Source organism: Natrix helvetica (genome assembly GCF_964273705.1).
Source record: "Natrix helvetica genome assembly, chromosome: 1".
Classification (NCBI taxonomy): domain Eukaryota; kingdom Metazoa; phylum Chordata; class Lepidosauria; order Squamata; family Natricidae; genus Natrix; species Natrix helvetica.
This window is the reverse complement of record NC_138548.1, coordinates 243,069,640-243,141,728: the sequence shown is the minus strand read 5'-3', so window position 1 is coordinate 243,141,728 and position 72,089 is coordinate 243,069,640. Positions and strand designations below refer to the sequence as shown.

The 72,089-nt window shown below is 42.3% G+C and overlaps 1 protein-coding gene across 4 annotated transcripts; it reads right to left on the bottom strand.

Moving 5' to 3' along the window:
* Positions 1-26,572: 26,572 nt before the first annotated feature.
* GCGR (glucagon receptor) lies at positions 26,573-70,894 on the bottom strand. 4 transcript variants are annotated; one of them, XM_081969518.1, is made up of 14 exons: positions 70,511-70,894; positions 43,316-43,457; positions 43,112-43,220; positions 41,733-41,840; positions 40,492-40,607; positions 40,261-40,367; positions 38,493-38,646; positions 35,551-35,710; positions 34,116-34,176; positions 33,798-33,867; positions 30,340-30,428; positions 29,229-29,367; positions 29,078-29,119; positions 26,573-28,234 (listed from the first exon to the last, which is right to left on the bottom strand). In XM_081969518.1, exons 2-14 carry the CDS (start codon positions 43,367-43,369, stop codon positions 27,935-27,937), a joined length of 1,509 nt encoding a protein of 502 aa, XP_081825644.1. In that variant the 5' UTR covers positions 43,370-43,457; positions 70,511-70,894; the 3' UTR covers positions 26,573-27,934. The 4 variants fall into 4 exon arrangements, with proteins under 4 accessions (XP_081825644.1, XP_081825643.1, XP_081825642.1 ...); XM_081969517.1 differs by lacking the exon at positions 70,511-70,894 and adding an exon at positions 70,392-70,506; XM_081969516.1 differs by lacking the exon at positions 70,511-70,894 and adding an exon at positions 70,023-70,385.
* Positions 70,895-72,089: the final 1,195 nt, after the last annotated feature.

The window sequence follows — 72,089 nt, the reverse complement described above, 5'->3', positions numbered from 1 at the left end:
GCTTTGGGGTTGCGGTGAAAAAGTTAAAAACGGAAATAAATAAATACATAAAAGTAAATAAAATAGCACCATTTTTGGCCACACAGAATGAAGGCATGAAACTGTAGGTTAGGCTTTTCTCTCCTCTCCCTCTTGAGCAATGGTTCACAACAGAGCATTTTTTTAAAAAAAAGTAATAAATATAATCACCATTTACCATTTATTTATTATTTATTTATTTATTAATTTGACTTCTTAGTCGCCCCCTCTCCCCCAAGGGACTCGGGGCGACGTACACCAGCAGCGGTCACAACGATACAATATGGAGGAGGTGGAACAATAAATAAATAAATTACAATAATTTAAAACAATTAAAAACCCCAATGATAGTTAAAGTTTAAAAATTAAAATTAACAATTAAAAATTAAAAATGCCCAAGAGGTGGAGAAGCGCTAAATTAAGCCAGGCCGGCTAGTCGGAACAGGTGGGTCTTAAGTTTCGTGCGGAAGGAGCGGAGGTCAGTTGTTGTCCTAATGTCTGGGGGGAGGTCATTCCAAAGGGTAGGGCCCATCACAGAGAAGGCCCTACTCCTGGGCGCCGCCCTCTGACACTCTCTGGAGGACGGCACCCGGAGAAGTCCCTCTCTGTGCGAGCGAATAGGTCACAGGGATGTGTGGGGCAGAACGCGATCCCGCAGGTAACTAGGCCCTGTGCCATGGAGCGCTTTAAAGATGGAATAGGAAATAGGAACTGTCAATGTTGGCAAATATAAATTACATATCTGTTCAGCAACTTATAAGAAAACTAGAGAAGCAAAAATGGCACCAGCATATGACAAGTTGGAGCTGGTTTGCTTCAAAAGGATCCATTCCGAGCCAAGGTGGCAGTAGTTAAGAGTGCAGTATTGCAGGCTACTTCAGCTGACTGCTAGCTGCAGTTTGGCAGTTCAAATCTCACCGGCCCAAGGTTGACTCAGCCTTCCATCCTTCCGAGGTGGGTAAAATGAGGACCCAGATTGTTGGGGGCAAATGGCTGACTCTAAACTGCTTAGAGAGGGCTGTAAAAGCACTGTGAAGCGGTATATAAGTCTAAGTACTATTGCTAAGTGCTCTTGCTATTTCCACCAGAACTTCAGAAGAGATGGACAGAAATGCAGTAACTTCACGCACACAGCCTGAAAGGATGGATGCAAACTGAGGTTTAAACACACCCATTTCTATAATTTTTACAGAGAAATAAAAACAAGTAGCACCCCACGGAAAAGAATTTATTGCAAAATTCTAGCTAAACTTTTTTACTGCTTGCTGCAGAAATAAAGAACTTCTAAAATAGGCTTTCCCTCTGCTATAATACATCTGCACTTCTCAGTTTCCTGGCAATTCTAGCAGTTTATCAGCGATTGAGGAGATGGTCTCCCTCACTGGTTCTCCAGTCTTTGCACAGCATTGCCTGCTTCTTTTCCAATTTCCCCTTTGTTTTAAAAGCCTCCATGGTTTTGACATCAATTATTAAATTGTGTGTGTGTGTGTGTTATGTATGCCATCATGACAGTGAGTATCTCTCCCTGATTATCCAAAAGATGTGGATTTGGTGTGCATTGAGGTATTGGGCCTGTCTATTGGCAAGAAGGGTAAGCTCACAACAGCCATTAAGCAGCAATCGTACTTGGGAGAAGTCTTAGTTTTCTCAACAGAAACATTTTGTGGCCCAAATAATATTAAAACACAGTGTGCTTGCAAGGCTTGGGAACAGAGGTACAATCAGATCTTTGAGAACAATGGAGTCATTTGTGTCCTCAAAACAGTACAAAGTTGTCCAGTATTTGAAATGATTTAAGTACTGTGAAGAAACCCATAATAAAAAAAATAAAACAAGTGGATTGTAGTTTCTACTTAATTATGTGGAAAATGTACAGAGAAGCAAATATATGCTTGGTGGTTAGTGGAATACTTAGTTGTAATGAATTGTCAGAAAAATCATGTTCCTTTAATTAGGAAGAGTTAAGTGTAGTATCCCACACCTATTTTAGAATACATAGTGGGAAAAATTCTCCATGCTAGCTACCTTTTATCTATCCCTTGTCTCTCTTAAATGCTGATCTCTAAAATATATTCAATCTGTGATAAACACCCTATTCAATCCTCTCATGCTTTTCACTTAATTCCTGTAGAAAGTTAACTTTGAAAGAATATATTTTGTGTATCCAGAATTAAACAGGGGGAATTATACTACCCTTCCCTAACTTCCTGATGTTTATACTACAGTCCCCAGTCAGTATGGCTATTGACATACATTTTTGGAGGATAGCTGTTTTAACAGTCTGGCTGTAAGCTTGATAGGACTCTCAATTAAAATGTCCTCTGAAAGTATTTTCTGGTAGCATTTTAAGTGGAAGGTTGCTTGATGTATCAAATAGATCCAGAAAGAGTTGTTTATTATATTGAGAGATGTAAATAAAGCAAAGTTGAAAAACTGGAAAAGGAAGAATGCAATGAAGAATGTTTTTCTATCTATGGATCAACAGTCAAGGTCATGCCGCAGCAGGATGCATTAATGATAGCTAGGAGGAGACAAAGGCCAAAATGTATATTCCACTTTAAGGTCTTTTTAAAAAGTACCAACCAATGTGCTGTGATGCAACTTAAAACCATGGATTTGGGAGGCCCTTCCAAAAGATTGCATTGTAGGGCATGCAAAACCTTGGCTAGACCAATTCTCGAATACAGCTCATCTGCCTGGAATCCGCATTGAATATTGGATATTAATACAATTGAGAGAGTCCAGAGGCATTTCACGAGAAGAGTACTCCACTCCTCTACTCACCACAGAATACCCTTTGCCACCAGGCTTGAAATTTTGGGCTTGGAAAATGTAGAACTATGCCGCCTATGGTCTGACCTAAGCGCAGTACACAAAATTATCTGCTACAATGTCCTACCTGTCAATGACTGCTTCAGCTTCAACCACAATAATACATGAGCAAACAATAGATACAAACTCAAGGTAAACCACTCCAAACTCGATTGCAGAAAATACGACTTCAGCAACAGAGTGGTCAACATCTGGAATGCATTACCTGACTCTATTGTTACATTCCCCAAACCTCATAATTTTAATCTAAGACTGTCTACTGTTGACCTCACCTCATTCCTAAGAGGTCTGTAAGGGACCTGCATAAGCGCACCAGCGTGCCTACCGGCCCTGTCCTACTGTCCCCATTTATTCGTACCCATTTACTGTGTTCATATTTATGTTTATACTTATACCTGTTATCTTTTACATGTTTGACAAACTAAAATAAATGAAATAAATAAAAATGTTCTCCTTTCAAAAATGTAAAGCTATCCCCCTCTTCCTTTTTCATCTTTGGTAGAGTTCAGTTTGCTGAAATTAAAATACAGTAAAGTTGGTTCCCATCACTTGACAAGGATGAAAGAAGAGTTAGTTTTGGATTAAAAATGGGATGCAGTGGAGTTTTTCCCCCCGTCCCATGTTCTATGCTTCAGTTGTAAAATATTTTGGATGTTAGTGATATATTCGCCTTTCAGCCAGAAGATGGTGATGTTGATACAAACTAAATAATAATAGTCCACTAAGGTTAATTTTTATTTGGAAATAACTGAATAACTAAATAAGAAGCATTCAAATGAACACAAATTATGCCAGACCGTGTCAAGCTGTTGTCTGTCAGCTCCGTATTCTGTCCCAGACACTCCCATGTGTATAAATGAAATAGGCAGGTGAGAGTCCAGGGAATTACTTCCAACTCTTACAAAAGTTAGGGGTTATTTGAAAACAAAGGTACTTAAAAAAAAAAAACTAAAGTGGATAGCTTGTGGCAAGGAAACACATAGCCTAATATCTCAGGTGCACAGTTTACTATCGTTAAATTGTGGATAATGCACTGGCTTAGCATTCAAAACTAAATACCGGTAGGCCAAATCTCTCTGGATCTGGGGTAGGTGGGTGTTGATCAGTGACGTGCGGTGAGGTTTATGGCTGGTGAGGCTGGTGACGTCATCAGGAAGGCGGGGAATGGGACCACGTGTGCTGGAGGCTCAGGCTGCCTCAGCCTCCAGCACACGTGATCCCATTCCCCACCTTCCTGAGCGTGCTCCGCCGGCTCGCGCTCTGCAGTCCTCGAAAGCGACTGGGGAACGACGAGAACCTTCCTGCCTCTGCTGGACTTTGCGTGGTTCTCGTCGTTCCCCAGTCGCTTTCGTGCCTTCGTCATCCGGCAGCGCCGACAACATTTCTGCCTCCGCAGCTCCCGGGCGCAGCCAGACGGATGTATATAATATTATAATATTATATATATATATCTATAGTATATAATATTATATACTATTATTTAATGAAGAGAGGTGAGGCTCTGCCTCCCCTGCCTCCCCTGACCGCACGTCCCTGGTGTTGATGACTTCTGAATTTGACCCTCCACTTCAGTAATTTTGTGGATTGGTTTCTCCAACACTGAGCATTCCTGATCATGGTTTATTAACATGGGAAGAGAACATTGATCCGGGACTGCCTCAATTCTTCCTCCATAACTACTATAACGATGCACAGCAGTCCTGGTCACATTCTCCACCGATGGAGAACTCTACTGATAGAGCTATTTACAAGTCAAGAAAATGCACACCATTTCATCAGTATTGAATCTGGGATATGTTGGCTTTTGATGTCACCTTCCTTTACCAATTATAGGGAATTTTTGTTCATTGTCCCATTATTCCCTCCAATATCTGGTATTGTTCCCAATATTTATTCTATTGTACTCACACGAGTCTTCCAGTAGTCAGGGATTATCTTCAGTGTTGGTGATTACTTCTCTGTGGAAACCATCCGTCTCAAAACTGAGGACAAATGCTTCACCCCAAGTAATCCAGTTTCTGGATAATTACTCTCTTTTTGGTGCAATTATTAGAAGCTTCCTGAAGTCTTCAACTTTTATTCCTACAAGACCAAATCTTTCTGTCACTTGGCTACGGATCTTTTCTCTTGTTCTATGAATCAGGTTCCATCATTTCTTCTATATCAGATGAATAAGTACTTGTGCCCCAAAGGTTTTCTGGCTGCTATGTCTATCATTCTTAATCCTATTGTTGGACCTTCAGTTTTGTTGCATACAGTAATTTGAAAGTTTGTATTGTTGTTGCACATGCTGCATGGCAGTTTAACGGACTGTCTCAGTAGTATTGCCTCAGGCTTTGACTGAAACCTGTGAACTGATGACTTCCTGCATCTTTTTGCCATGAAGACAGCAATGGTGATGGCAGGCATATCAAGACATCAAACTGCCCTTTGCACGTTGACACTTTTTTCCTGGGAGTCTACAATGCTTGAAAATTACGGCAGCATGATACTTTCAAAAAGTAAGCTATTTCACAAGTCTGCAAATTTCAGGGTTCTTCCTCAGATCTTGAGCGATGTGCTTCCTTCCTATCCTCATAACAGGAGGAAAGTGGGAAAATGCTGTCTCTAGGATGGTCCATCTTATTTATTTATTTTATTTTATTTATTTAGTTTGTCAAACATGTACGAGATAGCAGGTGTAAGTATAATACAAACTTTCAAATTGAAACGGTATAGGGTTTCCTGCCTAGGCAGGGGGTTGGACTAGAAGACCTCCAAGGTCCCTTCCAACTCTGTTATTGTATTGTACTATAAACATGGATATGAACGAAAGAAATGAATACAAATAAGTGGGGACAGTAGGACAGGGACCGTAGGCGCGCTGGTGCGCATATACATGCCCCCTTACAGACCTCTTAGGAATAGGGTGAGGTCCACAGTAGACAGTTTAAGGTTGAAGCTGTGGGGGTTTGAGGAAGTAACAACAGAGTCAGGTACTTTGAAGGCAAGGCCAGCAAATTTGCTGCTCTCACTTGATGAGAGAGGGGACAGCAGTTTCTGCTCCTGCTGCGGAAGGAATGAGGAGCAGGGCACAAAATCTGCCCCTTCTCTGCTGTCTTTCTCTCCCTGCAGCCCCCACCAACATTACAAGATCCCTCATCGCCTTCTTGCATGGCACTCTCTGCCTTTAACACTCATGCTTCCTGGACAACATCAGCACCCAAGTAACCATTAGAATAACCACTAACACTATTAGAGTTAAGAGAACCTGCTGATTCTGGACATTTCTGTTTTCTCTTGGTACATCTTCCATAACAGCTGTTCATAAGAGCCACTTGCTATAACTACTGACTGAGAATCCTCTCTCCACTCTCAAAAATTATCTTGGCTGATGCATAGACTCTGCTTTTTGTGAGGTGTAGTGGAAAATGCTGTTAACAGGACCGTTAGCAATTACAATTTGAAGGAGAATCAGCATCATCAGGGGCCTGTTTGCTAAGATGTCTAAGCTTTATGTGCTATATTTAAAAATATAAGACTAAGCTGGCAGTGATGATCGGGGAATATTTCAAGTTACTTGATAGTACCTGGCATTGGTTATTCTTAGCAATGTGGCTCATTGGTCTGACACAGTTCTGGTGACACACTTGGCCAAAATCCACTGATTAAAAAAAAAGTCAGCTTCACATTAAATGGTTGTGATGCAGGTTTTTTTTTTAAAAAACCTGTAATAGATGTCATATCCTTGGATGTATGCCCTACACCTACACTGAAGGATCTGGCAATTTCAGTAGGGACAGATGGGGTCTATGATGGTTTAAACTGTGTTGCTTGTAACAGAGTCAGAATTATTTGATTTAGCTACTTGGGTCAATCTTGGAATTGAATCTTCACTGTTGTCTGAGCAAATGTCATGGCATCCCTTCCTACACATACTGTAAGGCAACAAATTGTAATGATGAGATAATCATAGAAGCAATTTTTGTCTAGGGCCAACAAACGTTGACCTGTATGATCTAATGCAGACTGAATCAGAGGGAGGGGAGGAAAGACAGAAAAGGAAAAAAAATCAGATTTGTATTCACTGAAAGGCAAATGCATTGTAATAAAAGTGAGCTCAGTAATGTTAAAAATAGGCAATATATAAAAACAAACAAACAAAAACCAAACACACATACATACAAACAAGCAAACAAAACACACAAACAAATACTAAAATAATCTATCTGCTTTGGAGATATTCTAAAACTTTTTTCCCTTCCTATAGGAGACAATTAACGATCTTTAACAGTTAAAATAATGATAGAAAACATTGTGGGGTTAGAAGCAGTTTAGTGTGTTCATCGGTACTTTTTAACCAACGGTAAAATAATAGGAAATGAGCCAAGTACGTACCTCCTTGACTTTCTTCTTAGACTGCTTTAATAATCTTTAATGTTCTTTAAAAAGAATCACCTAAGATCAGAATAGAAGATCAGGGCCTTCTCTAGCTTATCAAGTAGAATTTATCCTGACTCCACCATCAATTACTTATATTAGAGGATGCCCATAAAAGGAATAATACTGTTAACTGTGGGTCTAACCAGTAATCAGCTTTGAAAAAAATCTGGTGGGATTTTTTTTTCTTTGGTGGAGAGCTATTGTAGTGTAATCGAGTTACAGTAGATGTGGGATCAGGCCATCCAGGTTGACCACGGGTTCAATGGATAACTTTGGGCTAGTCGCATATTGTCTTCGCATAGCCTACTTTGCAGAATTGTTGATGCAGAGGTACAATTAGGGAGACTCCTGTGCTTGTCACATTAGGGGGAAAAGATCAGTTCTTGGAGATTTCATAGGTACTTCCATGTACTTTTATTGACAGCATTACTGGACCGCCAGTGCCTTTTTCTGTTTTCTGTTTCAGTTTTCCAGAGTAGCCTATAATTCTGGTATCCCAAGAAATGTTACTGAAGAAGTAGCCAAGCCTGACAAGTTCCTAAGAACAGACAAGGGACTTTCACCACTACCAATCATGATAGCCAACTGTTTTTGAGTCAAGAGAACATTGTGCCAGCATGAAATTGGCTGCTTTCATGGCCAGCCCTCTTTTGCTTCCATTGTGTATGTTACAAGTTCTTGATGGACAGCATTGATCTCATTATGGGTGTGTAATGCGTGATAGGAAAAGCTCCTTTTTGTGCCCATGTCTTTGCTGCCCTTTATCATCAGCTGGTGAGAAAGGGATCCACCAATCATGACACTACAGCAGGAATGGGGTAAATCTGACCCTTACAATCTTCTGTTTGTATAACAATCCCCCTCACCCCTTCTGTCATTGCATAAGTTGAATAAAGTATGGGAAAAGAAGAAGAACGTAACAATAGAGTCAGGTAATGCATTCCAGATGTTGACCACTCTGTTGCTGAAGTCGTATTTTCTGCAATCGAGTTTGGAGTGGTTTACCTTGAGTTTGTATCTATTGTTTGCTCATGTATTATTGTGGTTGAAGCTGAAGCAGTCATTGACAGGTAGGACATTGTAGCAGATAATTTTGTGTACTGCGCTTAGGTCAGACCATAGGCGGCATAGTTCTACATTTTCCAAGCCCAAAATTTCAAGCCTGGTGGCAAAGGGTATTCTGTGGTGAGAAGAAGGGGGCTATACCACTAGGCATGGATTTTTGGGGAAGAGCATTGGCTCCCCCTCTTCTTTCTTCTGCCAATTGGGCCCACAATAGTTGCTGATAGTCCAGTGGTTAGTATAGCAATAGCACTTAGACTTATATACAACTTTACAGTGCTTTTTACAGGCCTAAGTGGTTTACAGAGTCAGCATATTGCCCCCAACAATCTGGGTCCTCAATGCAATATTGCAGTATTGCAGGTTAATTCTGCTGATTGCAGACTGCCAACATTTCTGTGGTTTGAATCTCACTGGCTCAAGGTTTTTCTTTGGGATCTTTGGCCTGCCACACTTTTTTTATTATTCTACTATGCCTTTTCTATTGTGGGACAAATGGAAGGGGGGGATTGGAGGAGTGAGATGCGATTAGCCATAACAAAATTCTTTCTAGAAAGCCAAGGTCATCTTTTGTCTTTGCACCTCTGCACCTGACTGGAACTGGATGGCTGGAACTGCCAGCAAGGCAGTGAAAGATTGGACTATGTGATGGACTTGTGGGTGTGGGGGCAAGATCTTGAACTTTCAACTGTGTGGGGAAAACCGGGAAGCTTACAGATTTGGGTTTTCCCAGATGTGCCAACATGGCTCTCTTAATAAATTGGAACTTTGAGTAATAGTTTGCCTTGAACTCTGATTTAATTTTGCAGGCTACTTCGAACCCTGACATTAACCGGAATCTCCCACCTCCCATTTTTCCTACAATAGAAAATGCATAGTAGAATCATAGAAAGTGTGATAGGCCAAAGATCCAAAAGAAAAGATGGCTGACATTAAGGTTCCATCCTTCAGAAGTCAGTAAAATGAAGACCCAAATTGTTGGGGAAAATATGCTGACTCTGTAAAGCACTTAGAGAGGGCTGTGAAGCACTATGAAGTGGTATATAAGTCTAAGCTCTATTGCTATTGATGTCATTGCTCCATCTTGTTTTAGCTGTTTTTCGTGGACACTTTTTATCTGCATGCTGGCTGGGGAATTCTGTGAGTTGAAGTCCACACATCTAGAAGTAAGTAAAGTTGGGAAACGCTGTTCTAAATCCTCTGTGTTATGTTCAGGATATAAAAGGTGAAGGGGCAGTCCCAGCGTTTCACGATTACACTGTTTTCCTGTTCATGTTACAAAGCTGCTAAAGTGAGTATTGCTAGTGGTCCACCGCTCTTGGCCCAAATCCAATAAACGATGAGGAGAGTGGCATCTGGGCTGATAGAACCCTGTGCCTCTATCATCCTGATACAGTCAGCAAGTACTCTGTCCCTACTATTAGTCAAGAGACTTCTGCTTCAAACGAGTGGGAAAATATTACCCTAATTGTGGTGCAACTGAGAACAACTTATTCCATGCGCCAGAGAAAAGAAAAGGACCACATCAGTGGGATGACACTGAACAAAAATGTGGCTGGGATATGTCGGTGTCCTAGTTGGTGCTGGCAGGCTCAGAGAAAAAGCAGGAAAGGCAGAATATAATAAGTAATGCAATGGTGGGTTTCAAAAATTTTAGAACCTCTTCTGTAGGTGTGGCCTGCTTTGTGGAAGTGGCTTGCCGGTCATGTTACTGCGTGGGAGTGGCTTGGCAGTCATGTGACTGTCTGGGCATCGCCAACTTGTAAAATGTGGTGAAACTCACTTAACAATGCTCTTGCTTAGCAACCAAAATGTTGGCTCAGAAACTCTGGCATTTGAAGCACACAAATCTTAAAGCTGTCAAGTTACAAGACCCTTGCACCCCTAACCCTTTAGAAAAAAACCCCAGGGGTGTTCAAACTTGACAGCTTTAAGACTTGTGGACTTCAACCCCCAGAATTCCTCCTCTCGCTCTTCATCTTGATGATGTGCGGACAGGTGGGGGGAGGGAGCTGGAACCGGTTCTAAACGGCACTGTAGATTTGTGGAACCTTTTCTATGGAAGAGGTTAGAACTGGCAGGAACCCACCCCTGAAGTAATGACACCGGTTCAAATTCTTGTTGAGACACAAAACCTAAGGTCATCTTTGGCATTAATCTCATTGCCATTTCATTTACCACATAGAATTGTTTGGAATATCAGTGATAATATACAGTAGTATTGTTTCCAGGTATTTCATCCTGAATCCTTTACAGGAAGAATACAGTGTATTTTTGTAAGCCAAATAAAAATGGCCTTCCTGGAAAACAGTTTCTGGTTAAGAGCTCAGTGTGTTATCTGTTTTAATTTCACACCTCACAATGGGCCGTGGTTAAATTAATGGTGATTTGTTGAATAATTCAGATATTCAGGTTCAAATATTTGTGACTTGGGAAATACTGTATGCCAAAACAAAGCAAACACACAACTTAAGGACAGGATCACATTTTATTATAATCACCCACAGCAGATTTATGTTGGTAGGAGATTTGTATATAAATTGCTCATAACCTCATCTTAGATCTTTTGAGTACAGGTAGTCCTCAACTTATGACCACAACTGAGTCCGAAATTTCTGTTGCTGACAGTTGGTAAATGAATTTTCCTCATTTTATGACCTTTCGTGCCATAGTTGTTAAATGAATCTTTGTAGTTGTTAAGTTAGTAACACCGTTGTAAAGTGAATCTGGCTTCCCCATTGACTTTGCTTGTCAGAATATCGCAAAAGATGATTGCATGACCCCGGGACACTGCGACCCTCATAAATTTGAGCCAGTTGCAAAATGTCTGAATGTTGATCACGTGGCTGCAAAGATTGTAAGTGTGAAAAACAGCCGTAAGTCATTTTTTTCAGTGTTGTTGTAACTTTGAATGGTCACTAAATGAATGGTTGTAAGTTAAGGACTACCTATAGTTGTGGTCATATGTTTATTCTTTCCAGTACGGAAGAATTTCCTTTCTTTGCTTAGACGTTGACTTGCAAAAACATGATTTACTCAAGTCTTTTCTATATAAACACAAGTCCAGTACAAACAAGGCAGAGGTGAAATGTAAACTTTTTTGCCACGGGTTCCCTGGGTGTAGCTTGGTGGGTGTGGCTTGGTGGTGGTGGGTCATGTGACTGGGTGGGCATGGCCAACTTTTAAAAACTTTTGAAGCATTTTTTCCCCGCCGGTTCGGGGGACTAGGCAGGGGAAAAAATGCTTTAAAAAGTGGGGGGAAAAGCTTCTGACGATCACGTGGCTCACAGCTGAGACACGCGATCCTCGGGAGCTTTTTTTTACTACTGGTTTGCAGAACAAATGACAACCGGTGTGAACCGGTAGCATTTCACCCCTGAAAAAAGGTAGAAATATTATTTGAAATTACATATCAAACTAATTAATGACCAGCAGAATGTTAGAAGGAATACTTCTGGATTTCTTTCTGTGTCGCAACATTTTGTAAATTAGGTGTTTCCAAAGCTAAAAATGTTGCAAGTCCAAGCTGGAATATCAATAGATCCTCTAAGCATAAATACTGCCACTGAACTATGCTAGGCAAATATTTGTCCTTTAAGATGGAAAGTTATAAAGAGAATGTTTAATTTTATCTACCGACTGATCCAAAGTATAAATCCTAGCTTCCATCCAAATGTTCTATGTAATAGTTTTTTTAATTAAATCTGAAATCCAGTTTAGCCCATAGCACAGATAGTCCTCAACTTACAACAGTTCGTTTAGTGACGGGTGGAAGCTACAACGGGACTGGAAAAAGTGACTTATGATCGTTTTTCACACTTAGGAAAAAGTGTTGAAGAATCCCCATGGTCATGTGATCACAATTCATATGCTTGGCAACTGACTCATACTTATGACGGTTGAAGTGACCTGAGGTCATGTGATTGTCCTTTGTGACCTGACAAGCAAAGTCAATGGCAAAGCCAGAATCACTTTACATCCTTGTCACTAGCTTAACAACTGCAGAGATTCACTTAACAAATGTGGCAAGAAAGGTCGTATAGTGGCGCAAAACTCACTTAACAACTGTCTCACTTAGCAACAAAAATGTTGGGCTCAATTGTGGTTGTAAGTTGGGCACTCTCTGTGGTCAATCAATACATGTAAACTCAATCAAAAACACTTGAGGGGAGGAGGATCTAATGTCGCGACGACACAACCTGCGATCTCGAAGTCCCGAGATCACAATCGATACTTTTGCCACTGGATGGTCCATATGGACCTAAACCGTCCTGCAGAGATGGTGATCGGGAAGAATACATCTTGCTGATCTCAGGGACCCTGCAAAGTCCCTGATTGATCCAAGAGAAGTTCTTCTAGCCAGCGACAAAAGCGCAGCCACAAGCTGATGAAGTTGGGATAGTTGTTGTGTTTGTTTGTGTTTATGCAAAAATAAAAATAAATACTTGAGGACCGGAGTCTAATAGATTACATTTACCTCAGCCAACGAAGTATTGAAGATGTTTTATTTTACAGGAAGCCCGTATCAGATGTGTTGAAGGGAGCCTGTAATCTTGTGTGTATGTTCCAGCATAACTCTGGAATACCTTGAGCAATTTCAACCAAAAAGATGACTTACTCTCTGGAAACAAATGTTTACTCTCTGGTAACACATCCTTAACACCGCTTGGGTGTGTGTTCTGTTAAGATACAGCCTGTTGTGCCTTGAAATGGCCTCTACTGTGGAGAGAAGCTGTGGAGTTGCCAGGATAACGACTTCACAGTACTCCACAAAAGGGCTCCCTCTGGTAAGGGAGAAAATCCAACATTAGAAATTGTGGCGACGTTCAATGGAAGAAGAGTTGGGATAAATAAATACCTGGGCATTGCCAGGTTATCAATAGAAAATATTATATACTGTATATAACATATAACCTACATATAATCTATGCAATATATAATCTATAAGTAGAATATATGTAGCTAAGGGCTGAACTACAGAGAGACTTGGTGCTCTCTATGCTTGGTCCATGTGTTGTGAAATTAAGGAATTTTAATTATGTCTTCTATCTGCTAATTGATATTCTTAGGTGCCTTCTGTTAGTCTTTTGCCTGTCTGTCCTACATAGTGGCTGTTACAATTCTTATGTGGTATGTTGTAGATAACTCCTATTTTTTTTTCTCCTTGGGCTTCTGGATCTTTTGGTTTACTTAACAAAATCAAAATAAACCAAGTAAACCAAAAACCCGGTAACAGAAGAAGAAAAATATCTATGATATACAACATAAGGACTGTAAACAGCTACTATGTAGGAGAGGTAGAAGGCCAGCAGGAAGTATTCATTGACACCAACTAGTATGCTGAAGATATGATGAAGATTCCTTAATCTCACAACACACGAACAAACTCAGCTGTAGTTTTAACTGGGAAATTGTAAGCATCCTAGATCAAACCAAATTCTTGGGAGGCTGACACCTTAGGTAATTCCTGGAAGGTTGGCATTCAGACAAATCAGCCATCAATAGACACAGAGATAAACCACATGAATACAACTTTCAGAAAAGACAATAAAAATGCTAAGAAGGATACAAAAAGACCAGAACACATCCCCTCCAGCAGCCAACCACCAGATAATTAAGGATTAACACCAAACAAGCAGTAATTAATCAAGGAAATTGCATCCCTATCAACACTGGCATGGCAAGCTACTGCAGATAAACTGGGAGTAAACCCCACTCACCAGCACTGACTATGTCACTTAGAGAATGAAATATCTGCAAACAAACAACCAAGGACTCCACAACGATCGAACAAATATGCTAGTATGAGAACCAGACCCTGCAACAAACCCAACTTGCCCCCAGTTTTACATCAACCACCCAACTAAAGACACCAACAACCACACCAACAAGATTAGCTGCTTCTTTATTATTCTTTCTCTAAAGTGAGATATGACATCATCTGCCAGCAATGTCCCTATGGATTCTACAAAGGACAAACAATGCAATTTGTACAACAACAAAAAAAGGACACAAGCTTAACATCAACATTTAAGGACAAAGTAAGAGCATTTCAATCTCTGAGGACATCCATTGCAGATCTCAGATGGACTATTTTGGAAAAATGAGATATAACTAATGCTGTTAATTATTCAGTAAGAGATTGCTGAACTCAAATACATCAAAGAATTTTATAGATCTCAAAGGGGCTCAACAAACACAATGGATTTTTAACACATTATCTTTGTTAATTAATAAGGCCCTTGCAATCAATCTCGGGTGTAACCTGCATCTGCATAACCAGATTGTGAATTGTCTTTCTCTCCCTCCCCATCTCATCCCAATTTAAATCCTGTAACGATTTTGGCACTCCATGCATCTGGTGAAGTGAGCTGTAGCTCACCAAGAGCCTTTTAATAAAAATCTGTTGATCAGTTACTAAATTCTTTCTGCAATAGATCAATAACTTCTTAAGGTAAAACGAAAGCAACACATCATTCAAATTAGGCTGACATCTCAAATTAGTTACACAATACATACATAGTTTGTTTTTTTAATGGCTGTGCCATCTGAGATGATCTTTTCAAAGAACTGTATGAGCTGCATAGGTTACTAGAAGTCTTTCTTACATGGTATTTTTCCATCTGGAATGGGGAAATTCAGCATTCCCTATTTTCAACCTTGAATTTTACTGCAATTGATTTAAAATCAAGCAGTTTAATCTGAGAGATTTGCCTGAAGAATCACGTAATCTTTTTTTGAAGTTGCAGTATGTTAGTTTGTGATTATCAGTTTTATACACTATATTTAATTCCCCACCAACTTTTCTAGATCACGAAAGAGTAAGACCTTAGACATCTTGTTTAGAAACATAAAATCAATGGAGTGTGAAGTTGGGAGACACCACAAGCTTCGTCTAGAATAGATCAACTCTGTACAATGTGCAGGTAAGATGACATATTACCAGTTGTCTTCGTTCTCATTCCTAGGAGAAGTTCTAAGCTTGTCTTTTGTGGTGAGTAATGGTATGCAAAACTATTCTTTAAGATGTCCTAACAAATCTTAGCAAATGAGGTATAGGCCTGATGCTAAGGTCTCTAATTCTCCTGTGTCTCCTTTCAAGATTTCCACAAGCAGACATACCATCCAGTTTTCTAGAAAAAAAGAAAAAACCCAGTTCATCTATGGCAGGCATCTGCCAGAACTCTAGCTCTGATCACAAAGCCTCATCGGCAATGTGGAGAAGAAAGCAAATATCGATAATAGATGGATGGATGGATAGGTAGGTAGTTAGGTAGGCAGGCAGGCAGGCAGGCAGGCAGGCAGGCAGGCAGGCAGGCAGGCAGGCAGGCAGATAAAGGTAAAGGTTCCCCTCGCACATTTGTGGTAGCCATTTTCGACTCTAGGGAGCAGTGCTCATCTCTGTTTCAAAGCAGAAGAGCCAGCGGTCTCTGAAGACGTCATGTGATTAGCATGACTAAATGCCGAAGGCACACAGAACGCTGTTACTTTCCCACCAAAGGTGGTCTCTATTTTTCTACTTGCATTTTTACATGCTTCCGAATTGCTAGGTTGGCAGAAGCTGGTACAAGTAACAGGAGCTCACTCCGTTACACGGCGCTAGGGATTCGAACCACCGAACTGCCGCCCTTTCTCATCGACAAGCTCAGTGTCTTAGCCACTGAGCCACTGCGTCCCATAGATACAGATAGATAGATAGATGATAGATACTGTAGATGATAGAGATGATAGATAAAAGACAGAGAGAAAGTTAGATGATAGACATAATAGATAATAGGATAGATGGATGGATGATAGAGATAGATACAGATAGATAGATAGATGAGAGATGAGAGAAATGATAGATAATAGACAGAGAAAGTTAGATGATAGTGATGATAGATTATAGGATAGCTAGCTAGCTAGATGTATAGATGTATAGATGGATGATAGATGATAGAGATGGTAGATAATAGATAGAGAGTTAGATGATAGAGATGATAGATGATTAGATAGATAGATAGATAGATAGATAGATGGATGGATGGATGGATGGATGGATGGATGGATGGATGGATGGATGGATAGATAGATAGATGCCCATATAGAGGTAGATAGATATATGTAGATAGATAAGAGAGGGAGGGAGAGAGAGATGATAGATTTGTTAAGTTTTGCACATTATTGAGCATGCAAGTTTTTGGCCTGAAGTGGTCAGATGACTTTTGCTGCAACTGATGACTTCCTCCCTGTTCCCCGAAAATATATAAATTGCTTTCCAGTATGTCAAATTCTGAGCCATCAGCTTGAGTACATCGCATGCTGTAATATTAAGGTGACCAACTTTTTTACAATGAAAAGGAGGACAAATAAATTGGAAAAAATATATCGTAAATAAAAGAAATATTTTATTCATTGCAACAACAATACACTAAAATATGATATATGCATAATAAAAACATTTGCAACATTTTATATTGTAATTATGCTTACATGCCTGTTAATTATTATTTAAATGAGTACTTTTCCATTGAATTAATATTTTTTGTCAATGTATCATCTTCTAACAATATATTGGAAATATCTGAACAAGAAATATCCTTCATATTGAATTTTACGGCAAGTGCTGCAGCTAGAGTATCAGCATTCAATCTCGATTTCTCACTTGTCGAAAAATCATTGGCAATTGAAAAAAACTCTTTCAACTGCTGCATTAGTTCCAGGGCAGCACAACGTAAATTGAACAAGTATAAATAAATGTTCACATGGAATATGTTCATTTTTGAAATGGCTGAAAATATCCACCCATCTTTTATCAATTTCAACATGTTGATTTTCCCATTGTATTAATTTTTCAGAATTTAAATATACATTCAGTCTTCTAATTTCTTCAAAGAGACAATTGTCGTCTATTTTAATGTCTAGCATTTCTTTAGATAAAAATTCAACACAAGATTCAGTATCTGTTCAATATACTTGCGATGAAGTAAAAAAAACACCATTAAAAACTGTTTAATAAAACGTGAATTGTACTTACCTCTGTATAATTGAATATTCACTGAGAAAGAAATAATTTCCGTGAGTCATTCAATTGCTGATGTGCCGTGAGTCTACTGCATGCGTATGTGCTGTGTTGTGTTTCGGTAAGAAGTAAACAAAGCCACTTGCACGCGGCGCTCTCTCTCTAGGTCTCCCGTGCGGAGCGCATGCATCTCATAATCGCGTCTTATACCGCACTATACCGAGTCTTGACGAATTGTCATGTCAAATACAAATACGTCACATAACGCGCAACAGATTAGTCTTCAAATATTGAAAAGGAGGACATGTAGGAGGACACTTTTCGAGGGAGGACAGAACTTACAAAAGAAGGACTGTCCTCCCTAAAGGAGGACGGTTGGTCACCTTAGTAATATCCAACTTCATTGTTACTTTTTTTTCCTCATTACTTTACATTCTGTTTATTCCTCTCTTTTAAGCTGAACCATGCCTGAACTAGTTTCTAACATCTTTTAACAAGGAAGTACAGATAGATAGATAGATAGATAGATAGATAGATAGATAGATAGATAGATAGATGATAGATGATAGATAGATAGATAGATAGATAGATAGATAGATAGATAGATGATAGATAGATAGATAGATAGATAGATAGATAGATAGAGACTTGCAGTTTGTATTAGACAATGAAGGATTTTAAAATATGCTTAGATGACTTTTAGTTTTTAAATATTTTATTACTTCTTAAATGATTCATTTGAGTTTGGCACTTTTGATTTCATTGTACTGACTCATTTCCTTCTGCAAAGGGCAGAAAAATATTTGCTACCATTAGTAGCTACTGATAGTACCACAATGCTAGAAAGTCCTAGAGAAAAAAGCTGAAAGTCAGAAGCAGCAAACTTCTAAATGCAGGACTTATTACAGTGGTGAAATTCAATTTTTTTTTACTACCGGTTCTGTGGCCATGACTTGATGGGTATGGCAGGGGAAGGATACTTCAAAATCACCATTCCCACCCCACTCCTGGGGGAAGGATACTGAAAAATCCCCATTCTGTCCCCCCTTCTGGGGGAAAGATACAGCAAAATCTCCATTCCCACCCCATTCTGGGGCCAGCCAGAGGTGGTATTTGCCGGTTCTCTGAACTACTCAAAATTTCCACCACCGATTCTCCATAACCTGTCAGAACCTGCTGGATTTCACCCCTGATTTATTATATGTAATATTTTCCATAATATTAATACTTCCACCAATTTCAAGATTCACATATTTAAGATTGTGAAAATCAAACCATTGATATGTTAGCTAGCATAAGAGGAAGTCTTCCGTAACTCACATTTTTCATTAGAAAGGAAAAAGTCCTGATATTTCTGCAAAAAAATGTTCAAGCCATCTTAATGTATATAATAGTGCTGAGAATGCCAGACGGCTGACCATTGCCATGTTTCCATTGCCATCAAAGAAACACAGAGATTACTATATCAATGACCATAGCTATCAGGCTGTAGTGTGTGTAGGGATATCGGTAGAGTGGTTTGCTCACCTGATATGAGCAACCTGTCCCAAAAATGATGTTCTTATTAGGTAACTTGATGACCTGCGGATAATTTGGATTGGATAACAATTCCCATAGTTCCAAACAGCACGTCTGTATGCATTGTATAGTGGAGGACAATGGAAATCAGGTAGATGATAAGACTTTTTGATTTTTTCCTTTAAAAAAAAATATGTATTAAAGATTGTAATTGCAACCCATACATGTGTCTGTGTCTGTGTGTGTGTGTGTGTGTGTTGTTGCTGTTATTGCTCAATCACTAAGTCATGTCTAACTCTTCATAACTCCAGGGATCAAAGTATGTGAAACACACACGCGCACACACACGCGCACACAGCCTGGTTCTCCACGGTCTCCCAGAGTTGCCCAAATTCATGTTCAGCATGTCACTGACACTAACCATCTTATCCTCTGCCATCCCTTTTCTTTTTGCATTTAATCTTTCCCAAAATCAGGGTCTTTTCCAATGAGTTCAGTCTTCTCATTAGGTGGCCAGAGTATTATCAAATGGTGGCCATGCTCTTTATGTCAGCCCTCCCTTTTCTACCAGACTGGAAACATAATTAGATGAACTAATTCTACTGAATTGCAAGACTACATTAACAAACACTTGCAAGTCTGAAAGTATAAACTTCCACCCATAGATGCTTTTGACGTTGTTGAAATTAACTTTTGATTCCATGTTTCAAAAGAATCCTTCAGTATTTCCAATGTTATACTTTGTGTCATCCTGTAGCCATTAATCAAGCTTCCCTCTAGTGTCCTGTTTTTGAAATTGTCTTTCCTAGATTTTTTATAATTCTAAAATCTTATATCTAATTTATGGGGATCCTTAATCTGTGTATAATGTTCTAAAATCAAATTTAATTAGTTCTGTGCTGTTTATTTCAATCTTTTAAAGTTCTTAAGTTTGTAGGGAAACTTTTATTTCATTAAAGTCTGAAAGCAGACTCATCTAGACTTATTGAGCTAAAGCAGGGTTGTCAAACTCAAGGCCTGGGGGCTTGTGGGAATGTAATGATTCCATGCTAATTCCTCTCTTGACTCTGCCCCCAGGTTCTGTCTGTCCTGGTCCTACATCCAGTGAGAGTACCCAGTTTTAACTTCTTTACCCCATCTCCCTGTTACTTCCGAAACAAACAACACAAGCCTTTCCGGCCAGGAGAGACCCATTTTGTTGTCCCGAAGGTGCTTTTTCAAGAAACCTCAAGATGAGAAGTGAAAGAAAAACCAGAAATTCCAGTTGCCTCTTGAAAAAGCAACTTAGGGGCAACGATGACCTGGATGATGGAGAATCTCCATAGACCCATTTCATTGGTTCTGCACTGTGAAAAGGGGGAAATATCTGCACATACAGGGCCCATGGGTACAATTGTGCTATTGACTCCACCAGGATGTTTGGCCCTTTGTACCCCAGCTCAAGGCAGGAGGTCCATAGCTAACAAATGTTTTTCACAATAAAGGGCAGTATCTGTTGTGGGCCACCAGCAGCCAGCGGAGCTGACAGCAGATTTGGACAGGGAGGAGGTTGGGGAGGAACATGGGCCAGTCCTGGAGTCTGGGGAAGCCTCCGATGAGGGCTCTGTGTTGGAGGCAGAGAGGGGGCCAGAGCTATATGTCAGTTATCAGCTGCTTTCAGAGTCAGACATCAGTGAGGCAGACGAGCCTGTTCCCAGTGCGCGCAGGCACAGTTGCCAGATGAAGGGAACAACTAAAGAGCAGGGGTCGACTTGGGAGTAAGACGATGAATGAGCAGAATTCACTGTAAATTAATAAAAGGGGGGTTTGCCGGGACAAGGAGTTTGTTTCATGCTCATGGGAAGCCTCCGTCAGAACAGCTACCTTGTGTCATTTGCCAAAGAGTGCACTTCTATAGTCACAGGATGCATTGACAGTGGTGCTGATCAAGCATCTGTAGGTTTTTTTTTAATCTACCTTCTTTATTAGATTTAATGATTCATTGATGTCTGTAAGTTGAATAAAGATGGAACATTAAGCACAGCAGCTATTATTTTCGATACATACCGATTCTGAGCGTCATCGTGTTCCTTAAGGCCACGGACATGAGGAAAGCTAACTTTCCGAAGACATAGACATGTAACTAATAAGGAATGAAGGCTGAAAGTAGGGGCTACTTTTGATGAGAGGATTTATTTTTGGGGGTAAATAGATTAAATGGAGTAGAGCAGGAATCACCAACTTTTCGGACCTCAGGGACCATTAATTGCATAATTTTAAATCCCGGGACCACTAATACGATCTGCCTAATGACCGGCTGGGCGGGTGTGGCAAGGTAGTCATGTGACTGGGTGGGCATGGCCAACTCAATGCCACTCACGTTGAGGAGTGCCTTGCCAGCCTCTACTCATCACTCCCAGTCACTCCCGCCCAGCTCCTTAGGGCCCCAATAGGAAGCAGTTGTTGGAGCTAAGTAGCCACCAAGAGAAAGAGTTGGCAAAACAGCTGACTCAGTTCAAATTGGATCTGGCCAATAAGGAGGCTCAGCAGAAGCACCTCACTGAGGACTACGAGTAGAGGCTTTCCAAGCGGAGGGAAGACCTGTGGGAGTACAAGCCAGATACAGGCAGCTGAAGGCTCAGCAGGCTGAGATGGTCAACCAGTTCCAGGCCATGATGCTGTCCCACTGGAACAAGGCCCTCCGACTCTTTGCCACCAGCGGTGCTTCCCTCCAGCCTTCGCCCAAAGCCACGCACTAGGAGGCGCAAATCAGAATTTCTGCCCCCCTCTGACCCACACAAAAAGACCCTGAAGGGGGAGACTCTCTACAGCAACACATTCATTGCACGTATCCAGCTCAGGGGGCGTAGTTTGAGGACCCCTGATTTAGTGCAATATTAAAAAATGCAAATAATTTTTCTGCACACCACCAAAATTTTCTCGTGGACCACCAGCTGGAATAGAGCACCAGGGTAGTGAGAAGAGCAAAATCTCTTTCAGAGGACAACTGCACTTGTGTGTTTTGCTGTTGAGGAGTAAAAATAGTGAGATATCTGTAAGTGTTAGAAATAGACACGCACGTAAGTCATATGCATGGCTCACCAACCATATTTACTTTCTCATAAAGTGCCTTTGTGTTCCAGCAATTTGCTTCAATTAGGCTCATTATCTCGGGCCGCCCCCAGGCGTCTGGTAAAGGCAGCAGCTCCCTTGGGGAGAGGAATAGACAAGGGCTCCGACTGTACTTGTCACAGGGGGCTGTGGCCTCTGAGCTCACCTTTCGTTGCCCTTGACATTATGGGGTGTTAGCAGGTAGGGAAACAATAACTTTCTGGTAATCCGCCCTGTGCTGTTTTTCCTTCCTCCTCATTTTGCATTCAACTTTCTCTTCTAGTCTCTAGACTTATAGTCTCCATCCCTTTTGAATAGTTGGGGAAAAAACACATTGTTAGAAGAGACATTGCTAGGCAGAAAGGTCACAGCTGAAAATGTAGCCTCAGAATTTATTTTAGCCATTTACCTTAACGGTAGTTTATTCAATGCTGAACTCAAAACAATAGCCTCTGGCTACCTATTGAGGCAGAAGCTGAAATCAAATGAAATCCAACTAATGACCTGTCACGGTCTTAAAGGGAAAACCAGAGATGACCTTCAGCTACTTGTTTTCACGTCTCTTTCCTCTTTCCTGCAAATATTTTCTGCGAGGCAATTTCCTTCAATCTGGTAACCTCAAAATATACTGGATTTGCAACTGTCACAGTGCCAGCTGACATGGGGTTTGATTGTGCTTGCCAGAGATAATGGGAATTGTAGGTAGCACATCTGGAAAGTTGGGAAAAGTTTACTTATGGAGTGGGGACCAAGCAGGTAAAAGATCCGCAACGAAACAATGGGGAACTGAGCCAGGCTTGACCGTTTCGCATATAGATTGTTGTGGTCTGACAGCGGCCAGCAGATTTGGACAGTGAGGAGGTTGGGGAGGAACCTGGGCCAGTACTGGAGTCTGGGGAAGGCTTGGACAAGGGCTCTGCATCGGAGGCAGAGAGGGGACCAAAGGCATCTGGTAGTTATTTGCTGCCTCCGGAGCCTCCAGAGTCTGACATCAGTGAGGCAGAGGAATAGGGGGAGCCTGTTCCCAGTATACACATGCGCAGAGCTGCCAGAAGGCAAGAACAATTAAGGAAACAGGGTCAACTTGGGAGTAAGGCTTGGAGATGTTTGGCCCCTCCCATAAGGCATAAAAGAGGAGCGAATGGGTTGTGAGCTTTTGCAGAAAGCAGTTAGTTCATCTGGTTGGTTCAAGAACTCAAGAAAAGTTCTTTTTGACTCTGTGCTAAGTTTGGCCTTGCTCTGCATTTGGCAATTAGGTCTCTCGCAGCATTCCCAGGGAGATAAGGTGGGTGTTTATCAACATTCCCCTGAAAGACTGTGGCAACTCGAGCAGACATCTGTCGGAACATTCACAAACTGTTTGTGGAGCCTTGTGGACTGTTAATGACCATAATTTACAGCTGTATAAATAAAAGAGGATTTTTGGGACTAAGATTGTGATTTATGTTTTCTCCGGAAGCCTACGTCAGAACATGGACAAGTGTAGTCTGAACCAACCAACCTATATGATCGTCTGATACTTTAGACTGAAGATCCTACTCTGAGCATTTCTGGCATGATTGGGTCACACTTATATAACAGCACAATGTCCTCCACAAAACTGGTGCATTTACCAGATAAGCTTTTCCTCCTGGTTCAAGTATTAAAACTCTTTCGTTGTATTCTTAAAATAGTCATTGGATGAGAATTATACACTCAGGCAGAAAAACCATTTGACTGCCAAGTGTCAAAGTGGTGTAAGGCGATTGGATGCTGTGTGAAGGTTGATCGCTTAACCTTTTCCCTTTTTCATTAGTTTTCTGTAGCTTCATGGTATTAATGTTTTCCAATTAATGAGTTAAATTGTGCTTCTATGAAACTGCATGCCATGCAAAGGGATTTCTCTAGGATCAACCAATTGTGTTTTTCTTCTGCAGAACCTACATCGATCCTCAAATAACTGAAACCGCCCTGCAAAGCTCTCGTTATTCTCAACATAGCTGAGAAACAGAAGCTGAAAGTAATGTTGTTGAGGTCAGACAGTATATGTATGGCCCAGAATGGAACACAGCCCTTCCTCTCCAAGATAACTCCATGTATGTAGATGTGATTCACTTTTTCCTTGTTGCTCCAATGCTTGCCCCATTTTTCCTATTTTCTTCCACTGCTGTGAGAAGACTTGTAGGTAAGAAGAGATATGTAAAGGTGACTCTAGGGGGCGGTGCTCATCTTCATTTCAAAGCCGAAGAGCCAGCGCTGTTCGGAGACATCTCTGTGGTCATGTGGCCGGCATGACTAAGTGCCGAAGGCGCATGGAATGCTGTTACCTTCCCACCAATACAATACAATACAATACAATACAATACAATAGTAGAGTTGGAAGGGACCTTGGAGGTCTTCTAGTCCAACCCCCTGCCTAGGCAGGAAACCCTATACCGTTTCAGACAAATAGCTATCCAACATCTTCTTAAATACTTCCAGTGTTGGCAGTGGCGTAGCGTGGGTTGTCAGCACCCGGGGCAAGTAATTTGCGCCCCCTAACCCGAGGGCGGCCCGACTGCAGCTGCCCCTTGGTCGGCATCAGTCAAGTGAGGCTCTCCATGCTGGCCTCCTGCCTTCCTCCTGAGGAGGAGCTTGACAGGGCAGCGGGAAAAGGCTCGACTGAAGGGAAGCAGGTGCCGCGGGGGTGGGAGGCGCACCGGGGGCTTCGGGAAGGCGCCGGCTCCCCGGGGCGCTCCAGGCGGAGCGGGAGGACGCGGTGGCGCTCTCCTTCGGCTCCCGTGGGGGCGGCGTGGCAGGTCTTGCCGGCTCCGCTGGGAGGTAGGCGGTGCGCAGGAGGGGCCTGGGCGGGCCGGGGCCGGGGAGCTTAGTTCGCGGGCCAAGCCGGGCGCGGAAAGAGGCGGCCACAGTCCAGCAAAGGGCGGCGCAGGGCGAGTCAGGGCGCCCCCCCAGATGTTGCGCCCGGTGCGGCCGGCCCCCCCTGCACCCCCCACACTACGCCACTGAGTGTTGGGGCATTCACAACTTCTGGAGGCAAGCTGTTCCACTGATTAATTGTTCTAACTGTCAGGAAATTTCTCCTCAGTTCTAAGTTGCTTCTCTCCTTGATTAGTCTCCACCCATTGCTTCTTGTTCTACCCTCAGGTGCCTTGGAGAATAGTTTGACTCCCTCTTCTTTGTGGCAACCCCTGAGATATTGGAACACTGCTATCATGTCTCCCCTAGTCCTTCTTTCTCTTATGTTTAGCTTAAGAGAAAGAAGGACTAGGGGAGACATGATAGCAGTGTTCCAATACCCAGTTCCTGCAACCATTCTTCATATGTTTTAGTCTCCAGTCCCCTAAGGGACCAAAGTGGTCCCTATTTTTCTACTTGCATTTTTTACATGCTTTTGAACTGTTAGGTTGGCAGAAGCTGGGACAAGTAACGGGAGCTCACTCTGTTATGCGATGTTAGGGATTCAAACCGCTGAACTGCCGACCTTCTGATTGACAAGCTCAGGGTCTTAGCCACTGAGCCACCCTGTCCCTATAGAGATATGATACACAAGACCAAAAGTCCTATTTAGTTCAATGTTCCTGTCAGATGCAATTGGGGATTCCACAAATGGAACATTAGCGCACTGGCATTTCCCATTCACGTCCTCCAGCAATGAGGATCACAAGTCCTACTGCTTCTATTCCTGAAAGTCCCACATAGCTAATGATTGGAACCTTCTCCTCTTATGAAAACGCTATTTCTGCTAACACCGATTTAATAATGTCTGTAATGGAGATTGCTGGAACTAGATACTAGCAACAGGGAGAACTGGTTTTTCTAAGAATGACCAGCAAGCCTGTGACAGGAAATGATTTGGTACATCCAGGGCAATAGAATTTGGGTACGGGAAAAAAAAAGCAGGTGGGAATAATCGGAAGAAAAGTAGGTAATGGAATATTTGAGGTAACAGTTGAATTCCTGAATTCACACAATACATTCAACCATGTTAAGTTAGCTATAATTTAAGGAATTATCACAATACCATAGATTCACACAACAGACTGAACCTTAAACTAACGACCTGAGCTGGTTTTCTCTCAAACACAAAATCATTAAATGGTCTGGTGAGTTGTGGCAGCTCAATTACAGAAACTTCTGTTTTATTCATACTGTGTTACAGTCAAAGGATTTTAAGGGAACATCATAAGGATGGGCAGGCATGAAGTTATTCTCTGTTCTGAGTTCATGCTCAGAAGGAACTTTTTGTGTGTGCACATACTAATTTTAAAAATAAGAACATATTTAAGAGAGAGTGTGTGATGAAGAGCTCTATGACTAACATACATAATCTCTGTGCGTCTACTTAGTGATGTCTGGATCAGAATGTTTCAATGCCCCTGGAAATGCCACAGGAATTCTTCCACGCCTATTCTGAGGAGGACAGAATCTTAGCCTTTGAAAGAGACATTGCATAATCGTAGAGGGCAATAATTACCTGTCTGTTGCAATGGTTCTAATTTAAACCTGTCGCATAACTTTCCTATGAAGGTTAATACTTTTGATGAATGTGGCCAGTGCAGGACAGCTGCTCCTGTCCATGTTAGTAACTGTTGTGTAGCCCAGTCCTTAGGTAAGATGAGCTGTGATGTGCATCAGGAGGAACCGTCCAAGTTGCCAAGACACGTAACACCGTTTATTGAGGGTTTGATCTCCAGAACATTGGCACTGACATCACAGACCCGGAGGCAGCCCTCAGCAAAAATCAATTTACAGAATCATTCAGGACAGAGTTATCCTGGGAACAAATGAAGTGTTTCCACAGCACGGATGTAATGGAACAGCCATAAAGTTGGTCAATAACATCTTCACTTTTGAGTGAGCATTACTATTGCTGCCTACTTAAGATCACAGGCAGTACTTTTGGTACTTATATTGTCACCTACCACAAAACAATGTGCAAATTACCTGATAACCCAGGTGGGCAGCTCACAGCAAAATGGGTAAGGTTGTTTTGGACTGTGGTTGTGGTTAAATGTTAAATTCTGGGCATTTTGCTGCCCAGAATCCTGTAATTCTCATTTCTAACCTCCAGTTAAGAGGGACATTACAGCATTACTAAGTGGCTTCCTGAAATCACCCAGATGCTCAGGTGGACAAGTTATGCCCCTAATTCTCCAGATGGACACCACCTGTGTTGAATACCATACCTTCTTCAAGAAGCATGGCTCTCGTTCCTCAGGTACCACCACTCCAGAGGCAAAACAAAGATTTTCAAGAAGGAGTTTGGAACTCTTGTGCTCAAACCCAAATTCTGCAATGACTAAACTTGGAAATAAAATATTTAGCTATGCTGAACAGTTATATAACTTTGCATGTTTTGCTGATGACTTGGTTTCCAGATCTTTTTGGCAGATTTTTCCATCAGGATATAGCATGTTAGGGAATAGGCAATAACTCTGAATATACACTCCCTTATGACTAATTTTTTAAAAATTGCACAGCCCCTTCTGCTCCATTTGTTTATCTTTTAACAAATACTGCTGATGCATTTTCTGCTTGTTCTTTATAAAAGCAAGAGCTAGAAAGGTTTCTGAGATTCTTAGTTTGATCAACAGTAATCAATGTGCAATTTCTGAACTGTAGGCTTTCAGACCTTCTAGCTATAGTACAGATTCTCTTTCCACCCAAAATCCACTTCATGACATCTCCAACCTTTAGCCTATAACTCTCCTGGGCTATCACTGGCTTGTTCCTTTCTGCTCACCTACAATGGAGTTCACCCATGGAATACTATGAATGCAGACGAGGAGGAGGACATGAGTCTCATCAGGATATGCCTTTCTATCTCAGAGAGGACACAACCAGACACTGAGGTATCACTTCAGGGAGCTAGACATTGGTCGGTTTACAATCACACGTCCCACTCGGTGTCTCCTGGACTTTCAGCTCTGCCATCCTTGCTCTGCAATATGGCTGTCTTATGAGAAAAGAATCAATGGTCCCAAACTGCTGGAGACAATGGACTGAACTGCTTTAGATGTTGCTCTCTCCCTTCATGTCAGGAAATTCATAGCAAGGAGGTAGTTCATTCACAGCTAGATTTTCACTGATGCTGCCGTGGGTCCTCTCTAGGTACTGCGTGCTAGTATGTACAGTTGCTTGGCTGCAGCTCAGACCATTGAGGTAGTTGCCAACCAGTTTGTGCTTCTCACAGGTGCTGCTGTTCCTCCCGTTACGAGCGTTGGGGGTGTTGCTGTATGTGTGTTTATACTCTTCTTCTATGTCCCGACCAAGTTTCCAGCGTGTCCATTTTTTGGTGAGTTCCGACTGTACCTACAGGAAGGACACCAGGAAAAAGTTGGCTTTGTCGCCCTTTTGGTATCATTATTTGTAGCATCCTGACCTCCTTGAACAGCCCTACACCTCTGTTTGCAGCATAGGACAGAGTACAGGTAAAGGTTCCCCTCGCACATATGTGCTAGTCATTCCCAACTCTAGGGGGTGGTGCTCATCTCTGTTTCAAAGCCGAAGAGCCAGCGCTGTCCGAAGACGTCTCCGTGGTCATGTGGCCAGCATGACTAAACACCGAAGGTGCATGGAATGCTGTTACCTTCCCACCAAAGGTGGCTCCTATTTTTCTACTTGCATTTTTTACGTGGTTTTGGACATCTAGGTTGGCAGAAGCTGGGACAAGTAACGGGAGCTCACCCCGTTACGCGGCGCTAGGGATTCAAACCGAGTATGGACAGAGTATGGAAGTGTAATAAGGGAAAAAGGTGCTGGCTCTTGCAAATGAAAAAAAAATGACTTCAAATAATTTGATGTGTAAGGCACCTACAACTACAGCTAGCATTTTAAATCCAAACAAGTGTGTTAGTTTTACCCAAATCTAGTAATATTCCAGCTATATTTCTACCAAAAACTGCACAGCAGGCATGCCTTGATAACTAAAATGCCAGTTCTGTGGTACAGCCACATATGGATGTGTGAACTGAAAACTATAGTTATAGCTGCTCTTTTAATTGCTTCTTGATGAGGAGACTCCTGAAACTCAAAAGGACATTGTACTCTACTCCATCATCATTCAAATGATTGTAGCTTGAAATTCTGGACCTCTCATAATTTAGCCAGAAGGGAGCAAAGCTTGTGTCTTGTATTTCTCTGTTTAGGACTTACCTCTTTGTTCACAAAGCAGTAGAGAATGGCCACCAGCATTCCCTAGGGGTACAGAAGGGTAGTTACTAACATTGTAACAATCATTTCCAATAATAAAATTACACGGAAGATATGGAAGAGCCCGAATATTAGTACAGTTCTTGTTCCTCACCTGAAAAGAGCCAAGAAAGAGGTCAAAGAACAGCTTGACAAAGCGTAGAGTGCCCTGGGCTTGCTCATCAATAACAAAGGCAAAAACCATCTCATGGATGCCCAGCAAGGGAATCAGAGTCAGGGTTGATTTCGCCAGCCTAAAGGAACAGCAGGTGATTAGGCCTCATCACAAGGAAAAAGAGTTAATCAGAGGTGTAGGGAAGAGGCACACACTCTTTCAGGGTGAGAGACAAGCATTACTTTCAATCTGATTGAAGTGCATCAGGAACTTCACTCCCAGAAACTAGGCAGATCCAAAACGGAATTTGAATTTGACATGATGTGAATGTAGTACAGTTACTCTGATTGCTTCCCATGCATTTCCTACTTTCTTTCTTTTTTGTCACTTTAAGCATTTTTACATGCAAATTTACACTCAGAGTAAACTTTTATGGGGAGTCACACCAAAAGTTGGCAAGGGCTATAGTCTTAATGTCATAATTGCTATTTTAGAAACCTATAGAGCATGGTGCAGAGCCAAAGCCCTACCCAGACCTCGAAGGTCAAGGATGTCATACAAAGGGTGAAAAAATAGAATAGAATAGAATAACAGAGTTGGAAGGGACCTTGGAGGTCTTCTAGTCCAACTCCCTGCTTAGGCAGGAAACCCTACAACACTTCAGATAAATGGTTATCCAACATCTTCTTAAAAACTTCCAGTGTTGGAGCATTCACAACTTCCGGAGGCAAGCTGTTCCACTGATAAATTATTCTGACTGTCAGGTAATTTCTCCTTAGTTCTAAGTTGCTTCTCTCCTTGATTAGTTTCCATCCATTGCTTCTTGTCCTGCCTTCGGGTGCTTTGAAGAATAGCTTCACTCCCTCTTCTTTGTGGCAACCCCTGAGATATTGGAACACTGCTCTCATGTCTCCCCTGGCTCTTCTTTTCATTAGATATACCCAGTTCCTACAACCGTTCTTCATATGTTTTAGCCTCCAGTCCCCTAATCATATTTGTTGCTCTTCTCTAGAGTCTCAATATTTTTTTTACATTGTGGCATGCTTCTTGAGAAAAGAATGTTCTTTTCTCAAGAAGCATGCCATTTGGGGAAAATGCCAAGTGCCAGTACCGAAACTTGTAGTCTGTGTATCGCATCTGGTGGGCACGGAGCTTAGAGACCAAGATCTGAATGATACGGATGAAAATGAAGAAATTAATCTGAAAGAAAGAAAAAGAAGCAGAGTGACTGAGGGGCCAGAAGGGATAGCATTGCATAAGTTGACCAGAGAACTATGCATAGTAAACATCTAGAGGATTCTTGAACAGTGTTATAGTTTTGATTTATTTTCTCACTCTTCCCAAATTTACAGTGACTGTTTCGTAGCTTCTGTCCTGCTACTGATCATTTCAATCCTTAATTAGTGCTATAAGATTTCCTAGAGAAAATATTTCAATGACCAGGTAGACAGACGAGAGTCTGGCTTGCAGAGAAGTATTTTATTAATCATATGTTGGGACGTAAGCATTTAAGAAAAGTGCTACAGAAACTGAGTTTTGCTACTCACGAGAAAATGTATGTTCATTACTGGAGAACTTCTGGTATTTTCTCAAAAATAAGTTGTGTGCTATTGTGGCTCTTCATAAGATGATAACTCTTAATAATAACTCTTGTTAAGTTATCACATCAGACTAGCCAAAATCTTCAGCTGCTACACATACCTATGACTATCTAGTCATTCAAATGGGAATGAGGACCTGGTGCTCAGACCACAGTATAGTTCCAGGATCACAGGACTATGTTTCCTTACTGTTTTCAATTAAGGTTGTGCAGCATTTTGGAGTGTGCAGAACTGCTCATGTAATACCAGCTGCTAATCTCTTAAACCAAAATCTCTTAAACCATTGTTTCTTTTTGCAGGATCACACTGCATTTATAGAGGGCAGTTGTGTGATTCCAGAAAAAGATTCATTCATTCCCTTCCAATGCTTTGTTCCTTTCTAATCCAAAGCATTATACTAGTTATAATCTCTTTACAAGTAAACAACTGGGATCAAGTTATCCCCCACCCCAATCCCAAATATACATGCCTATATGTACACTGGGCATTATTATTATTATTATACACAGAAAACAAAATGAGAAAAAGTCTGCTTAGTATGAAAATCAACTTGATATTTGCAATCCAAATATTTGAAGATTATATGATCAAAATGGATAGAATAAAACTCACAAATCCAGTATACAATGTATAAATTGGGGCAGGCGGATGGGACCCAGAGGTTAATTGGAGGACTGGCTTTATGTAAATCATTCTGCTGACAGGAGGAATGCAGACAATTCAGCTCTGGATTTTGCTACCATGAGATGTGGATCTGGCTATCAGCTGGGTTGGTTTCAAATAAGTATTGGGCCAATTCATGGAAGTCATGGGATCAATGGCTATTAGCCTTGATGGCCCTGTGGCAGTGGTGCAATTCAGCTGGTTCTATCCGGTTTGCCCGAACTGGTAGAGGTGGCAGTGGGAGGCTTTGCCCATCCGCCCGGATGTCATCATGTCCCGTTTTTTAAGCTCTGTGCATGTCGCATGCTCACATTTGCGAACCGGTAGTGAAGGTACGTTGATTTCACCCCTGCCTTGTGACCTCCCTCGGAAGGTCATCTGCTGCAAAACCACTGAGCTTCCTTGTGCAGAAAAGTCTGTGAGAAGAGACTGCAGGACTACTATAAGGTGGTCCTCAACTTATCACCCCAACTAGGACCTGAATTTCCATTGCTCAGCGATTGTTGAATGAGTCACGCCGAAATTTTATGATGGTTGTTAAGCAAATCACTCCAGTTGCAAAGTGAACCATGCAGTCGTTAAGCAAATCTGGCCTCTCTCACTGACTTTGCTTGTTGGAAGCTGGTTGGGAAGATCACAAATGGTGATCCTGTGATGTTGCAACCAGCATAAATACATCATGGTTGCTAAGGGCTGAAATTGTGATTACATGATTATGGAGATCCTGCAAAGGTTACAATAGCAATAACAATAGCACTTAGACTTACATACCGCTCCATAGTGCTTTACAACACTCTCCAAGTGGTTTACAAATGGCATCACATTGCCCCCAACAATCACAATAAGGAGGACCAGTTGCCAGTCACATTTTCCAGTACTGTCTTAACTTTGAACGGTTGCTAAACAAACAGTTGCTAAACAAATGCCTGTAAGTCAAGGACTACCTATAGATGGGCCAGGGGGTTCATTCCATCAAGATACTGCTTATATTTTCTTCTTTATGTGCCTATCCAATGTAGGCCACACACATTTGGCAGGCTATGGCTCATCTACCCCCCTCTTAGAGCAATTATGGCACAATATAGGGGATATTTTTTAAACAGGCTTTTTTTCTACCCTGAAAGAAGAGTTTTAGAATATCAAATCATTTTTTGAAGATCTATATTTGAAATTTCAGGTATTTATTTGTAATAAGCAGTGATTTGAGCTTCACAATATTACATCCGAACTAAACTGCATTGTTTCTCCCTGTCATATAATATATGTGGGTATATGCATATTTTTGTATCTATTTATTTATATTGTCATGCTTATGTATTGTGTATTGGAGGCGGTGACCTTTGGTGAGAGCTGTAAGCAACAAAATTTCATTTTAATGTATGCTGGTTAATGTACATTCAAAGTGAAAATAAAGTTTAAGTCTTATTTGTTGATTGATTGATCATTGGAAGCCATCCTAAGATATGTAATTTTTTTTTAAAAGTGAATAAAGACAGGAGGGAAAAGTGTCAACCATCCTCTGGTTTTCGGCTGGTTGTGACCCTTGCCATCGTCTTCTCCTGCTCGCTGCAGGGGTTAGACATTTGGGTGCTTCCTTCACGGAAGCTTTTAACTCTGGGATTGGTGTGAGGTGAGATCTTGCTTAATGTCAGGCATGCCTCCTTCAGTATCCAAGAAAGAAAAACCTCAACTCTATTTGAATAAAGATAAAGTACTTTTACTAGATATGAATTGATAGCAGCGAAAAGGAAAGCAAGATCTGAGCCAGAAAGGCGCAAACAAGTACATATCAAATGATTACCCAGCCCCTTCCCTCCAATCACCCCAGCCCAGTGTCCAATCTGCGATTCCCTAAGGTGCAATGTAGGGTGCATCTTCAAAAGGCCTCATCAGGCTGATGGCTGATGTTTGGTCTTGGTCAACCGTCTCACATACCAACCTGGGCTGGGGTAATTGGAGGGAGGGGGCTGGGTAATCATTTGATATGTACTTGTTTGCACCTTTTTGGCTCAGATCTTGCTTTCCTTTTCGCTGCTATCAATTCATATCTAGTAAAAGTACTTTATCTCTATTCAAATGGAGTTTTTTCTTTCTTGGATACTGAAGGAGGCATGCCTGACAAGTGAATCGCCTTCACAGATGAAAAGTAAATACTGTACACAGTTCCCCCACTCCTGCCCTTAATTGGCTAAAAGAACATAACATAGAAAGAGCACAGCTGGAAACAAGAAAATGATGCAATTTGGAACAGAGCATTTAGCTCCAATAAAGGCTTCAATAAAGAAAAGAAAAAAGGGGGGCTTACCAAAATGGCTAAGAATACAGGGAAACGCAGGATCCACCAAAATCCCATATTATTATTGGTACTCCAGCAACTGGGGGAGTGAAGAAAGAAAGAAAAAAAGAAAAAAAGAAAGAAAATGGGTACAGATTCTTATTCTTCAGCAATTTTTCGTGCTGCTCATACATTGTATGGTACGATGTCCTTGACCAAGCATTTCCAAATCTCATGTGAGTGGCACTTTCCTGGTAATACTGGAGCTACAGAAAGACCATAGCCAGCCTGCACATCATCTACACATGTGGACAATGCATTTTTGTACCATTTTTTGGGGTAACTTACTGAATATTTTCGTAAAGATATTTCACCACTACCCACGGCACAATGAAGAGGATTGGGGCTCCTGGGGGGAATAAAAAAGGAAACAGAATTATGCAAGAAATGATCATCTTTTCATCACAACCAAAAAGTCAGTGCAGGAGAAGTCAATGTTCTAGATTCCACCCAATGTGTATCTTCTGCAATTCCTAAAGTATAGATATGAGGGAGGCAGGTTTTCAAATTCTGAGGTTTTCTCATTCAGTTTTTTGAAGTCGCACAGATACTTATTGGTTTCAATGGCATTTGCCCCAGTACAGTGGTGGGTTTCCTTTTTTTTTTAACTATTGGTTTGCCGATGCATGTGCACGATGCTTTTGTGCACATACATAGGTACATAGTGATCAAACTCCCTAACCTTCATCTCCTAATCCTGATCTGAGTTAGCCCATGCATGTAATTAACATGTTAAAAAGCCAATGCAAAATTTCTGCTTGTGTGATTGGGATCACAACTAGTTTGTTCTCATGTTTCTCAGATTCTGTGTTTATTGAGACCCTCCAACTTTTCCTGAGTTGCTCATTATATATGCTTTAAATCAGGAATGGGCAATGTAAGGTTCTCCGAGTATCACAGAAGTCCAGTTCTCCTTAGTCATAGTTGGCATGGTCAATAATGAGGGATGATAGCACTGTAAAACCACAAGCTATTTAGGTGAGACTTTGAAGGACAGAAGCAAAAGTTAGAATCGATGATTCAATATATGTATTTTTTTAAAAAAATCAGGCAATAGCTATTCAATTGCTTTCAAAACACCTCTGCTACACATTTTGATCTTTTGGAAAACTTGCAAAGAGCACCAAGTTTCATTTTCATAGAGCAGAATGACACCTGCAGGTAAAATGGCTGAGCTGAACTGAACCTACAAAAACACATTCAGGCTGGGATCCAGATATTCCCCATGGATGGACCATAGGGCATTCCCCAAAAAGGAAGACATAGGAAGAGATTTTCCACAATGCTTCCTTTCCTCAGAAGAGGTTTCTTGAAGAGTAATTGGATCCTCCTGAACAGTGTGGGAAATAGTAAGTGGGAAACTGCAATGAGAAGGCAATGTGTGAACTTCTGGAGGTTGCTGACTGCAGCTGCTATTATCAATAGCCATCCCCTCCGCTTTGTTTCTCCAGAAGAAGATGCCACTGGATCTAAACTAATTGCCAGTGGAACCGAAGAAGCAGTCTGGGTCAAATCCGTACATCCTGGCTATTCTCATAATCATAATTGTCGCACTTGCTCTACGCCAGACATCAGGAATATGATCACATGCTCTAGTTCCACCTCCAATTATATTGTTTCTTGTTCTGATATTACAGCTGATTCCCTTGTGTTCTTCTCCTAGAGATGAGGTTTATCTGTGCCCTGATGATTACCGACACTCAACTCCCTATCCTGTACTCACCCCAGCCGATGCAGAGGTAGAGGGTGAAATAGCTGCGTTCCGAGAAGACAGTCAACACCAGCAAGTTGTACAAATAAAGCCCCTCCACGAGCAGCCAGCAATAGTTGGCCACAATACCATACTGCATGAACACTGTGGCTGCCTGGCACCCTGTGGCTGCCTGGAGAAAGGAGAGGAGTCAGGAAGAAGGATAATCCCAAGAACATGTTTCTCCAAATCAGCGGTCCTCAAACTTTTTAAACAGGGAGCCAATTCACGGTCCTTTAGACTGTTGGGGGGCCTGACCGGCTGGGTGGGTGTGGCTAGGTGGTCATATGACTGGGTAGGCGTGGCCAGTTTAGCAATCCATTAAACAATGTGCACAAATTAAACTTTAATTTGCTATGCTCCTGGGGGTGTAAAGCAGTTTAGTGAAGGGATGTGACTGGCTTAGGGTGTGTGTGAGGGACTTCTGATTATGTGTTTGTGTGCGTCTCTCTCCCTCTCTCTGGAGGCCAAAAACGGGGGTCCCTTTTGGCTTGCTTGGCCTCCAGAAGGTGGGTGGGGGCCAGCGGGTAGTTGGGGTGATGTGGGTGGGGCAGCCTCCTGGTCCCTCGCGGGCCAGATTAATGGCTTCAGTGGGCTGTATCCGGCCTGCAGGCCGTAGTTTGAGGACCCCTGCTCTAAACGACAGGTTTCTGGAGACTGGGAAGCGGTTTTGTCCTAACCATGTAGTTCTCAAGTTGATGCCTTATGACAGTGTTTCTCAACCTTGGCAATTTTATAATGTATGGACTTCATACATGTGGGCTGGGGAATCTTGGAGTTAGGAGTCCTTGGTGTTCTCTGAGCTTGCTTGTCCCAAAGGTGCTTTTTCGAGAGGCAACTGGACTTTCTGGTTTTTCTTTGAAGACATTTTGCTTCTCATCCAAGAAGCTTCTTCAGTGCCTGACAATCTCCATAGACATTTGCGCTTGCTTGTTTTCCTGCAGACGTTTCATTACCCTAACAGGTAACACCATCAGTGCTAGTAAGGAATGCTGTTTGCTGTCAGTTTATATTCTGGTGGCTTGCCTGTTTGTGTGGGTGGTCTTAGATCTGGGAGTTGAAGTCCACACATCTTAAAGTTGCTAAGACTGAGGAACATTGGCTTAGGGTTAAAAACTAGCAGTGGGGCAGCCTGGGGAGTCTCGGAGGAAAAAAAGAAAAGGATGAAATACTATTTTGTCACTTTCACAAGATTCAGAGCTTTCTGGGCAGTGTGCCAGTGGCTTTTCCTTGAATTGTGAATTACAGTTGTTAGTTGTTACAAATTGCTTGATGAGAGCAAACACTGCTGCTTCTCATGTCTAGGATTACAAAACGTGTAATGTGTGACTTTCCAGATATTGTGAATGTAGAATTGCTGATTGGAGCTGCTGGGAAATGTAGTTCAGAAACTTCCAGAGGATCCGATGTTCCTCACCAAATAAACGTAGGAAGTACAAACACTGAATCACTGAACAGAGATTTTTATAGCCTGACCATAGCTCACTTTGAATCAAAGCCTAGCTCCAGGATGAGCTTTCACAAGGATCTTATCTTCAGCAATTACATACATGAAGAACAATAGAACATCCTTATGTGAAGGTTATTGACATGTAGCATTAAACTGGATGTAAGTGTCAGCTGACCTAAAAATATTCCCCCCCCCCCCGTTAAATTATTTTAAACCATCCCCAAACTTTTCAATGGTCCTTCGTTATTTGACCATGGGAACAAAAAACCCAAGACTGTAGAAAGCAGAATGATGGCCATAAAACGGAGATTTTTAGACTGGAGCTTGGGACCAGGCACAAGGATCTTCAAGAAGTGTGGAGGGGAGGTTAGAGTGTCACAATTTATTTAAAAACTAACGGGATAGTAGCATTGTCAAAACTCAGTCAGGCTTTTACTCCCCATTGTGACTAAGTGAGCCTGCGGGTCCAGGACTTTTTGGCTCCTACCCTTGGCCAAGTGCCTGCTTCTCTGCTAGGGTTCTGCCTCTAGCCATTCACCACTGGCTTTTCTCCTCGCCTGGCCCGCCTCCACCCATTCGCCCTGGCCAATGGCACACCTTCTCCTAACAAGTGTTTAGCTTTCCTAAAGCAATTTGGCTGCAGCCCCTCCCCCAAACTGCCATCGATCGCACCATGGCTTCTGACTGCCAGCGCTGGCAGCTAACTGTCCCAGGTGGCAAAAAACCCAGGATGTCCTCTGCTTTGGCGAATGGGCTGCGGTTAAATATGTGGGACGGAGGGGCTGTGGCCCATTGTCCAGGGTGAATGGGTGGGGGTGGGTCGGCCGAGGAGAAAAGCCAGTGGTGAATGGCCGGAGGCAGAATCCAGGTGGAGAAGCCCGTGCAGCCAAGGGTAGGAGCCGGAAAGTCCCATTCCGGAGCCTGCAGTAGGCCACTGTAGTTTTTGAAACCTGAGAATTTCTAGTGATACAGAGGAACCAGCTGGCCTACATATAAAAACATGTGATCATTTATATGCACATAAATTATTTAGACACATTAATTATTTGTCCATCCTAATTCATGATGGCAGAGGTGTCACAGAAGTTCATTTATCACTTGAGGGGGTTGCATTATCACAATGTTCAGAAACTCCTGGCATAGGGTTTATTGCAGCAGTTCTCAACCTGTGGGTCGGGACCCCTTTGGGGGTCGAAAGACCCTTTCACAGGGGTCGCCTAAGACCATCGGAAAATTGCAAAATTACAGTTATGAAGTAGCAACGAAAATAATTTCATGGTTGGGGGTCACCACAACATGAGGAACTGTATTAAAGGGTCGTGGCATTGGGAAGTTGAGAACCACTGGTTTATTGGATCTGTACCTATATAGGAAGTGGGCGTTGGTTGGGTGGAAGCCTTACAACGTAGCTGGAAACAGGAGACAAAATAAATAAATGAGGGACTACAAAAGAGGATATTGTTACCTTGTCGCTCTGCCAAAGGCTCACGTTGTAGTCGTCAACCTTCTCACTGTAGCGAGTGTGGAGCAGCGTGTCGATGGTGAGCACTGTGACGCTCTTCAGGATGAAGGAGGCGAAGAGGTTCATGTGGATGTAGTTGCGCATGCAGTGCAGCTTGCTGGAGAGCAGAGAGCTTGTCAAAAACGCCTGTCCATCTCGCTCAGGTCACGCGGTACTTCTCTGCCCAAACTTTCACCCCACTGGGCCACTGTTCCTCCCATTCCCTGTTTTGTTTTGTTTTTTGCCCTCGTTCTATTCATCAATTTTTCAGTTCTTGCAGTTTCATCACTCTCCTTCAACCCCCTGCGACAACCCCTCACATTACAGTTCTGAAGAAAATCCAGATTCTCCAGAATAGCTAGGTGTGTCTACTCTAACGCATCTTCCCCCAAGGTGTGCCCAAAGTGGAATGAGATGGAATAGGGTTAAATGTCTTTTGAATCATGTCTTTCTCAATCTCGGCAACTTTAAGAAGTCTGGACCTCAACTTCCCATTGAAATCAAGGCAACTTAAAGTTGTCAAAGTGACTGTTTTAATCAGTAGAGATGAAGCAGATAATTTTAAGAGGTTGGACTTGAAGACTAGGGCTTCCCTCAGTAGAGGATAATGTATATTTCAGAATAGAATAGAATAGAATAGAATAGAATAGCAGAGTTGGAAGGGACCTTGGAGGTCTTCTAGTCCAACCCCCTGCCTAGGCAGGAGACCCTATACCACTTCAGACAAATGGATATCCAGCATCTTCTTAAAAACTTCCAGTGTGGGAGCATTCGCAACTTCTGGAGTCAAGTTGTTCCACTTAATTGTTCTAACTGTCAGGAAATTTCTCCTAGGTTGCTTCTCTCCTTGATTAGTTTCCACCCATTGCTTCTTCTTCTACACTCAGGTGCTTAGGAGAATAGCTTGACTCCCTCTTCTTTGTGGCAGCCCCTGAGACATTGGAACCCTGTTATCATGTAGCTATCAATAATCCACACCTGTTTTGCTTGAGGGCCTCTTTTGCTCATTATGCTGAGTGAGGCCCTGGATAATAATAATAATAATAATAATAATAATAATAATAATAATAATAATAATAATAATAATAATAATAATAATAATAATAATTAATGCTTCTAGACCGCCCCCTCTCCCGAAAGGGACTCGGGGCGGTGTACAGTTCATACAAAATACAAAATACAAAATATACCAAGATACAATAAAATTAAATATGTACAGTTGACAATTGACATGGAGGAGGTTAAAATGCAGTTAAAAGAACTGTACAAAGCAGATATAAAATAAGTTCAAAACCCCTAAAAACAAATACAGTAAATTAAAAAACCTCTAAAATAACCAGATATAATACATTTGCCAGGAGGGACAGTTGAATTATGCCAGGCCTGCTAATCGGAACAGGTGGGTCTTCAGTTTTTGCCGGAAGGAGCGGAGGTCAGAAGTGGTTCTAATGTCGGGGGGGAGGTCATTCCAGAGGGTTGGGCCCATCACAGAGAAGGCCCTACTCCTCGGTGTCGCCCGCTGGCATTGCCTAGTGTTTACTCTGATGGCATTAATAGTAGATGCATGACCCAGCTCTACTAATCCCCCCCCCCTCTTTCTTTTCTCCTCCCATTTTGAAGGAATCCATCTTGTTCCAACCCAATTCATTTTCTTTTTTCTTCCTTTTTCCTCCACTATTGCAAGCGTCAACCACCCCACCATCTCCAAGCCCCGGTCCAGTTTCCAAATCACCTGAAGCCCAGCAACACAGCCAAGGCCAGAAGCAGAGCACAGAGGGACACCGAGTAGCCCACCGTGTACATCACTCTGAAGCTTCCGTAGATTCTATCAAACCACTCCTGGGGGAAAAAAAATATAGGAAAAAAGTTCGTCTGATGCACCAAATCAATTCAAATATCTATTGGAAGCCAGAAAAAGATGATCTTTTAGAAATTAATAGAGCTTATTTAGATCTCTGCTAACCTGGTCTTCTTTGTTGTCTATCATACATTGATCAGCATTGCGCAGTGACTTCCCTCCGGGACCAGTTACCCACTGTCCATCTGGACCACATTTCTTGAATACATAGCCATGCTTCACTACAGGAAGAAAGAGGAACATTATCATAAATATATCTGACTCCATGGAGAATCTCTACCTGTTCTGAGCTTTAATCATCTATTGTTGATTCTAATGTCTGTTCTAAATTTAAATTCTGACTTTCATCTCACCTTTCCCCAGAAGATTAGGCTAATCTTTTATGCATTCGCTGACCATTTCCCTTATTTTATATTAGTTTTATGACCCTCTTTTCATTCAGAACAGAAGCATAGTGCGTGTAAGCTTTTAAATTATATTTTAAAATTGATAAACTACATTAAATCTAAATTTTAGGGAAGTATCTCAAATAATAGGTAACAAAAACTAAATAAACAAAACAGTAAAAACTAGAAAAAGACTTTCTAGAGCTTTGAAATAATAATGGCATAGTATATCATTCATTTCCCCCACTGTGAATTATAGACCATACGTAAGCATATTGACTAATATACAGCCATCTCTTAGGCTGAAAGTTGACATGTATCATTGAATTTTTTACTACCTTCCAGGCCTATATAATAGAAGAATACTGTACATCAGGGATGTCAAACTCAAGGATGCTTAAATCTGGCCCGTGGGGCTGGCTTGGAAATAGCAAAGGAGTGGCTCGTGGTGCCTCTGGCAGCCAAAATGGGGTATGGGGGGTGGGGTGGGGGGCACATGCAGCCTCCGCATGTTTGGCCTGGACATGTGTTTGGCCTGGACGGCTTCCTGCAGCACTTTGCTGGCCAAAATGGAGCATGTGGGGCCATGCCCCCTTTGGCCCAGCAAGGTGTTGCAGGAGGCGTCCGTCCCATATCCCACCCCACCAACTGCCCCCCCCCTCCCGGCTGGCCCACGGAAGAGAACTACAATGCTGATCTTGCTCTCAAAGAAATCCAGTTTGATACCCCTGCAGTACATCATATTCTCTTATTGTATCTCCCTGTTTAGATAAGGAAGGAGAGTATGTTTGTTTATTCCAATTATCCAGTGAATTTCCTTGGCTGAAGATGGAAGTGAAAGAGTCTCCCAAGTTCTCCGACATTAGAATCACCATATGCATTGTTTAGATACACACAGCCCATTTTCCCTGCTAAATACATGCTGCAATGGCAATCATCTCCTTAGTGCAAATACTGTACCTTGATCATACCAGGGCAAGTACCAGGGGCAGGAAACGTTGACAGTGCTGTTGAGTTGTGCATCAGGCCAGCACGAATACTTATCAAAGGTTCGGTTACAAACCAAATCTAGAGAAGAGAAGAAAATACAAAGATAGGTACAACAATTATGTGTGTGTGTGTGTGTGTGGGTGGGTGCTTCTTATTTTTACTATTTTATTCTATTTCCACGATTATATTTTTTATCTCACATTATGTGGACCTAAAATGTTTTACCCAATAAACTCTACTGGGGAATTGACTTGACTCAAATAAGTTGTACTGAAGATCAATATCTATGAGATCATTCCCCCTGCTTTACTCACGTGCGAATACATGTATGATTGCCTAGATTTCCTGCCTTGTACTTCATTCATAAACATCAGCCTTGTAACCATTTGTGTGTGTCTGTACATACATGAATACCTCACTCTCAAGGAAATAAGTGTTCTGTTAAGTTACATTCTACTATTTCTGTGATGTCTTTCTCTGTTCTTCCAATGCCAGAATTTCCAAAATTCTTGCATAATAGTTTTCAGGATGTTATCAAAAAGCATAGGAACTGAGGTGCTTGGGGCCCAAAGGGAGAGACCACTGAAATATAAAGATGAAGAAATCACCATTCTTAAGCAGATTCCGAAAAAGATAAGAGAAAGAAGGAGGAAGTATTCCTCCTTATCAAAGAAATTATACAATAAAGGAGTTTGGTTTAGATGGTTATTGCCAGAGGGAATGTTGATCTTTTGGGAGGGAACTAGGATTAGAATTAATACAGTGCAGGAGGTTGAAGCCTTCATTAAAAAACATTTCTCCCTCCTAGAGGACGAACACAGGGAAGGTAGTGAAAAGGGTAGCAAGGTACAAGATATGAAGGGGGGGGCTGTGGCTCCACCTGGGGACAGGGAGGAAGGAGCAATATCGAAAAGGCTCAGGTCACAAAAATAAAAGTATTTGAAATACTAGTAATTGTTGATATACTAGAAAGTGACAAAGGAAAAATGATTGAACACATGGTTGATACAATGTAGAATAAGATTCTGTTTTTTGCTTATCTTTTATATCTTGTTTTTAATATTGTAAAAATTGTGAGATTTGGAGGGACTTCTACCACTAGTGTGGGAGCTGCCAAAATTTTCTATGCACCCCTTTACCTTTTCCCATAAATGTTTAAAAACCAATAAAATTCTTTTTTTAAAAAAGCATAGGAACTCAGCTTTCAAAAGCATATGCCTCCAGCAGATCAAGCTGGAAGAAAATAAGTAAACACTTTGCTGAACTGTTAATGCTTGCCCCCTGTCTCACTTTCCTTGCTCAGATAAATTGCCAGCTGATACTCAATCTCCAGAGGGACCTTGTCTCACCAGTAGATGGTGGCCAAAGGCTCATGTTGCGATGACATTCTTCACTGTAAGCCTTCCAACTTTCATACACGTATTCATAGACATATTCCATAACCTGGGCAGAGGCTCCCTGAGGAAAAGAAAGGAAGAAAAAAGGTGGACTGGACTGCTCACTGTTTGTGTATTTGATCTGAAACAAACCAGACAAGGACTCAAGACCCTTACCTGAAGGCAGAGCACCAATGCAAGCAAGATTCCGACAAGGTGTGACTGGGACATCCTTCTGGAGCGCTGCAAAACTGCATAGGGATACCCCTGGAGCTGTTGGTATCCTGCAAGATGTCCTACTGATGTTTTGTCAGGTCTCCTGCAAAGAATTAGGAAGAGGAGGGGAAGCAAAGTTACTTATGCTTGCGCGCTCCTCACTGCTCTACTGTTAGTTCCAAGCTTCAGGAGCGCGTCTCTAAGGTTGATGACGCAGGCGGAGACAGGGTTTGCTGGGCTACATCCAGATAGTCAGTCTAGTGCCAGCAAATCATGGATCGAAAGGAACCTGTCAGGAATAAAGATGGATGCTCAGCCTCCTTCCAGGCCAGGTGTCAAGGACCCACTAGTGTTTGGACTCTCTCTGGTTGGTGCTGGGACCTCCTTCACTGGAGCCAGGGGGAGTGGAGGACAACCAACTTAGGGGGCTGCTTCGGATGCCAGCCATTGCAATTGGAGCTTGTTGGGGGAAGGGGAGTTATTTCTGGGCTGGATTTGATTCCACTGCTGAGGGCTTAGAGTTGTGAGCACAATGTTGCCTCATCGCCTCAGAACCACAGTATGGTCTCGCCTTGCAAACTCACTCACAGACGAGCGCACGTTTGCCAGAGAATAATATGCAGCCAAGTAAAAGAGCACTTTAAAAAAAAATAAAGCTTGAAGTTTTCTTTACAGAGGATCCAGCAGTTGATCCCATGACTAAAAGCACATCTGGAACTAGGAAGGCCACCTCATTTGCCTGGCAAGGTACCTTGGCCCGCAATATTGACTGACACGCTCCCCTTGCCAGGGAGTGGAAGAATTGGATGGTAAGTTAGTTGTGTGATGTATGCACGGAAAACTAAGTATCTACAGGCAAGAGGGTATAGAAAATAAAATGCATTAGAGCCGCTATGTCTGGGGGATTAAAAAGTACATTATGTGAGGGATATCCAGAAACTGTGCTGCTTGGGGGGACCAGCAGAGGGTAGTATAGCTATGCAATCTCTGGGTGCAATAGCAATAATAAGATGGCACCCAAAGCCGATGTGTGTGCTTGCATGCATGTTCCTAAGGTCAAAAGTAGCATTGTGCATGGGAAAGCAGGGAAGGTTATGTTCCTTGGGCTACCAGGACAGAGGGGCCGAAGTGCTGTGCTGAGCACAGGGGACTGGATGCCTTTCAGTGCTGATCTCGTGGACGCTGTCCTTTGCATTCCATCCCACCGTCAGGGCCTGCGTTCAAGCCAGCCGGGACTCTCTCCTCCCGATCCAGTCAATATGTCTCCTTCCCCCTCCCCTTCCCCACAGTCCCTGTCCAAGAAAATAGGGAGGGACGAGGGAGAATACGCCAGCACCACTCTGGCTTGTTTACAGCTCCTGGCACAGTCCAGTTAGGACTCAAAAGGCAGTTAATCATTAACACCCTCCTGGGATCCCTGGCTCTTCAAGCCTTGTTGTCTCCTAACCCAGGAGCCCCCTTCCCGGTAGCTGACAAAATCCCCCATGTGCCCAGAGTCAGACTTCCTGGCTGGAAAGCTATGCTGGGTTCCCATGGGTGGTTGGGCAATGCCCTGGGTTCGTGCAGAATAAACTCCGAGGCCCCCGTGAACTAATGCCTTCAATCCTTCTCTAATCTGGTTAAAGGGCTTCTGAATGGGACTGCAGTGCTCTGGACAAGCAAGCTATTCTTTGCTGGGCACCTTGCAACAACAGGCCAAGCTTTTGGCAACAGATCCCGCCAGAGCTCTGCTGGGATTAAGAGGGGGCTGCTCCTCTTACCCCATGAGGCAAAAATCCCTTGGCCTTGGATTGCTGGAGTTTTAACTGTGGAGCCTTGGAAGGAACAACTTCCCACCAGACACCAGAACTTCCCAGTCCCCCAAATTCTCGATGGAAAAGGACAACCAGAAACCCGGGAGATCCTCTTTTGCTAGAAGGCAACTGCACCTTTCCGAAATTGTCAGGATGTGATTGATCCAAAGTAGAGAGTTTGGGTTTAGCAAGAGAAGGAGTCCCTGTGGCTAATAATTCTTGCTGCCTCCCCTCGTGGGAACAACATACTCATCCAGTAAATTAATTTGTTTAAGACATTTTTAGACCACCTACTGATTGCAATGAATCCACAAAAGTGGGTCACAGTAATTGGAACCGATAGTCAAACCAACACCCACTGATACAGGCACGAATAGTGTAAATCCAGAGCAGTTGGTGATCCTTCAGTCAGTATAGAAATAACTGGGTCTCCCCTGATGTGATTAAATGGCAATGCATAATGGTAATTGCCCTCATTCTTTCCCAGCATTAGGCTCTTCTCCAGTGAGTCCTTCCTTTTCATTAGGTGGCCAAAGTATTTGAGTTTCATCTTCAGAATCTGGCCTTCTAAAGAGCAGTCAGGGTTGATTGATCTCCTCTAGGGCTGACTGGTTTGATCACCTTGCAGTCCAAGGGACTCACAGGAATCTTCTCCAGCACCATAGTTCAAAGGCCTCAATTCTTTGGCGCTCAGCCTTTCTTATGGTCCAACTTTCACAGCCATACATTGCAACTGGGAAAACCATAACCTTGATTTTACACACTTTTGTTGGCAGGGTGATGTCTCTCCTTTTTAGTATGCTGTCTAGATTTGCCATAGCTTTCCTCCCCAGGAGAAAGAGTCTTTTGATTTCTTGGCTGCAGTCCCATCTGTGGTGATCTTGGACCAGGAAAATAAAACCTGTCACTACTACCTCCATTTCTTCCCCATCTATTTGCCAGGAATTGAGAGGGCCAGATGCCATGATCATAGTTTTCTTAATGTTGAGTTTTAAGCCAACTTTTCCACTCTCCTTCTTCACCTATATCAAGAGGCTATTTAGTTCCTCTTCACTTTCTGCCGTTAGACTGGTATCATCTGCATATCTGAGGTTGTTGATATTTCTCCCGGCAATCTTAATTCCAACTTTTGATTCATCTAGCCCCACTTTTCTCATGATGTGCTCTGCATATAAATTCTGTCTATAGCGTGCATATTTCTCTCCCGCATATGAAAGCTACTGATTCTGCTCATTGAAAAAAAAATCTCCTAGATATGCTTTGTATCTTGCCTTTTGCCTCTAAGCTTGAACCCATAGCGAGTTAAAACTTGATGCCCTGCTTCTATGGCTGGTCTGCATTTGATTGGAGGATGCCAGAGACTTCTCAGTAGTTGCACCATAGGCTCAGCTTTTCCTCTTTGAAGACAAGGGCCTTCTACGGGGGTTTCTGTGTTCACGCCTGCTTTTAATTCTTCTGTGCTTTGGTGGGATATGCAGTATTCTGTGGATAAACTGCCTGCTGCTTTCAGGCATCAATCCAAGCACATCATGCAATCTTGTTAGGCTCTGTGCAGCTGTGTTGAACCTTCCCCAGGTAATGACTTCTGGCTCACGATTAGCACTCAGATGTTAGGTCTGACACCACAGAACATTTAATAGACTAGCCGCTTATGAACATTTAGTTTATTTTCTTTTTGATGTCATCTTTTATGCCTCTTACACTTTTCATATCCTTTTTGCTCTTACACTTTCTTGTATAAATTATATTACCTTCCCATTCCTTATAATAAAGTTTGATTCAATTTGATTTTGATAACGATACTGTTCATTACAATCCACTTTTGCAACTAGGGTCAAAGTAAGACATAATTGTGTAAAATAAAAAGAGCGGTGCAGATTTTAGACTCATGGATTAGGAGAGAGACAATGTGTGAATCAGTTGTCGGTTTTAGCAACTAAAAATAGTTCTTCTATTTAATGATTACTGAGAACTGTTTGTTGAAAATCAGAGCACTGAATATAACATCCTCCAAATTTTTTGCAGCGTCCAGGATATTAGATCAGTATTATCCAAAATGAGGTTTAAATCAAGGGCTTTCCAGATTATGTGGAAATATGCATATCATAATTGGTTGTTTTTCCCAGGGAAAAGCAATTAGAGGTTAGAGCATGGCATGGTTATTTTCCTGTTGGCTGTCTCTCTACTTTGGAGTAATACATAACTCACAAGTGTCCCCTCTTCCATTTTCACAGGAATAAGGAAATTCCACTTCAACTAGGTAACACTTTTAACAACCACACAGTGTTGTGCAAGAATAACAGCAAGAATATCTTTTTAGGAATGTAACACAGGCCTGTATCACACGAATGCATATAAGCACATGTTGTATAAAGAATATACAGTAGTAATGCATGTAAACATTTGTGGCAAATAAGTGAAATTATTATTTAAAGAGCTGTGAAAAGTGTTTCTTGAGGATTAAGATAAAGGTGCTGTAGAATACTTTTTTTTTGAAAAAAAGAGAAATAAATAGATTCATGTGGATAGTCAGATTTTAATGTTTGGTATAATTAGCTAAAAGCTTCATGGAGCCAAATGGATGTAAAGTCTTGAATTATGTTACCTTGTTTCAGAAATTCCATTACAATAGCAAAAGTGTTTAGGGATGCATTGACATAAATTTATTGTCTTTTCTAGTTTGGAAGTGACATGGGATCCCTGCCTTTCTACGATGTACTGTGTTTCCCCCAAAATAAGATAGGGTCTTATTTTCTTTTGCCCCATGAAATATGGCCTTGGGCTTATTATAGGGGGAGGGCTTATTGTTTTGGGGTTGCCGGGCAGCTGCTCCCTTGCGAGCGGGCTCCCAAAGAGCCGGGCACAGCCAAGGGTGGCTGCTCGTCAGCGTGGTCACCTCATGGCTGCTTCGCCCCTGAGGCTGTGCCCAGCTCTTCAGGAGCCCGCTTGCAAGGGAGCAGCCACCCGCCAATTCCCCCCTCTGGCCAGGCAGAACACCAGTCCTCAACCTAGCGGTATCCCGAAGGTGCCAAGCAACGTGAGTGCCTTTCCGCGTCCCCCCAGCTCCCCCGGCTTGGCACCTTCGGGATACCGCTAGATCAGTGAGCAGAGGGGGGGTGTTGTCCAGGAGGCTTATTTTTGGGGGTGGGCTTATATTTTTGCCCACGCGAAAAATGTGGCAAGGCGTTAGTTTCAGGACAGGTTGTATTTTTGGGGAAACACGGTAATGCCACACTATTTCCTTTTTCTCTCGTGTCCACAAGTGACTTTGATCAAGCTGTTTCTTATTTTTATATCTTCACGAAAGAAGCTTTCTCAGATGAGCTGCAGGGAAACATGCATGCCTCTGTGGTGTTTTATAAGTAACTAGAACTCCTACATGGGCTACATAATGTGCAGATCATCTCGGTGTGGTAACCCGGAGAACCGGTTCAGGGGCGTGGCAGGCCTGGGTCGCTGCCGGTTCCAGCTTCCCAGGCCACCAAACATTACTGGTTCAGCTGAACCAGTCTGAACCGGTAGGAACTCACCACTGCTTGTTATTGAGTTTCTGGATATACTGTCAATGTCTTTCTAGATGAAGTCTGCCCTGCTGGGCTCAGACCTGGAAATAAAGCCTAGAACTCCCCGATTTAATGCTCTACATCTAAATTCAACACACTGAAGGTAGAAGCAGAGTCTTTCTGATCAGGGACTGGGTAGTTTGTATCTAGCTCTCTGTCTTTAGAGTGCCCCCCCCCCACCCCAAGTTCTATCCTGCTCCCAGGATTTATTTATTTATTATTTATTTATTCACCAAATTAAGTTATTCTTATCCTTGGGAAAATCGTGTTTCCTCTTAATAGCGTCTAACTGCTGCCGCCTGGGAGCTAGAAAGCTCATTAATCAGAGAGGCTGGAGGAAGCTAGCAGCAGCAAGAGCTGTCCATTCTGTTGGGATGAGCTTTCTTCATATTAAAATAAGACGGACAAATATAATGTGTCTCTTAATTGGAAAGAGCCTGTACAGCCTCTGCTCACCTTGGCTCAGGTTTCTTGGACCGTGAACTCCACAGGCAAATTTCCCCCTCTGGGAATTACTATATCTTCAAAGCCAGAATGATAAGAAAGAGCCACCTCCTTCCCTACTGGAAACTGCTCCTTTGGTACTGCTATCAAACTTTAACACAGACTTCCTTGCTGTGAAGGAAGAAGCCCTTTTTCAGCTTGCAACATCTGGAGATGGTCTCAAATTCCACACCCAGGAGAATTTAAGAGCTCTCAGGTTGCTGGAATTTGCAGAGATATTGGTATATGCACGCATTGGGAGGACAGACTAATTTTATTCTTTGTCAGCTATTACCTTTCCACTGGAAGAGTTTATTTTTTTTACTGTATTGCTGGCAGAGAAGTACCCTCCAAGGAAGCCCAGTCACACGCTATCCTGGGAGCTGTAGATTCTTCCAGAAAAAGAAAACCTTTGCTCTAAATCTGCCCTTCCTTAGAAATAATTCAGTTTGTGCTTCTCGATGCCCCTTAACCCAGCTGGACATGCTACTTTCCTGGCCCAGTCCCTGAACTGAAAGGGCCTCTTCCTGCTCCAGCCCAGCACTGTTGGGCAGAGATTTTCTGGTTAGAAGCCAGTTTCTTTGCACCAGCCACATTCAAGTAGTCTCACCCAAGCTACATGACAGCTCAGGCCCTCCTAATGGTTTTTAGAGTCTGCCTTGGGAAGAGGGCAAAGAAGATACACCATTGACTGTGCTCAGCTCAGTCACAATAATTGGGGATATGTGTTCTCCCTGCCGGAGTGGCCTCTCTTCTCCATGCTTGGTGAACGTGCTCTAATGACTAATGACCCTGTAGTGCAGGCTAATGACCCTGGCCCCTGGGAAGAAAGCATCAAGGACTTCCTAAAACTGTTTCTCTACAGCACCCAAATATACTGATTCATGACATAAGCTCAGCGGGTTAGGAAAGGAAAACTCATGTTATTACAGTTCAATCTATCTTGCAAGATCGTAAGATACAACTGTAACACTACAATTGCTTTTTGCTTATCAATTAAAATGGGAAAGAGCCCTCAAGGAGGGGGGAAAAACCCCAGCATTACTCCATAAACACTGGAAACTTCCACTGAAAACAGATTCTCAATAAATTGAACTACACTAGATGAGCATTCCAACTTCATCCTTAATAAGCAAAACGTTTTAACAGATTAAAGCCACTTAAATTCTTTAGTGCATCATAATGTTTCATTATCATAATGTATCTACCCATGAAACAATGCATAACATGAAACACAAAAGCTTTCGTTCCATCTGTTTCCATCTTTTCTATGTATTTGTTTCAGCAAATTAGTCAATTATCGGATCCTTGAATCTTAAACTTTTAATGTTTTAAATTAGGCCGTTTCCTTCCATCGACTAATATTCTATAAACTGCAGGAAACGTGATATTCCAGAAGAACCTTTAATGGCAGTAATTAAAGTATAAAGAGTACAATTTAAATGAAAGCGCAATAATAGCCAATAATTCCTAATAGTATTTCTCCTTTTGGACCAGGTTTTATATAAGTTCATGACGAAGCTGATAATATTTGTCAATCACAACTACATTCCTGCCTAAACGAGATATTTGGAGACAGGAAACGTCACGTAAAATCTCAAGTCATCCAGTGTAACTTTCCAGCAAAGATTGCTAGTGACTAACAAGTTGGGTTATTGCTCCTCATAGAATTATTTTGGCCATCAGGCACAATTCCCTGCTCAATGCAGAAATTCAGATTAGTGAATCCTTGAGCGATGGTTTTCTTCCCTCTGTTTGAACCTGTCCAGATAATTATACTGTAGATACCACTGCTACCCTGTTGCAACAAACAACAGCAAAAAGGAGTCTTATGGGCCCTTGTAGACTGAAAATTTAGGATATATACGTAATGTTTAATGGATGTGAGTCCACTTCCTCAGTTTCATTTGATGAAGTGGAAGCCAGTCCATGAAAGTTTCTGTCCTGACAAGTTCAGAATTACAGAGTTGGAAGAGACCATTTAGGCCATTGAGTCCGATCCCCTGCTGAGCACAAGAGTCCTAATTACAATTTCTCGACAAATGGCTATCTATTTTCTGCTTGAATACATCCAGTGAATGAGTGCTCACAACCTCTCTGGGTAACTGGTTCCACTGTTAAAATATTCCTTATTATGAATTTTATCCCCTTAACACTCAAAGAGGATCTATCTGTCTGCCTGGAAGGCAATTGCATTCTTTTGTACCTTAAATAGGTCTCAAATCTTTCCCCCCCCGTTATGACGTCCTTATTTAAGGTATATGAAGAGTGCCATCACTTGGGTTACCCCTATTTGGGCTGCAAAAATGCAGATAATCAATACATCACCACAAATGCACTTGTCTATTTCTCTTGGGTTGTTTTTTTTTACAGACAAGCCAAAATAGCCATTGAGGATTGTAATTAATGATGGAGAGGGAGCGATGCACCTTAGCAGCCTCAAATAGCCAAGAGGAATGTAGCAGATGCTAGTCCAGCAATAGCAAACCTTTTTTGGCTCACGTGCCATAAGCGAGGGGAGCGCAGGGGGGGTCATGCCACACCCATAATGCAATGCGTGACCCCCCCCAGCGTGCATGTGCATATGACAGGCACTCCCCCCCATTTTCTGCATGCTTTTTTCGCCCTCCCCAGGCTCCAGAAGCTTTATAGGAGCTTGGGGAGATCAAAAAAAGCCTCCCCCCTCAGAGGCCCTCTGGAGGCTTCAGGGAAGCTCCTGAAGCCTCCGGAGGGCCTCTGGGGGGGCACGGGGGCTGTTTTCGCCCTCCCCAGGCTCCTATAAAGCCTCTGGAGCCTGGGGAGGGTGAAAAATGGCTTTTAAAAAGGCTGAAAGGGCAATGCCTCGCGTGCCCTGACAAATGGCTCCGTGTGCCACCTGTAGCACGCGTGCCATAGGTTCGCCATCCCGGTGCTAGTCCCTATCTTCTCATTGGTGAGATAGCAATAGCACTTAGACTTATATACCACTCCATAGTGCTTTACAGCATTCTCTAAGGCATTTATAAATGCTTAGAGCTTCTGGAGCCTGGCGAGGGTGAAAAAAGCATGCAAAAAATGGGGGGGGGGAGCACCTGTCATATGCACATGCACGCTGGGGTGTGTGTGTCACACATTGCATTATGTCAGCATATTGCTCCCAGAGATCATGAATGAGAGATCATAAATCATTTGTATGCCAAGACATGTGCTGGGGAATGACAGAAAACAGATAAAAGGACTACCTCCAGGGTGGGAATAAGACAATGCTGCATCCTGAGACATCTTCTAAAAATAGTTAGTGGGGCATCTTTGAACTCTGATCATATGGAAGAGCTTAAAGTCACAAATTGGGAATGGGGGAGTTATTACCAAATGAAAGAAGCCCCCTAAATAAATGGTTATGTGGCTTGAAATGGGTCAGTGCCATTCTACAACTTTACTGGAAGGGAGGAAGGGAGAACAGAACGGTAACTTTTAGGGGAGAAAAATAAAGAGGTTATGGAAATGAAATTTATTTTAGGAGCAACTCTTTTCTGTATATTTGTCAGAACTCTGCAAGTTTCCGAATTACTGTGCCCCAGTGGTGGGATTCAAAAAAAATTATTGCCAGTTCTGTGGGTGTGACTTGGTGGGCGTGGCATGGCTTGGTGGGCGTGGCAGGGGAAGCTTACTGTAAAATCCCCATTCCCTTCCAATCAGCTGAGACTCGGGAGGCAGAGAATAGATAGGGGCGGGGCCGCTCAGAGGTGGTATTTATCGGTTCTCCGAACTACTCAAAATTTCCGCTACTGGTTCTCCAGAACTGGTCAGAACCTGCTGAATACCATCTCTGAAGTGCCATATTAGATCCAGAGAATTGCAGTTCAAGAAAGAGCACTGCAGGCGTATCTTGGGGATTACTTCATGATCCAGATTTAAACGTGTGACTATCCTGCCACAGTTTCAGTTACCTTTGCTTCTAATGTCTTATCTTCACTTTTAGCCTCATTTAATTTGATGAACCATCTGGAGGGAGGCTTGACCTACATGCCTGGTTCCTATCAAACAGAGAGCTCTGGATTCTATCCATTCAAGAGACCAGAGAGAGACTGGAGATGCATTGGTTGAAATGTTATTTTTAGGCACAGAGTAAAATGTATCACTGTACAGCTATCTTTGTAGATGGAAAAACGCCTTAATTCATACTTCCTCTACTTAACCTGAATATAGACCCACCAAATTTGACGCACTTTTGCAAAGTAAGTCAATCGATAGGTGGGTGGGTAACTGAAAAGCCTAATGTTGGAACTCCTGATAGTTAATAAAAATCAATGATGTTTGGTAGTTTTTTCCAAGAACAATAAATATAAGCATGTGCCCAGATCATAACACAGGGCAAAATGATGTTGAGAAGTTTTCTGATTCATAGTTCCAGGAGAATATATACAGTATATAAGTATAAGATGCACCTTTCCCCCCCCCAAAAGAGGGTGAAAATCTGGGTGCGTCTTATACACTGAATACAGCATTTTTGCCTCCCGAAACTCTGCCCCCTTTGTAAAAATGGCTGTGCAAAGCCTTTAGGAGGCTTATAGAGTGCTTCTGGGGATTGGGGAAGGCAAAAATGAGTGAAAAATGGGCCGTTTTTTGCTTGCTTTTGCCCCCCCAGCCCCTAGGAGCACTGTATAAGCCTCCTAAAGGCTATGCATGCCATTTTTTTGGACAAGAATGGGCCCGTTTCCACACAAAACGGACCATTTTTTGCTCTTTTTTGCCCCCCTCCCAGCCCCCAGGAGCACTCTACAAGCCTCCTAAAGGCTATGCATGCCCTATGTATGCCCGGGCCATTTTGGGGAGGTCTGCAGAGTGCAAAAACTTTTGTTTTTAATTTGCCTCTTCAAAATCTTGGTGCGTCTTATACTCCAAAAAATATGTTAAGGCTGTGAATAAAGAATGAAGGAAAGGACAAGAGTAGCACTGCTCACTACATTAAAACATCTGGATGTTATATAACAAAAGCAGGCAACCCTCATGGCCAGAGGCTCTAATTTTACTTTTCAAAATTTGGAGATGGAGTGGAATCCATGGCTTACAAGGTCCTAGTGGGTGTTACACTGTAATTCCTAAAGCCCGAACTGAATTTTTTAGATCTTTTTAAAGGGGGCGGGGTGGACTAGGTGATTAATGGACAAAATCAATGCACTAAATTTTGATAGTGCATTACAGCTCTATTTTGTCTTTAAAAAAACCATGATGACTGTTCCTGTTGAAAGTCTTATCTACCTATTTTGGTGTGGTATGGCTGGACCTCTTGGAGGGCATTAAAAAAATGAAAGCTATCCATGGCCTATATTATACAATTTTATCTTCTCTGATAAATAAATATACAATCAAATAAACTACTACACTTCTGAAATATTGATGTCATGCTGGCCACATGAATGGGGAAATGGCTTTGGACAGCATTGGTTCAATGGATGAGCACTGCCCCCTATAGTCCAGGCGTCTCCAACTTTGGCAATTCGACTTCAACTCCCAGAATTCCCTAGCCAGTAAAGCATTCTGGGAGTTGAAGTCTGCTAGGCTTAAAGTTGCCAAGGTTGGAGACTCCTGCTATAGTCGGTAATGACTAGCAGAGTAAAATCCGCAGGGACTCCCTTTTTTACCCTTCTGAAATGTATGGGATGAGTTTTATTTTACAACAGAACAACAATGGTTGGCAATACTAACAACCCTCCATTTGAGAGCATCCTTAGTTACTCTGGGATTCTTTTCTGAATAAAGTCGTGGAATGGAAGTGCTGGAAGAGACCTTGAAGACTCCTTGCTCTGACCATGGCAGGAATTCATTATTAGAGCATCCCAAAAAGATGGCATTTGGTGATGATTATATATATAAAAGCAATAGATTATTAGCCCCATTGTACATTTTAGCAATGTATCACAAGACAGGAGTGTGCGTAAGGCAAGGATTAGAGATAAAAAACACGATTAAGCGAGCTCTGGCTACATCACTAGGTGAAACTTCATCATCCAGGATGATCTGGAAGAAATTTGTTTTTGAATACTAATAATAAAGTTGAGTTAGAAGCTAACTGTGAAAATAGAACCTCTCTGTTAATCCTAACCAGGATAAAATTTCTTGGCCTCTTACAATAAAATCTATTGATTCTGACCTCTGCTGCCATTGTTTCAGAGGAAGGGGACAAGGGGAACCCTATACTCAAAAGAAAATGATCAAAAGAAGACCATGAAAAGAAAATGATGGTCATTGCAGTCATCTATATCTAGAAAGCACTACTGTTTGTGTCAGAAGGAGCTAGAAGGAGCCCAGCAGATGTTAGGTCTTGCATTAAGGAAGTAACAAGGTTCTGTGGAGGGAATGGGGTGTTACCAATATAGAATTATTCCTTGCTGCTACTATCACACAGCTACTTATATTAAGATTTATCTCAGCCCCTCCAGGATGTCCTTCTATTTCCATCTTTGCCTGGAGCCATTTATAGTTCCAAAAATAAGCCCCCAGAATCAAAGTTAACAAGCAGGAATCCCTGTACAATTTGTGGCATTTACATACATTTGGTTACAAGAAACAAACAAAGGAAAGTTAGGCAGCATTCAGGGGTGCTATTCCCTTCCCTTCCCTTCCCCACCGGTTCGTAAATATGCTCATCCTTCTGTGCATGCGCTTTTGGCGAAAAAAGGGCCTAAATGGGATGCCAGAGAGCCGGGGAGGGTGGGAGGGGTCACCTGCAATTTCCGCTACTGGTTCGAGCGGACCAGTCCAAATCAGTAGAATACCATTTCTGGCAGCATCCCTCTCTCCTAGAAGAGATTCTGCCTACCAAGGCTATATTTTGGGGTAGCTGAAATCACTAGCTTCAAGCTGCTGAGTTTTTTCATTCTGGGCTTAGCACAGCATTTAAAAGCCAGACAAATGGAGCATGGTGAATCCCAATTTGCACTCCTCAGACTGTCACCAAATTACCCTGGCCAATATTTGACAATGAAGCAATTGATTTTTGATATGCTATCAAACTTTTGATTGGATGGAGGAGTATAATAAATATGTTTATTATAGGGCAATATAAGCACATTAAGACTATTTTTTCTGCCTTAATTTCTTCTTGGAAAAAAATGGCCTAATCACAGCATTTGTACGATCCCCTCCTGCAATTTTCAGGAATCCAAACATTTTGAAGATACTAAAGTGCAGCTCTGACCTTGAAAATGGCAGTCTAGTCCTGACTTAAAACATTGGTGGAAAAATATATGGTGTCATCATTGCTGTATATTGAAGTTCCATTTTAGTTAGCTGTCTTAAAATCAAGGAGAGACCTTTTCTCCATTAACCGCCCTTTAGTATTTTTCAGAACTATCCTAGAGTAATGCAGAAATAAGGCTACAGGATGAAATGGGAATCTGTGGCTATTTTATAATCTTCTTTCACTGCCCCATAACCTTATAATAATACAAGAATGGTGTAATGGTATGTCATCACACTCAGCTTTTTCTGTTCTCACTCTGTTGGTGCTGCCTGCTAGAGGGACACAACCTGGAATTTGAGTTAGTATCATTATTTAATATACTTTGTATTGCTAGATTTTTCTATAGAGAAGAAGAGGGTGATGTCCACTACAGTGGCAAAAATGTAACCTCTGCCACTTCTTTGGACAGAGAGTGAATTCCATTACTGATAACAAAAGGAGACCATAGGATCCTGGAAAAACAATTATTTAAAAAATGATAACAGAAGAAATGAAGGGAGTAAAAACTCCAAATTAACGCCATGTTCCATAGCAATGGAAGGTAGAATGGCAATCAGAAATGGTACAATCCTACACGACTTTCCAGAAGTAACTTTTTACTGAGTTTAAAAGAGTTTATCACTGATTTAATGCTGTTCCTGTAATTTATTCTGTAATTTCATAATTTGTGTTTTAATAAGTTTTTCCATTTGTGGCAAAATGTTATGCCATTGCTATTATTTTGGTGGTGGGGTTTCACATACTTTATAGGACCTTTCTACCAAATTGTTATCAAATTTGTTCATTAATTTTTTGTTTATTAATGTGTTTTAATTAACACATATCTTAAATATTAGCAGCTTCTCATTTGGGTTTTTAAAGAACTCTGCAGTAAATGCCATTAGTTCTTGTGACTGTCAGTTGAATTAAACTTTTCATTATTTGTCACCTTTGGATGATATAAAGAATAGGGTAGAGATAAAAGATAGGTTGGATGGATGGATGGATGGATAGATAGAAAGTAGATAGCATAAATAGATAGAAGGTAGATAGGATAGATGATAGATAGATAGATAGATAGATAGATAGATAGATAGATAGATAGATAGATAGATAGATAGATATAGATAGATAGATAGATATAGATAGTTTGATTAAAGGTAGATAGGATAGATAGGTAGATAGGATAGATAGATAGATAGATAGATAGATAGGTAGGTAGGTAGGTAGGTAGGTAGGTAGGTAGGTAGGTAGGTATAGATAGATAGATAGATAGATAGATAGATAGATAGATAGATAGATAGAAGGCAGATAGAATAGATTGATAGTAGATTGATTAAAGGTAGATAGGATGGATAGATAGATAGATAGATAGATAGATAGATAGATAGATAGATAGATAGATAGATAGATAGATAGATAGTAGATAGACTAGATTGATAATAGATTGATTAAAGGTAGATAGGATAGATAGATGGATAGATAGATAGATGGATAGATAGATGGATAGATGGATAGATGGATAGATAGATAGATAGATAGATAGATGGATGGATGGATGGATGGATAGATAGATAATAGATGATAGATGATAGATAGATAGATAAGATAGACAGACAGAAAGATGAGAGAGAGGAAGAGGAAGAGAGAAGGGCGATACAGTCAGACAGAATATACAGATCAGTATCTTCTTTGCTGGATGCTTCAATTTCAGGGTCAGCTTCTTTGATGTTTGTAGGTTCATATTTATTTTATTAAGAAGTGTGGCCCTGATTTCAGAGGATATCACTCTCCCCTCTTTCAGTAATACAAGTTACTTGATCCCATACATGTTTACTCTGAATGTCAATATTGCTTACTTAAGCATAGGTGCACACAGAACAGCAACTCTAGTCAATTCTTCTGGAACAGACCTTTGCAAAGAGATAATGGAAAAATATAGATTTTCATTTTATAGCCCTCCTCTGAGTACATATTTATTTATTTGATTTCTATAGATTCCCCTCTAATCAAGGGACTCTGGGCAGCAGATGTCATAAGACGTAAAAACTATTAAACCTATTAAAACAGTACAGAATAAATATCCATGGCACCAAATAAAACGGTTAGTACGGATGTTAGTCAGGAAATGAGCATCTTAGCACACTTGGGGCCGCAAACCTGGGCACACAACCAAGTCTTCACGTCTTTATAAAAGGCCTACAACAGGGGTGTCAAACTGGATTTCTTCAAGTGCTGGATCAACATGCAGACAAGCAAGATCAGAGCTGCTTCCCACTTTGATGCTTCTCTTGTTCTTCCTCACATATACGCAAACACACATGCAACAACACATAGGCGCCAACATTTCACTAATGCTTGATGTTCAGCACTCAAGATAAAGATTGTAGGAATAGGAGAAAAGGGATGTGTGTCCTCTCTTGTTAAGACGCTAGCGGCTAAGGGATTAGCCCTTAGTGCGTTAATGGCACATACTCCATGGCCGAGTTGGCATGGAAGCTACAATCCAGCCCAGCAGGGGCTTCCTTGCTTGGCTGTGAACGAAGGGAAGCCCTGAGGAGGAACTGATGCGATGAGGTGTGTGGGGTTGGCTTTCTTCCAATAATAGAGATCCAATACCTTTAGCTAACCTTCTTAAGGGGAAGCTCATTAGCTCTGTCATTCACAGGCATTCAACAGTTGCCCTCTCTGCTCTTCTCACTTGCTTTTCCACCTCAGCTCTTGCTCCTTAATTCTGATTTACCTTCCCCTTCACTGGTCTTGCTGGCAGGTTGCTAGATGAAAACAACAGGCTGAAAACATGACAATGGATCAACTGAGTCAGCTCTACAATCATGGGTAATCTCTTCGACCCAGTCCTCTTCCTATCTTTGTGCATAAAATAGCCACAAAAAAATCTGATGGTTTCATTTTTCAGTATTACCAAGTTGTCAGGATGAGGGAATGATTAGCCTAAAGAAGACAGACACCAGGCAATCTTTTTTGCAATAATCTTTACCATAATGGCAATGGCATTTCATAGGTTTCATAGAAGCTCTTCATGGTTGGCTGAAATTTTCTGATTTTAACAGCTCATTCCAATGGGCTCTGTCATTTGGAAGGTAATGTAGGGGGAGGAGCTTCTTCATAATAGCTTATCAGTTCCTACCTTATATTGCAATACAATGATGGAAAACTGCCTGAGTGTGGAAGATAGGGAAAGCTGGCACTCGGCTGGAAGCAGAATAGGATTTTTTAAAAAAAGACAGTCTGGACAGAGAGCAAATGCAGATGGATAGTAGTATCTATTTTGGGATGTAGGAACAAACTTCTCATAGGCCTGCATCTATTTTAAATGCTAGCACAAATGGCTGATGTTGCTTTAGCAACAACGGAGAATAGGAGGAAGGCCCTGGAAAAAGTGATACTGAGATATTGTACGGAAGAGATGCTCTTCCAAGATTCTAGTCTTCTTCTGCTCTGCTACTTTATCCCACTTATGCAAACCAAGATTACATTCCCTGGATATATGATGGAGTCCAACGATCAGAATTAATTGAGTTTGGGATTTGCCCACATTGGTCACTGCAATGAAGAGTCAGAGGGGAGACCCATTGTTTACAATCTGGGAGTATTTCCCCCTCCCCAATTCAGGCTCTTCCAGATATGTGAGCTTTAACTCCCTAAATTCACACTGGTGGTCACTTTGCTGAAGGAATCCTATGAACTGAAGTTCATGCATACGGAAGGTGCTAAAGTAAGGGAAGGTTGCTTACTTTATTACTTATTTAACAGTATATTCCAGGGGTGTCCAACCTTGGGAACTTTAAGACTTGTGGACTTCAACTCCCAGAATTCCCCAGCCAGCCATGCTGGCTGGGGAATTCTGGGAGTTGAAGTCCACAAGTCTTAAAGTTCCCAAGTTTGGACACCCCTGGTATATGCTAACAGTAACTTCTCATCTGAATGGTGCCTGGTACTATGACAGTTTTGGTCCCCAATTTCAGTTCTGTCTGCCTGTCTTATAGCACAAACAACTTCTCTTCTGATCTTACATATACTGTGAGAATCTTGTCTCTAAATCAACTCAGGAGGGAAAGCAATGTCTGGCCCATATTTAAGATCAAGATTTGGAACATCGATTCTGATCTGAGTTTTGGGGGGCCTTCCAATTCTATGAGTTCAGGATCAATGATCGATTTATCTGCGGAAGAACCAGCTGCACCTTTCCAACAAGACAGCTTGCTGAGGCTGAAGAACACGGGTAGACCGGCCAGCACAGCTGGTGAAGAGCTGGTTAACGAGAGTTCGCGTGCCAAAGCCTGGCCAACTATCCCAGCCAGGTATCCCGTAGTGAGCACTGGCTCCAACGTCATGAGTTGCAGAAGGAGGCCTGGATGGTGCACATCTTGGCAGTTCTCTGAGCCATGGGTCACATAGCTTTTGTCTGAATATTATACTGCACTCCAGTTCCCTTTGCTTTGCTCTGCTTTCCCCCCACCCCCTCCTCAAAATCAACAACTCGGTGGCATGGAAAGAAGATCCGCTGCTATTTGGTCTAGGGAAGACAGTACTACCGGGAAAAAGAGTTATAATCACCAGTACTCATGGGGGTGGGGTAGGGAAGTGACACCTGTGCCCGTGCTCGTGTTCAAAGACTGCTCCCGAATCTTTTTCTAAACCAGGGGTCCCCAAACATTTGGAACTCAGGGACCACTAAATTCATAATTTTAAATCCTGTGGACCACTAATATGATCTGCCTAATGACTGGCTGGGTGGGCGTGGCTAGGTGGTCCTGTGACTGGATGGGCGTGGCCAACTTGATGTCATTCATGTCAAGGGGCACCTCACCGGCCTCTACTTGACTCTCTCCTCCCAACCTCTCCTTCCCTGCCTGCCCAGGCTCCTTAGGGCCCCAATAGGAAGCAGTGGTTGGAGCTAAGCAGCCACCATGAGAAAGTGTTGGCAAAATAGCTGGTTCATTTCAAATTGGATCTGACGGAGAAGCAGGCTCAGCAGAAGCACCTCACTATGAGTATAGCCTTTCCAAGCAGAGGGAAGACCTGTGGGAGTGCAAGGTTAGGTACCGGCGCTTGAAGGCTCAGTGGGCTGAGATGGTCAGCCAGTTCCAGGCCATGATACAGTCCCACTGAACAAACCCCTCTGGCTCTTTGCCACCAGCGGCACTTCCTTCCAGCCTTTGCCCAAAGCCACGCACCAGGAGGCTGAAGCAGACTCCAAGTTGGAATTTCTGCCCCCCCTCTGACCCACACAAAAAGACCCCGAAAGGGGAGACTCTCTGCAGCAACACAAGCGTTCATTGCAGATATCTGGCCCAGGGACCCCTGATTTAGTGCAATATAAAAAATGCAAATAATTTTTCTGCGTATCCCCAGTTGGTGACCACTGTTCTAAACCAAATCAGTAATCCTACAGCCCTCACTGTAATCTTATAAGATGGAAGGAAACCATCAGAGATGGGAAGGGGAAATCACAGCTCTGTCATTCCAATCTAAAACTAGTCCTGTCGGTTTGACTTTATTGGAAGAAGTGCCAATGAATGGCTCTCATCCAACCGGGTAGGTTGGGATTGGTGACACAACAGGAGTTGTTATTCTGAGGCTGTTTCCCAAGCTGCAAAGTCTCCTGGTGAGTAAGGCCTGTTCAAACAGAACTCTCTGCAATCACTCTGTTGACACAACCCAGCCTGGAACTGAGGCACAAAGGGCACTGGGGAGAGGATGAGATGCGATCCAAAGGACCCCGCTTGGGGCCTCCCATCGCTCCAAAGCTTTCCAGGGAAGTATGTAGTCCTGTGGCAGTAGCTCAGCGATCGCTCCTTGGGCCTTTGACAAAGAAAGGGATAGCAATCAAAAGTAATCCAGTTGGCTACCTCCACCAATGGAAAAGAGGCACAGATCCAAAGCAGGTGTGCCACTAGGCCTGTTGCAAGTTAGCTCCCGAGTATAGTTGACAATGTTAGGGCTCAAATCCTAAAGTATGTTGAGTTGTTATTCACTGCACAAAAGTAGACAATTTGTGGTTAAACGTCATCTGCCGAATCTATAAGAAGCAGAGCCAAAGGTAAGGATGCAGCCTGAAAGATTCTGCTACAAAAATACCCGGTCAGAAGCTTATTTGTGGAGTTAATTCTATTTCGACCTACAGTTAATTCTTGTTTAGTGACCAAAATTGGGAACAGCAATTTGGTTGTTAAGCAAAGAGGGTTGCTAAATGTAACCACAACTGTCCCAAAGGTGTTTTTTCCAAAAAAGCTGGACTTTGTTTTTCCTTGAAGATGTCTGAGAAGCAAGACGTCTTCAAGGAAAAACAAAGTCCAGCTTTTTTGGAAAAAGCACCTTTGGGAAAACTATGACTTGGATGGCTGGGAATTTCCATAAACATGTAACCACAACTGTGTTTATGAACTTACTTCAGCTTTCCTTTGATTCACAGACCTGTGAAGGTCATAAATGGGAGGATTGGTGTAAAGTTATATTTTCATCACTGTTGTGAATGGCTACTAACTAAGGCAATCATTAAACAAGGATTACTTGTAGTTTGCATCACAGATGTTAGGTATATAAAAAAGAGAGATGAATCATATGTACTGTACTTCTTAGTTCTATTTGAAGAAGTATAAATGTAAAAAATAAATACTTGTCAATATTAATTTATTTGTACCTTTTGTCAAAGGGGAAAAAACTAGAACTTACTGGTAGTGAGAGAGTGGGCCATTTGGTGACTTCAAAATTTCAGTGACCTTTAGCCTAAGCAAACAAATGAAACCTCTGATAAAAGCAGTCTCTCCTGGTACATAAAACAGATCAAATGAGACAGGTAGATGGACAGACAAGAAGCAAGAGCTGGGTAGCCCCGTCTATTTTTTAAGCTCACTCCACTGCGGCACACAGCCAAGCTTTTCAGAAGCTGCAGTGGGACAGGATGTTCATTGGATTTTCTCTCCTTCCCCTTTGCAACTTTCTTCTTGCTGCTTCCTGGGTCAATGTAATTTGGGAAGAGTGGTTTTTTTGTTCTTGTGGGGCATTGAAAGCAACAACTCCCTAGTCAGATTTTGTTGAGGAACTCCAAATAACACTTAGGATTAATTTTATTGGTTAATGTTATTGCAAGGGAAAGTGGACCTCAGCAGTAAAAATGTTGCTCTCACAAATACTGGGACATTTTCAAGATACAATTACCCATTAAAAGCCTTCTCCAATGATATCCTACAGGACTGTGATGGTAAACCTATGGCACGCATGCCAGAGATGGCACGCAGAGCCCTCTCTGTGGGCATGCATGCCGTCGGCAGCTACTCTTGTGATTTCCTGCGTGCGCATGCATGCTTGCCAGCCAGCTGGTCTTTGCATGTGCACCAGCCACTGGTCTTTGGGTTTCCAGTGCTCCGGCGCACGTTCTGGACACTCAGTGCCGAAAAGGTTTGCCATCACTGCTATAGGACCACCAGATCTTTCTATGAAGGGGAGAGAAGTTGAAGTCACAATTCTCTTCCCAATCACTGCAGAACCCCTTTGCTTCTCTGACAACAAAGCTATGATGTCTTACAGGCATCAGCATTCAAGGAAGATCAAGGGCAAGCTTGGATTTGTAAGTATGATAACATTTGCATTCTCACAAAATGCTTCCAAATTAAGGGTAATGAATGCCAGCTTTGGAATTGATGTATGGATATGTTCTGTCCCGTGATTCCAATGAATATGCAGACACCGGCTTGGCTGTCTGCCACAACTAATTACCTAGATAAAGCCACCCCTTGGCTAGGAGCCTAGAAAGCTATCTTCAAGAAACCAAGATTAAACTTACGGAATGCTTTCTCAATGGCTAGTAAAATGGACTGTTGTTTCCTGCAAAGATTCCCCTCAGGTCGCTCCACCTATAAACTCTTTGTGAGGGGCCACAACCTTAGCCAGCTGTCCCTACTTCCTTCTATGATGTCTTCTCCACAGCTGTTCCTTTCTCCTCTCAGCTCTACGCATACGCACATCAGGGACAACCTCCCTCTGTTCCTCTTCACTGCTCCCTGACTCAGATGCCACCTGGTGGCCAACAGGCCTCTCTAGTTCCTGCTCTGACTCCAAACACTCTCCAGACTCTTCCTCATCCTCCAGAGCAGTCCCATAATGGTCTGAGCTGTCAGAGTCCACCAAAAGCTCAGCTGGCCACTGCTGGGCCACAACAGGGTATCTGTTTACTTGCAACCGATGGTATGAAAAGTGTAAAGATAAAAAATAAACACGAAAAGGCGATGGAAGAAACCCCCACTTCCTTCCTCTCTTTCATCATTATCTTTGGATCTCTATATATAAACCCAAAAAGTAGAATTGCTCTCTGTTTCTTGGGCCTAGAATACTGAACACTCCTTATCTGCTTAACTCGAGTTGCTATAATCACAGCCAACCCAACTAAAGAACTGGGTTAGGACTTGAAGTGCTGTCTCTCAGTTCTCAGGCAGCTATGAAGTCTAGGTGGGAGTAGGGGAAATATAAGTTTCCCCAATTTCATAGAGAAACTAATATTTCCCCTACTCCCACCTAGACTTCATAGCTGCCTGTTCTGAAGTTAGGAAATCCCGACCTTAGAAAGAGCCCAGAACATACAAAATAGGCTTTGATTAGCGACACAGCCAAAGACCTCTAATCTTTCACAATAGGCCAAACCAAATGAAACTTTTTTTTCCCTGGGGGAAAACAACAACAGGAAGGATACAAGAAGGACATCCCCTTGTGTCCCTATTACACTTATTACCGTATATTTCAGAGCATAAGGTGCACCTTCCCCCCCTAAAAGAGTGTGGATGTTGGTGCATCTTATACACTGAATACAGCCTTTTTTGACCTCCTGAATCCCTCCCCTTGCATTCCATTTTTGCAAAATATGGGCAAAAACGGGCCACTTTTGCAAAAACTGAGGCATTTCCCCCTTCCTCCAGCCTCCAGGAGCACTCTGCAGGCTTCAGCAGGGCTGGGGGAAGACAAAAATTCCCCCATTTTTTGCAAAAAAACCAGCGCATTGTTTGCAAAAACGGGGGCATTTTTGTCTTCCCCCAGCCCTGCTGAAGCCTGCATAGTGCTTCTGGGGGCCAGGGAGGAGAAAAACTTTTTTTCCCCTTACTTACCTCTTTGAAATCTTGGTGCGCCTTATACACAGGTGCGTCTTATAGTCCAAAAATACGGTATGTTCTGCAGGTGTGCAAGCAAAGCAGCCCCTGTGCTTTTTTTTAGTGGTGGAACCACAAAATGCTCTAATTATAGGATTGCTCTCCTCAACTGGAATCACAGGCATACTTTACTGGAAGCCCCACTGCACAAAGGGTTACTTTCTTCTAAGTAAACATATAAAAAGATTGTTCAGTACTTCATTTGCATTGCAACTTGTTCTGATCAGGCCGTAAGTTCTAATGCAATGTTGGGAAGCATGCCTGCTTCTGAATTGCATGAATCTGTTCCTTCTTCTCAGCGTGTAATGGAACCATGATGAAGCAAGAGAACGATGCTTTTAAGACAAGCTAAGTCAAGGTTTTCCAGCCCAAGCTAAGATTTTACCACGGAGGTGTAAGACCAATGATCAAGCATTTTTGATGGCATAGTAAAATATCAGGCGTACTGTGAAAATACTGGGGGATTAATAATCTTGATTTGGCCACACAGTGGAGCAGCTGCACAACCATTTAACTATCTCTAAAGCTCAGCATAGATGCAATAAACTTCCTCTAATAAGGAGGACTACTGTATCGTATCTCATATATACGTCAATAGATGGGGTTCATGCGTTTTAAAAATTCTGGTTATCTAAAGAAAACTTGATCACTAAGCACATACGGAAAGAACCAGTGAAAGCTTCCAGATCTGATTAAATTCATTATTTAATTATAAATTAAATACTGGGAAAGAGTCAGGCAGAGAACCGAAAAGCTAATTCTGTTTCATCCCTAATCCTCAGGATTTACTCTCAGGTTCATGCTAATTGGGACATGAGGAAGTATCATATCAACAATGTTCCAATATGAGTTGGGTTACATTAGATGAGAACATGGATGACCTCATGATGCATAACCTTTCTCTATTACAACCAGGATCATTCGGTACGTGCACAGAACAGATTGTTTGCTGTGTTTGCAACAAAAACAGTAGTGAGCTCTTCCAACTTCCAAGTCATGGAGGCTTCAATGAATTATACTCAAGATAAGGAAAGCAAAGATTATGGGAAATTTACAAACCATATTAGACATCTTTCAGTAAAAAGAAGTATGTAAAGCAGAGATAGAACAGAGAAGAGATATGCTCCTGGAAATCTTTATAATTTCAGTGGCAACGTGCAGCTTGGAATCTGTCTATAACTGTCTTCTGCAGCCTGTTTTTCTGCAGATTTGATACATGCATCTCCTTTTACCCATTTAAAGCTATGGGGTACAGAGAGCTAGAATGCAAAAATGCTATGGAGAATGGGAGTTGTAGTCTAGTGTACTGGCAAGACACCAAACAGGGATATACATACATACATACATACATACATACATACATACATACATACATACATACACAGAGATAGACAGATAGATAGATGATAAATGGATAGATAGATAAGATAGATAGATAGACAGACAGACAGACAGACAGACAGGATTCTAACATTACATCCCAGACATGGGAGCCCTGGTGCTAACTGTTCTCTATGTCAAATATAACAATTTTCAATTAATTCAAAGTTTCAAAAAGTGGCATACCTATCAGATTAATCTAATATACTTTTTTCCACAAATAACATGAATACTTATATTTCTGTATAATTTATTTGTTGTGTATTACTGTATAGCATTATCATTAAAACTCTAGACCTTTCCACAATTTTGTTCTACTTTTCCCTTTTGAAAGACATTGGTGTATAACATAAATGGATACACAAAATGTCCAGACCATACTACATTGGGACAGAAGGGCAGGGATTGGAAACTGGATTTTTGAGAAATAGGAAAAAGTCTTTCAAGGCATTTTAAGGTCATGTCAGTGTTCCATTTCATATTACAGAACCAAATAATAGATTACAAGGGAACTATTGGCTCAAAGGCAGCTTTTCTAAGAATTTGCTAAAAAGAACCAAAGTGTTGTCACAGTTGAAAAGAAGAAAACAAGTTTAGCAAAATTATAGGCTTATGACCTAAACCTTCTCACTCTTGTCTGGACTAAAGTTCAGAGGTCAGAACTAATTCTGGGGACAAAAAAAAAGTCTGCTCTTTATGCATGGCTCAAAAGGTTGATAAAATTGCTGTGAGTCTTGACTTTACCTGACAATGAAGAAATGATACCTTGAAATATCCCTATGATCAGATCCTCATAAACTCTAGCCTTGTTCTCACTAAGGATGGCACGGAGCACAGTTAACCCAACAGTGCCAAAAAACATCAGCTACCAACTTGGTTAGGATTTTGCTGTCATTCCATTATCTTGCTGCAAAGAGTTCCAAAGATTATTATGTGATACTCCTGACACATTAGAAAATTTTGTATGAAATGGTACATGGATAAGAATAATATTGACAGTAAACCCAGGCGAGACAGGGTTTACTCTCAAACGCCAATCTTCAGATGGGCCAGGAGTTTATTCCCACTGCAAAATCATTTCTAACACCTCTAATTTGAATGTGAACCCAAACACATCAAGGATACTATCCTAGGATCCTTCTTAATTTTACCAGGGGATGTTGTGAGATTAGATCAGGGGTCCCCAAACTTGGCAACTTTAAGACTTGTGGACTTCAACTCCCAGAATTCTCCAGCCAGCTATGCTTAAAGTTGCCAAGTTTGAAGACCTCTGGATGACATCATACATCTAGAAATTTTAGACCGAATCACCTGAATGGACAATAATAGTGTACACTGCACTCCCCTTTTGCCGTAACCTAAACTGTATGTTGCTCTTTGATTAGAAGGGAGATGGTTAATCCCCCCTCCCCCACTTTCCCTATTCCCATCTTTGTGTAAGAGTTCACATGGGACACACTCTTTGCTAAATATTGTTTGCTCAAGCATTGGGCACGCTCTCCCCGCAGCCACCTTTTCTTCTGCACATGCAGCAGATTGTCATTAGTATTAATTAAGTGGAAGTTCTGCCAAGTGTTAGGTAATTAATGAACTAAGCCAGGCTAGGCCACAGACAGGGGACCAAAGGCTGAGGGCAGCCAGCATTGAAGCACTACTGAAGTAACAAGACACAACAGAGCCTGCAGAAACAATATGGGGTGAGGATAGGAAACAGGTGCAGAAACTGCAGCAGTGAAAACATTAGGTGAAGTGAGTTGCAGCTCACCAAAAGTCAGACCGTATCCATTTGCTAGCTTTTGAAAGCCATAAAGTTCTGAGCTGAATTTACAATGGAGGCTCATTCATTCTCCATCTGTAAATCAAATGTAAATCAAACGTATACACACTAGACAAGGGACATGGTGGCTCAGTGGTTAAGACGCTGAGCTTGTCGATCAGAAAGGTTGGCAGTTCGGCGGTTCGAATCCCTAGCCCCGCTTCTGTCAATCTAGCAGGTCGAAAGCATGTAAAAATGCAAGTAGAAAAATAGGAACAACCTTTGGTGGGAAGGTAACAGCGTTCTGTGCAACATCGGTGTTTAGTCATAGAGACATCTATGGACAGTGCTGGCTTTTCGGCTTTGAAATGGAGATGAGCACCCCCCCTAGAGTCAGGAATGACTAGCTAGCACATATGTGCAAGGGGAACCTTTACCTTATATACTAAGCACATGCATCCTAACTTATATAAGAATCCGAATTGTTTCTACTTGGTCTATTGTTCAACAGTATCTGTTGATACAGCCACATAGACATAAGGAATAAATAAAACCAACCTCATGGATGGATACCTGCCCTTTCTGAATTGTCAACAGCAAAATAGTGAGAGACCCATAATGCTGTGAAAATTGCCCTGCCCTGCTCCAGGTCCAGCGCAAGATGGAGGGAAGCCCGCTCGGTCTTACTTACTAAGGGAGGAGCTACGATTCCTGGCAGAGGGTTGACTAAAGACACTTACTACTGAGCCCCCGACCCTTAGGACACACCCGAACAGGCATATTCGGCGTTGGGACGGGAATGTTCTATCTACGTTTCCCCCCCCCCTCCGCCCCCCAGGAGCGCCTTCGAAGCGGGGAATATTTGGGAGCTGCCTCGTTGCTGCCTAGTTGAAAGTTTACAGAATTCGCTCGTGTTTATTCCTCAACCATACTTACCCTCTGCGCCCGGTGGAGTTGTTGTCCCGTTTTGTCCGCATGGGTGAGCCGGACTCCCTTGGCTCCCCAAAGCGACCCTCCAACCTGAGAGCGCCCAAACCATCCGAGTCAGGGATGGAGGTGAAAAGAGGCTGCCGGCCGCGCGTGTGCACAGCTCGCTGTCTCTTAGCCCGGGCGGGAGCCGAGCGGGCTCCCAAATGCAGCCCCGAAGGCTCCCTTCCACGAACTGCCACAACGAGCCCCCCGGAAAACTCACCTCGGGACTTTTGTCCCCACCCTCATCTTCACCCCGGGAGGCTCAGGGACCTCCCAGCCGGGCGACCCCCAGTTCCTGACCCAAGAAGGGCGCCACCGTCCCCGTCCCGTCCCCCGGTCTCCCGGCGCGGACCTACCGGGCTGACGTCGGTTCTGGGCGCCTCTAGGGCGCATCGCGAGGCAAAGGGTTGCGGGGCCGGCAAGCTTCGTGCTGCTCTCCCTCGCCCCCCTCCCCACGCCGTCGATTGTCAAGCTCCGTTTCTCTCCAAAACTTTTTTTCAGAGCCGCGACTCGCCGCAGCCGCCACTGAGCAGGTCGGGGGAGGGGACCGACTGGCTCCTCGGGGGAATCTGGGTCGGGCAGGCAGCCAAGATCGCGCCGTTTCTCCGACGGCAGGTGTGGGCAGGGAGCCGGAGAGACTCCGAGCCCTCCTCCGCGGACGTCCCCGCGGCTGGTTCAGCGGCTCCCTCGCCTCTCTTTCTCCAGCCCCGCAAGTTATAGCTCACCCCTCAAGGTCTTTGGAGAACTCCTCCTCCTCCTCCTCTGCGGCGCCGGAGCCCCCCTCGGCCGTTAAGGGAGAAGCGAGGTTGGAGGCGCCAAGACTACGGAGGAGGGGGCCTCTCACCTGATCCCCCTCACCGGACCGAGGGGCTGCGGCGTGCGTGGAACTCCCGATGAGTAACGGGAGCAAGGCTCCCTCCCTCGTTTGGGTCTGCCTGATCAAGAGCCACAAGTCTCCCCCGCGTGGCGCGCTTCAACTTTCTAACCCGTGTGCGTGAACCCGTGGACACAGGAATGGTCAAAAGAGGCCTCGGAGAAAGACAGAAGGTGTCCTTGGTTCCCTGGCGCAGGACAGTTAGAAGCAATAACTCCCCTTTTAATGGATGAATAGTACGTGGGAATTAATGGAGTATCAGATTCACAACCTACAGAAAGTCCTACTCACAAATTCAAGCTTAGAAAATCAAGAATGTGGCTTGCATACTTGGAGAAAAATCACCAACTCTGCCCTCAGCTCTGTTCAGCATCATATTCCAACTTTGTTTTCGTGCATAATCAATATTTGAATTTTCAATAACTGGATATCATTTGTGCGTTATTCAGTTTATGAATTTCAGATTTCTCTTTTTGTTTTTTTTAAAAAGGCCCTATATCTGAGAATACTTTATTTTGCAGTGTTTTATTGATCATGTAAATAATCCCCATATAGGTAGTTTCACTTAGTGATCACAATTGGAACCAATACTTTGGTCATTAAGCAAAGAGGTCGTTAAGTGACACTGACTGCTTACAGTATTTCAGCTTTTCTTTGCTTTACAGGCCTGTGAAGATTGTAAATGCAAAGTTTGGTCACAAAACTACTTTTTCATCACTGTCATAACTGCAAATGGACCCTGTATGAGGTAGTTGCTATATGAGGACTACCTGTATATTGTTAGTGTCTCCTCATGTTGACTATAGAAATGTCTTTTTCTTGACCTCTTTGGTCTTGTACAGGGATCTCGAAATTTGACAACTTTAATGGCTGGCTGAAGAATTCTGGGAATTCCACAAGTCTGAAAATTGTCAAGTTTTGAGACTGTTGGTGTTGTATATACCATCCATTTATGATTATAATGCAAAGACATATCTCCCTGGAAAAATCAATCAATGAAAGGAAGATGGGTTTGCATAATCCAGCTGTTTATAAAGAAATGGTGGTGGGTGAACCAACACTATACAGACTAGTTAAATTAGTGGTTGCCCTGGTTAAACTTTTGGAAAATATAACTAAAGCTAGAATAAGTAAATGTATAGAAGAAAGAAAAATTCAGGCAAGGTAGAATCAGCATGGCTTCTTAAAAGGGAAATCTATCTCATCAAACCTTTGGTAATATGTTAGTTCTACAATTTGCTACCGCCTCAAAATCTTTTCTTTTAAAATCTTTAATGTTTTATCAGGTTATACTTTGAATTCTCAAAGTCTTTTTTTATGAAAGGTTACAGAAACTGTTATATGTTACATCAATCATCCAAAAACTGCAGGGATATGTCCAGGCAGTCTCTAAAATTGGATACATTGAATGAAAGGGGGGGGGCGGAGTAGGACATGTGAGAGCTAGCATAAAACTTGAATAACAATCAAGAAATTGGAGAACAGGACTTTTATAGGCCAGTACAATCCAAAACAGAAGAGTCAATAGTAGTTCTAAACATGCAAGTAA

What these genes read in the sequence shown, in the direction of transcription:
- GCGR (XM_081969515.1), bottom strand. Translation starts at nt 69,671, where the DNA reads ATGCGGACAAAACGGGACAACAACTCCACCGGGCGCAGAGG. An exon ending in TAGACAACAAAGAAGACCAG is followed by an intron (nt 40,368 to 40,491) that starts GTTAGCAGAGAT and finishes TTTTTCCCCCAG; the next exon opens with GAGTGGTTTGATAGAATCTA. An exon ending in ACTGCTTTGTGAACAAAGAG is followed by an intron (nt 28,235 to 29,077) that starts GTAAGTCCTAAA and finishes TCCTTCCTGTAG; the next exon opens with GTACAGTCGGAACTCACCAA.